We start from the raw sequence: 71,636 nt of genomic DNA, 5'->3' as shown, positions 1-71,636 counted from the left end.
GTCCAAAAATGGGCATCTGAAATGAACAGATATCTCTCAGACAAAGAAATAAAAGCAGCAAATAAACATATGAAAAAATGTTCAACATCACTGGTCATTCCAGATGCAGATGAAACCAACACTGAGATTCCACCTCACCCCAGAAAGAATGGCTGCTATCAAGAAATTAACCAATAACAAATGCTGGCGGGGCTGTGGGGAAAGAGGAACCCTGCTCCACTGATGGTGGGAGTGCAGACTGGTGCAACCACTGTGGAAATCAGTATGGAGATACCTCAAAGAACTAGGACTGGAAGTCCCATTTGACCCCGCTATTCCACTGCTGGGGATCTTCCCCAAAGAATTAAAAGAATCATACCACAGTGATATATGTGCACCTATGTTTATAGCAGCACAGTTTGTAATAGCTAAAGCTTGGAAACAGCCCAAGTGCCCATCAACTGGAAACTGGATGAAGAAAATGTGGTTTTGGGCAGAGGATTTAGCTCAGTGTTTTCCCCGCCTGCTGCGCAAACGCAAGGTCCAGAGTTTGACCCCCTGTACCAAAAAAAAAGAAAGAAAATGTGGTGGTTTTTTTTATAAAATGGAGTACTACTCAGCCATAAAAAATGAGAAATTAGAGACATTTATAGCTAAACGGATGCATATTGAGGTCATACTCTTAAGAGAGATAAATAGGACAAAAATGTGTAAATACCGAGTAGTTTCTCTGGTGTGAGAAACTAAAAGCATAAATAAGGATTAAAATGAATGGTTGATAATGTAAAATAGGAAGAAAAGGTCCAAAGGGGTAGGGGAAGTGGGAGGGGTAAGGGAAACGAAAAATTATAAGAAAAGAAAAAAATGGAAACAGAGACTTTGTAAACAGGGAAGGGTGGAGGGGTGAAGGGAGGGCTAGGAATGGGGAAAAAATAAGAACCAAGATGCATCATGTACAGGTACAAGCACCCAATAATAAGTGTAAATGTATTGTATACCTAAAATGTACCAATAAAAGAATTTAAGGGGGAATAAAGAACAAAAATAAATAAATAAAACTGATTTCTCCAAAAAAAAAAAAAAGAGAGAGAGAGAATGAATTAGGAAGATAACAAGGAAAAAGACACCGTTCCTCTTTGTCTGTGGCTCATAACATAAGAAATGACCATAAATAATTATAAAGGGGTTATAATCCGAGCTCGGTAAGAAACGCAGTGTTTTCCCTGGATTGTGGCCCAACGATGAACACCGTGTGAGGGGCCTGGAGAGGCTGATGAGTCATCCGTTAGGGGGAACAACGAGGGCCACACAGAGCGGAGCAAGGATCGTGTCGAAGCAGGCGGTGCGTGTGGAGGGGCAGCTGGGAATCCTCCGGGTGACTTGCGCGGTGACAGGATTCTCCTGCGACGCCCACCGCGGTCTACACCTTTCCCTAAACCTCTTCTACCCCGCTCGAGACTTGCCAGGAAAGAATGAAAATCACAATTACCAATCTGCACCCTTTCATGGCTTCTTTACTGCTTTGCACACTGAGAGAAAAGCAGCCCCAACTCATAGGATTTTGTGAGTTGAATGCGTTAGTGAATGTGAATGAGTCCGTCTTCCTGAAGCATACTAAATACCGTCGAGGTGCTTCTCGCTGATGTTCACTGCACTCAGCGTTCTCCGGGTAACACTCAGCTGTTCTTCAACCACGGTCTGCGCTTGCGTTGTGCCTCCTCAGGTCCTGAGTCCCTCCCGGGAGAGGCCGGCGGGAAGGCTAACCGTGGCACTCACGTGACTGAGGACGCGGAGCCGGCCCTGCAGAACATTACCGGAAGTGGTCGGCGGCTTCCGGTCTCCAGGTGAGGAAGTAGACAGCAGGAGAGTCAGCATGCACCTTAGTTGATGGAAAGCGAAAACGATAAACAAGCTGGGAAGGCAGCTGAGGAAAACTGCTCAAATAAATAGACACATTTACTGTTTCAAGGTTATTCGGTAGCGATATTAGGGAACATCTGTTCAGTACCTACCATTTATTTCATAATATTTATTTACAATAAATTCATTATTTAAGATTGTACAGATGTACACGGTTTTGTAAATGGATGATGTCCACGGTATAAATAATGACTCGGCTAAGGTTCAATTTGTGGCTACTTTTTCGGCTTTCTTTTTTTCCACTGATATGAATAAATTGGAGAAATAATTTTCACTGTATACTAAGCAGGTACATTATACAGTGAACAGAGAGAGGGAACAGAAAACAAAGGTCTCCAAAGTTAGTCTATGGAATCTAGCAGGAGATCTCAATAATTGACCTATTTAAAGATTATAATTCTTCAGATTTGTATAAAGTCCCAAGACGTATTAATACTGAAATTTCCCAAGGTAAAACAAACGCTTCTTAAAGTGTTATGGAAATCGTGGGCAGCTGTATATTACTGAGGGCATCCAAATTCGTAAGAAAAATACAGTGAGTGATTTATTTTTATTCTTTATTTTTTTTCAGTACTAGGATGGAACCCAGGCCTTCACACAGAGCTGCATCCCTCGTCCCTACCCCTATCCCCCAGTCTTTTTAAACTTTGAGAGAGTATCTCACTGAATCAGTTGCCCAGGCTGGGCTTCACCTTGCAATCCTCCTGTCTCAGCCTGCCAGAGTGCTGGTCCACAGTTTGAAGAATCAGCCCACAGCCTTTCCTGACCCCAGGAGTGTGTCATTTCTGTACTACTCTACCCTTCGGTAAGTAGAGCTTACCTTTGTGCTAAGCCCTTTAGGCAGCTCTCGTTAGTAACTTAGTTAATAAAGGCATACTTCTAGAATTTGGGGCTTTGCTGGTGAATGAACAAAGAGCCCTCTCCATGGAGAAAAAAATAAGGGATTGGGGTGTGCAGGTGGGAGGATGCTGACAAAAGGGGAGTTGGAGAGACTGTTCAGGAGAGGCTTCATGGGCAAGACGAAGCCATTTGAGCAAAGGCTCAGAGAGAGGAGAGTTTGCCTCTGAGGAGATTCTGGGAAATTCCCTTTCGGGCAGAGGAAGCCGTCGTTGTTCCAGGAAAGGGCTCTGATTGAGGGAGGAGAAGCCCCGGCATCTGGGCCAAAATGAGGCGGTAAGAGACAGGCTAGGGTAGGAGAACAACAGGGCTCAGGGACAGACTGGAGGCTTGGTTAGGCATGAAAAGACGTTGACTTTTCCTTGGAGGGAGAAGAGAGCTGTTTGCAAATTTGTCACAGCAGTGACACGTTCAGATGCGCAATCGCACTTGAAAACAAATACCATAAACCCGTACAAGTATTTGTTAAAGGAGAATTCAAAAGCAGGAGGCTGGCAAGGGGAAATTGGTTTAAACTCCAAAACATCAATAGTCATTTTTTTCTTCTTTGGTATCAAGGATATATCACATACTCATTAAAACTTTTATAGTTAATGGCAAATATTATACAGACCACCTTAGTTTTAATATAAGCTCACCTGGCCTTAGAGTAATGCCTTATTGTTCTATCATGAAGATTTGCTCTTAAAAATAAAAATATCAATAACCATTTCACATGTGTTTCTTTGTTTAGCTATAAATGCGGTAAAATGTTTTGGTTCAAGTTGCAGAGTCATTGGATTTGGACCTTTCTTTTTTTTTTCCAATACCAGGGATTGAACTCAGGACCTCGTGCTTGTGAGGCAGGCATGGTGCCACTGAGGTAAATCCCCACCCTGGAGTCTGGATGAAGAACAGGTAGCACAAGGGGGCTGGGAGACCACTTGCCTCTACCCCCTTGAGTTTGGGCAACACCCAAGGCCAATCCTCCTCCCTTGTTCCAGATCACCTGGCAGGGTAATCCCTGGAAAGCACACTTGAGGAAGCCCCGACTCAGGATGACTCAGCCCTCTCTTAGTCATTCCTGTCAATCCTACCTAGAGACCAGTGAGTGGCACCTAGGCTGGGGCTCCTCCTTAAAAAATTCTGAAAGCTTGATTTTTATCTGTGTGTTTCTACTTCTCTATCATCCCAGCACCATTTTTCTGTTTGCGCCACATTTTCTTGGCTCAGACCTGCCCTGAACATATCTTCCTATGATTGTCACTAAATATAGCTCCTTTCCTTCCACCACTGGGACAGATGCTGGCAATTCTTAGCTCGTTCTATGCGAGAGTCTGGAATCTCTGCTGGACCCAACACATGGTATCATTTGGCGAGCTAGTCAGGAGACATCAGCAGCCAGAAGCAGCCCAGCCAGAAAGGAAGGTAACTCCCCTTTCAAGCACAAGTCCTGCATGGATTGCTGGCTGTGGTAGTTTAAATCAGGTTTGGTTATTCCTTGTTCTCAGACTGCCACTTACTGGCAGATAGTGTGGTATCATTTGTTAAAGTGCTTGTTTCTCAGCCAAAGTCCCTAAGAGCCAACTTTTATTGAGTAAAACACTTGCTGCTCCTCCCTAGACAGGATGTCAGGTGGTTTTATAATTGGCCAGGAGAAGTCCAGCCAGTAAGACATCCATTTCTGGACTCTTTGATCGAAAGATGAGTTGTGGTCATAGGGGAAGATCCAAAGGTTTAAAAGGAAGTGCCAGCGCCCACACAAAGCCAGGTACTTCTGGCCCTCAAGAAGCCAGCTCTACTAGGGGGTGCCCAGAGTGAGAGCTGCACAGGATTATAGACTTAGAGGATGACCTATAAGATTCCTGTGTGAAAACCGACCCAGGGAAAGGTTCTATACGGCTTCTATGACCAAATCCCAAAGACTCCGGCCCTATCAAGTCACAGCCTGGAGCTGACAGGTTCACTGTCCACCAGGAGATGCCCTATAATGCTTGTGCTAATGGGTCAGGGATTGTCCCAAGAACAGGCCTGTTAGGATCCCACGACTGAGTTTTTTTTCTCCTATCTACAGACCTACCACATGAAACACTTCATCTATTCCTTCTGAATCCCCATGCCAATGCCTCCTCACTCACTGAGAAAAGAGATCTGCTACCCTTTGGCAGCCCAATATAATGCCATGCTTCACTCAGGTCTTTATTGTAATAAACAGAGAAAATAGTCAGACATGCCTTATGTTCAAGCCTTCACGGCCCTCTACCAGAGGCCTGATCTTTGTGCAAGAACCAATTCTCCTTCAGGAGCTGATGCTACTGAAAACTCCTTCCCATCAGCTCCTCCTCTCCGCAGGGCTCCTGCTCAGCAGCCTGCTCGGTCAGTACACTAAGATCAAGGCCATCTCCTGAGCCCGCCCCACACCAGGTCTGGGTCTGCCTCCCACAGGGCCACAGGTTCCCACAATCGAAGCAGCCACTGTGCTGCCCCTTCAGGCAGTAGCAGAAGTTGAGGGTGCAATCCAGGGGCAAGTCCCTTTTTCAGTTACAGATATTCAATAATGCAGGAAAACCTGGGTAGATTTTTCTGGTGATTTTGAAAAGTTTGCTGACAGTTTCCATACCTGAACCATGGCTTTTGATCTGACCTTGTGAGATGTCCAGTTCATCCTGGAAGATGAACAGCAGTAGAAAGAAAAAGGATTACAAAAGCTGCAAACCTAGCTCATGAAGCCTTCATGGCTCAACCAATTGATGCACTATTTGGACCCCAAGAGGGGTCCAAGTGGGATTATAACAGGGTGTGGAGAAACCAAATGAGTATTTTAGCCATCTTGGCCATTTTATTGCGCATGCTACAGGGGATGCCCAAACCTGTGAGCTACAGTAAGTTCAGGTCTATCAGTAAAGGCTCTGCTGAAAATCCAGCTGCTTTTCAACTCAGGCTCGAAGAGGTATTCTGAAAATACACTAATTTAGAGTGGAGTCTAGGGAAGGTCAGATTATCCTAGGACAGTATTTTACTTGGCAGTCAGCTCCAGATATTAGGAGACGGCTCCAGAAACTACAATAGGGCCCACAAGCAGAGATAAGTCATTTGGTTAACATCCCTTGTTCAGTGATGAAGGAGGGGACAAACGAGTTGAATAAGGAAAAGAGGCAGGATGAAGCCATGCTTGCTCTAATGGCTAAGGTGCAGGATAAAGCCCACAGCACTACGGGAAACCAAGATAATCCAGCGTGATAGAAGCAAGTCAGAGCGCTTCGGATACAAGCGACTGGGGCCCTGGGCACAAAGTATGCCACTAAAGCCCCCAAATCCTTGTTGGGCCTGTTAGGACACAGAAGCTGGCCCTTGGCATTGGAGAAGGGAGGACTGTCCACCAGGCTGCCCTCATTCCCAGGGAGGAATGAGGTCATCCACCTCCATGGTGGCCAGTGACTGACGGTGTCTGGGGCAGCATGCATAGCTCCCACACAACAGTATTCCACGTGCCTTACAGGAGCCTCGGCTGACTCTTGAAGTAGCAGGCAAACAAATGATATTTCTCTGCGATACTGGAGTGACTTATTTGATTCTAATTTCTTACTGCAGTGAGCTTTCATCCCATTCCAAAGTTGTGGGGCCTGAAGGAATGAACTGAACAGCTTTCTTTATCCCCAGTCTGAACTGCCAGTTGGGAGAGTGCCTTTTCCAAGCTACCTTCATGCTGATACTAGAGTGGCCTGTAGCAGTAATTGGAAGAGATATACTCTTCCTGATTCAAACCTCTGGTAACCCATGTCCTGGCTGCTAGGGACCTAGCCAGCCTGACCCCATGGGCCTATGTCTGTGCCGGAAATTGGTCCCAAAGCATGGTATAATGGCACCCCAGGGGGTCTGTTAAGGCCACTCCAGCAGTCATTCAGCTAAAGGGCCCTACTGTCTATCCTCACAGGAGACAGGGTCTCCTTAAGACAGAGCTATTCGAGAGCTAAACCCCATTATTGGTAAGTTTTTGGCTACAGGGTTGCTGGTGCCATGCCAGTCCCCGTGCAGTACACCCGTTTTACCAGGAGTCGAGCTGTCGGGAGAAAATCGTCTTGTACAAGATCTCAGACCAGCCACGAGGCACAGTGGGACCGACTCACCCATTAGCAGCAGACCCATACACCCTTTTAGCATGGGTCCCGGGAGACGGAATGGCTCTCTGTGCTGGATCTCAAAGATGCCTTTTCTATCCCTGGGGATCCTAGCTTCCAATACATGTTTGACTTTGAACAGGAAGATCCCCAGATGGGGCTTTGCCAACAGCGTACTTGGACTGTCTTGCCTCAGGGTTTTAGAGATACCACTTGTTTGCACATGCCTTAGCTCAAGACTTGAGAGACTTAAAGTTTTAAAAGAGAGGCCTGTTGCAGTACATAGAACCTTGTCATAGGTAGCCTCAAGGAGTTATCTGGTAAAAATACTGCTAAGGCTCTCAATTTTCTAGGAAAAAGGTATTACTAGGTGTCCCATCATAAGGCCCAGATTTCTCAACAAAAAGTGACCTATCCGGGAACTTTCCAACAACCCCCCACCCCCACCCTGAGTATAGAAGTAAAATTTTTCCACTCTCAGAGACCAATGATAATTGTAAGCCCCAAGTCTGCCCTGGTGACCAGGTCCCAAGCGAGGCCTGGAAGGAAGGTGGGCCCAGGACTAGCTCACCCGATGGAAAGGCCCTTACACAACCCTTTTAACCACACCCTGGGCCAGTAAGGTACCAGGAATTGTTAGTTGGATTTGCCCCTCCAGGGTAAAACCCAAGCTGCCTGAGACACCAGAAAATGAAAAAGAGAGAACACAAACCTTGAACACCTGTGAGCCATGGAACGACCTCAAGTTTCCTTTCAGAAAAGAAAACACCAACCAACCTGTTCAGCCACATAGGTAAAATATTTTGTTTTCTCTAAGTACATTGTGTGGCTAGTCTTCCTATTCTATTCTTTACTACACTGTGGTCCCCATCCCAAGTTATAACATGATCTCTTTGGTTTTCTTGGGATCCTCCTGGATGATTCAAAAACTGCCTCTACTAGAGATAATAAACAACTATTCCTTACACAAAACCTCAAAACTAATCACATCTTTCTCCTATCATCAACAGCTACCTAGGAAATTGGCAGACAGCCTAGACAAACTTACCAGGGTATTGTCATCCATCAAGATCAAACCGATTCGCTAGCAGCTGTGGCCATATAATATGTAGAGCTCTAGATCTCCTAACCCTCTAAACAGAGGAGTTATGTTTGTCTCTGAAAGAAGAATGTGGTTCCTATGTCAGTCCATCTGAAACAGTGAGAGATGTAACACAGGAGCTGGCTGACCATGCTTCTAAGATCTGTGAAGAACTGAGTCATGGATGTCCTGGCCAAGTATCTGGAATTGGGATTTTGGTTACTGTCCTAGATAGACATGGTTATTATTAATGCTTCTTATAACCTTACTCTTACATACTTGAGATCTTACATACTTAATCTCTTAGTCAAATTTGTTCTTGTTTACCAGCCATTAAACTACTGGTGATGGCCCAAGCCCAAGATCAAAACCTGGCTCCATGTCCACAGCTCATCAGAATATCCTGGGAGGAGAAACACGTCTCTCTTGAACTCTTATATCAGAAGGGGGAGAGTTCCTTCACCCCCCCGAGGTAGGGCCAGTGTCCCTACTGAGCAGGAAGCATCCATGGAAGACAGACCTTCCTCCTTCAGCACCCCTTGAAGATTTTTGGGGACCAGGACTCTCAGAGGGTAATAGTGCAAGAAGCACAAGGGGGCTGGGAGACCACTTGCCTCTACCCCATTGAGTTTGGGCAAGACCCAGGGCAAATGCTCCTCCCTTGTTCCAAGTCACCTGGCAGGGTAAGCCCTGGAAAGCACACTTGTAGGAAGCCCCAACTCAGGATGACTCAGCCCTCTCTTAGTCATTCCTGTCAATCCTACCTAGAAACCAGTGAGAGGTACCTGGGCTGGGGCTCCTCCTTAAAAAAAAATTCGAAAGCCTGATTTTATCTCCGTGTGTGCTGTCTACTTCTCTGTCATCCCAGCACCATTTTTCTGTTTGTGCCACGATTTTCTTGGCACAGAGCTGTCCTGAGCAAGGTTTCCCTTTATCTTCAACAAATGCAAATGCTTTTCTTTTATCACTGGATGTACACTTGCAGTTTTTTGCTCATCCTACACAAGACCCTGGAATCTGTTTGTTGGATCCAGCCCACGACATCAACTGCAGGTGTGCATGTGCTTGGAGGTCAGGAGCCTCCTGCAGAGCATAAGTTAGCAGTCTCACTGCAGGGCTTCCAGTATGCAAAGCAGCATGCAAGGGAGAGGATGAGCAAGTGGCACCAGGGCAAGGAGAAACGGCCTGGCTTCAGGTTCAATGGGAGTGGGCGGCCCGCAGATCCAGTCCCAGCACTCGGTGGGGTTGGTGAAGTGCTCGGCCTGGGCCGGCGCTGAAACCCAGCACAGGAGGCTGAGAAATACTTAAGCTCCAACGTTGCTCACCTAGTGGATCAGTGTGTAAGGATGTGCTAACAAAATACCAGTCTAAGTGGTTTAAACAGTAGAAATTGGTTTTCTCTCAATTCTGGAGGCCAGAAGCCCAAGGTCAAGGCATTGGCAAGCCTGGGTTCTTCTGGGGCAGCTTTTTGGATAGCAAACAACTGCCACCTCCCTGTATCCTCACAATCAGCCCTCCAGTCTGTGGTACCTGTTCCCTGCTCTTTTCTTTTGAAGACGCTAGGACACTCGAGTAGGTCCACCCATAGCACCTGGTCTACCACGACTGTATCTCAGAGGCCTGACCTCCAAATGTAGTCACATCCCGAGGTGCCTGGGAGTCATGATTTCAACAGAAGAATCCCAGCAGCAAGATCCAGTGACCAGAACAAGGCTCGGGCTGGACTGCTCAGTCTACCTCAGCTCTAGGCAAAGCAGGAGAACAAAACATATTTTTGTTTGTGTAGAAGGGAAGAATGTTCACTGTAAATTTCAGTATTTTAAAAAACATCAAAGCAGTCGTCACAGAAGAAAACAATTTTATTGTATTTTCTTATATTAATGACAACAGAGAATTTTCAACTGGTCTCTATAGAAAAGTTCTAAACCAAAACACCATGTATATAGCCATACTGATTGCAAACTGGTAAGAACATGATCAGAGTTCTCCAGGTCTCAGTTTCCATAAATGTCCCCATAAATTCTAGCTCTTTTTCTTTTCTCACAGCTCAATAGAACTAGATACTGACAGGTACAAATTAAATTAGTGAAAAATAAAACAGAAATAAATGGTTCAAAAGCAACATAGAATATATCTTAAGCTATCAATGCCAACCAAATCACAATAAAATATACTTTCCTGGCATTGCATTAGTATGTTATAAAAACATTAAAAGAATAGAGGTGGTTCCTTTCATTTCTGTGCAATGGTGAAATCTCCCTGAGCACCAAACATTGTCAAGTTTAAACATTTGCTATTGCCATAGAAGTGTGATGTTGACATTTTTGGTTGCTAGGAGTGTCATAGCCATGGATATGGATACAATAGCATTCTGTTGGCTCTGATGTGGGAATTGTTAATCAGCAGGATTCTTTTTTCATATGCTGGTCCAGTAATAGAAAGTACAGATTTACCATGCAAAGCATACATGAAAATTTGAATTCACTAATCCAGATAAATAAAGCACTAGTATTTAAGGATTTATGTTTATAGATCTTTTTTCTTATTTAAAGCATTTTTAAGAGTAAAAAATAAGTTAAAGTTTTAAAACAGAGCAGACGCCCATCAGTAGCAGAACAGTTGAATATACTGCGCTGCGTGAACACCACGGAATACCATGCATCTCGAGAGGGGTAAATGATAGCTATGCCAGTTGACCAGAGAAAAAATCCTACCACATGTTGTCAAGAGAGAAAAACAAAATATATCAAATTAGGTGTATGTGCCAAAGTTCTTAGCAACGTTATTCACAATAGCCAAAATGTGGAAGCAAATCGTGTTCATTGACAGGGAATGAATCAACCAAATGTTTAGGGTGTTATTCCACTTTACAAAGGAAGGAAAGTGTGACACATGCTACGTTGAGAGAGCTTGCGGGCATTGTGGATGAATGAGCTAGTCACAGAAAAACAAGTGTTGCGTGGCCCACGCACAGGAGGGATTTACAGTTGTCAAATTCATAAAGACAAAAGGCAACATGGTGGGTAGTTAGTTGTTTCATGAGCACTGTATAGAGTTTCAAATTTGCAAAATGAAAGGAGTTTTGGAAACTGGCTGCACAACAATGTGAGCATCCTTAACGCTAGAATTTGCTCTTGCGAATAGTTAACATAGTACATTTTATATTATATATGTTTTGGCAATATAAAAAGTAAGTATAAAAAATTTAGCAGGGTGCAGTGATGTTGGGTGTCTTCCTCAGCCATGAGTAGTTGTAATGCATCTTGGAATTTATCCTTAACCACTAATGCTGGCAATGTCACCTTCAATAAACCTACAACCAAGCACTGAAGTTTGGTTGCCCACCTAACTGAACTCATAGTTCAATGGAAGGATCTATTTTGTTGCATCAATGTAGAAAATTTTGCCAAAATTTTGCAAAATATTTGCTCTTGAGAACGAATCTAAACCAATTTGCTTACTTATAATGATTGGATTATTTTAGGTGAAAGTTGGGTTGTTCCCTTCCCACAACCTTACCAAGGAGTCTCAGTTGGAATCCTGCTGCACATACACAGCTGTCTTAGCAAGAAGTCTCAGAGCATCATTCGCTCTGCTCTCCCAGCCTGATAAGGTGCACTCACAGAGGGAGTGAGAGTATTCCAACATCAGGTCTCAGTGAACTTTGGAGACAGAATGAATTTGCAAAATCCAGCAGTATTTCCTTCATATTGGTGAACCAGGTCTCTGCCTTCAGCCCAGGACTTTAGAGAGCCTCGAGTATCAGAAACACATAAAAAAATACATTTATGAGGGAACAAATGGCCCCTCTACCACTTGGGACCCAGCAGTCGGAGTTGGCATTGTGTGAGCCCTATACCACTCCAGGAAAATGTTTTCTGGGCTGTGGGAAAACCTCTGCTTGCCCTAAAATGCAAGGTTTCCAGGTCAGAGACAGAAGCTGTTGCAGAATAAGGAGTTTATTTTGCTAATTGAATACAATTTGATTATATTTTAAAACCTTTTGTTTAAAATGTTAAATTTGTGTGCGTAATTGTGACTTAAATTTTGAAATTAATTCAAATTTAGATTTAATTTTATGACACACTGATTATCTTATGAATTAAAAACATGAACATAACTTTAATTTTTCAATGTTTAACATTTTAATAGCATTTTAGAAATATTCAAATTTGTTTTTTAAATACAATTGCTTTGAATACAACTACATTTTTAATATTTTGAAGAATATTATCAATAAAACACAGATTATGTGACAATTTGATGATAACAACCTAACTAGTGACTACTGAAATAAAGAAAAGGAAAAACAATTCTGTGAAATAAACACATAATGAGTTATTCATCTTCTTGGTCCTTACTTTATTAATCATTTGAAACTTCTGCTTAAACAACAGAACATCAGGCTTTATTTTCTGGGTTGTACAAGCTATTGGCAACTGATCTAGAGGCCCAGTTTGGTCAAGACTACACTCTTTTTAGCCAATGCACACATCCAGAACTTCATTTCACCAAAAAATTTTTTAAAATTCATTCCCAAATCCCTTATCCCAGTTAACAAAACTATTGGCACTTATTTAATTACAAAATTAAGATAATGCCTTCAAATAAGCATGCAGTAAGTCTTTCAAATGCCAAATAACCATGCATGGTTCATGCATTCATAATTAGGGAATTTCAACACCTTGGGTGTTGATGACAATTAACTATCACACTGTGTTACTGTTTGAGTAGTGGTATTTTAATGTAAATTATAGTGATTATAACAATCACCATATATAAGGCCTGTAAAAAAATCAAGAGTTGTGCCATTAATTAGCAATTCTTTCATGTGTAGCAAGCCCTGGATTCAGACAAACTTCAACTTTGATCCAGAAAGCCAGTATACCATTCAGTTCCGTCCTAGGCCACCTTTTCAGAGAGACAGCAGCCTGAGGCTTCATTTGATTTCAGCTGTGCTGCATGGCACTGTGAGGACACAGGTGAGCAAAGATGTCTCTCCTTTAGAGCCAGCACCCGGATGCTGCTCAGACAGAGTAGGTGGCTAAAGTTTTAACAAGTTAAAAGTACTTCTGTCATCGCCACCTCGCCATGTATCTGAGACAAGTGGCTACCACTTCTTGGAAGCCAATTTTCCAGTTTAATCGAATTTTGAAGGTAGGAGGAGACTAATGTACTCAAGCCAGGAAAATTACTTATTTAATCTTTGCAGGAGTACAAAGATCTCTGTTGTCAAATGATTTGAACAGTATAAGATCACTTAGACCCCATTATTATGAAAGCAGAATCACAAGCACCTTCTATCTTGACTAGCACCTCCACTTGGAACAAGAGTGGTCCCAAGGGAAGGGAAATTAGAGCCCTAACGTGATTCTACTCTAGTGGGAATGACCAAAGAAGCCATTCACTGTAGTCTTTCACTAACCTGCTGTCTTTTTAATGCTCTCAGGACATTTAATTTCCTAACCTTGAGTGTTCTTTCTTCTCAGCATCTTTCTACTTAGCAGCTGGCTGTTGGGCTGCCTTTGGAGGAGTTGCCATACAAAATGTTGCTTAATTTGACAATAACTGGGAGAGGAGAGTGTTGCAGCAGTTATCCTGGTTTGCCTGGACTGAGGGAATACTGGGGACAAGACTTTCAGTACAAAAATAAGAAAAATCCTGCACAAACCAGACCAGCTCATAGCCCTAATTGGGTAACTGGTTGGATTCTTTCTATCCTAGCAAATTCAGCCCAGAATAGAAGTTTAGTGCAGCAAAGTTCCAGCTCAAGCCTGGTACAAGTTGTATTAATGCATTTCCTACATAAACTCCTCTGACTAGTGCCTGTTGTTTGCAAGTTTTAGCCTTAGAAAAGGGGAGGTTAAAAAGAAAGAAAGACGAGAGAGAGAGAGAGGGAGAGGAGAGAGAGAGGGAGAGAGGGAGAGAGAGAGAAAGGGAGGATCTTGTTTGATCTCCTGAAAGTTTTAAAAATTAACTTTCACAGTCTTGTAGCTAGCTGGCCACTTGCTGAAATGCCCACCCAAGGTGGAGTCCTTAAGCATTTTGCCTCTGCTATTTGTTTTGAAGCCATAAACGACCTCAAATCTGAGCCCCTAGGACATTCCATTAACATCTGGCATTTCCAGTGTTCTGGTATTTGCTCAGTACTAATACCTGCTCTGATATATGTTCCTTGGTTGAGGTATGCTTTAAGCTATCTTCTCTTTAAATTTGTCTTTTGTAAACAAAAAGGTTTAAACTGACTGAGACCTAGTAAGTTGAAAAGGGTTTCTTTATTATGAGGTAGAATCCATTGTATCCCAAGGATTTTAAAACGCTGAAATTTATTCAACAAATATTTTTTGAGTACTTCCTTTGTTATTACCACTGTATTTAGCTCTAAGGATAGGAGAGTAAACAAGACTAGCAGTCTGCCAGGCTAATGATTTCTGCATGGTAAATGAACAATTGCAGTGCGCTAATATGAAAGTCAAAGGGCTTGGGATTTAGTTCAGCAGCACCATGCCTGCCTGGCAAGAGTAAGATCCTGAGTTCAATCCCTGGTACTGGAAAAAAAAACGGAGCCAAAAATAATACGAAAGTCAAGTTCAACAAGCTATGAGACCACACATGAGGAACAGCTAATCCAGATTAGGGGGTCATGGAAGATTAAATGTATGGCTCACATTACTGGTTTGTTCCAACCTAGACTTTTGGATCCTGCAAAATTATCTTTCAAAATTGATGGGGAAATTAGATACTTGCATGACAAAGAACACCTGAGAAACTTCATGAAAACCAAACCAGCACTCCAAACAATTCTGAACAATATCCTAGAAAAAGACAATGAGGGTCATAACTCCATGAGGCTCAACAGAGCAAAGCCATCAGGCAAGGCAAGAAACTAAAGGGAAAGGGGGAAACATAAAAAATAAAAGAGCCAACAACAGTAAAATAACATGGCAAGGATGAATCAATATTTATCAATTATAACCATCAATGTTAATGGCCTCAATTCACCAATCAAAAGAAATAGACTGGCAGAATGGATTAAGAAGCAAAATCCAACAATATGCTGTATACAAGAAACACAGCTAACTCAAAAAGAAATTCATAGACTGAAAGTAAAAGGATGGAAAACAGTTCTCCACATGACAGGAACCCAGAAAAAAAGCACGGGTAGCAATCTTATTTGTAGACAAAGTAGATTTCAAACCAAAACTAATTAAGAGAGACAAAGATGGTCATTACATCCTCGTGAAGGGAACAGTCCAAGAGGAAGAGGTGACAATCATAAATATATATGCACCAAATACAAATGGCCCCAACTATACAAAACAAATATTAATAGACATGAAAAAGCAAATAAGCTCTTATACAATTCTAGCGGGGGAACTTAATACCCCACTGTCACAAACAGATAGATCACCTAGACAAAACATCAGCAACGAAATAATAGAAGTGAACCAAGCTTTTGAACAAATGGACTTAATAGATGTCTACAGAGTGTTCTACCCCACAAAATCAGAATATACATTTTTTTCAGCTGCACACAGGTCATTCTCCAAATACACCACATGCTAGCTTATAGGACATGTTTCAGTAAATGCAAAGGATCTGAAGTTATCCTATGTATACTATCAGACCACAATGTAATAAAATTGGAGATCAATAGCAGAAGAAACAGGGGCGGGGGATTTAGCTCAGTGGTTTTGCTGCCTGTTGTTCAAGTTCAAGGACCCAAGTTTGATCCCCGGTACCAAAAAAAATAGCATAAGAAACTGCAAAAACACCATAAACACATGGAAATTGAACAACACTCTCCTGAATAACTAATGGGTCACAGAGGAAATTAAAGAAGAAATTAGACAGTTTCTACAAGTAAATGACAATGCCAGTACAACATACAGGAATCTATGGGACACAATGAAAGCAGTTCTATGAGGGAAATTCATAGCAGTGAATGCCCATACTAGGAAAACAGAGCTCAAATAAACAACCTAATGCTGAACCTCAAGCTCCTAGAAAAGGAAGAACAAGACAAATGCAAAGCTCATACAATGGAGGAAATTATAAAGGTCAGAGGAGAAATCAATCCAATGAAAACTAAGAAAACGATACAAAAAAAAATCAACGAATTGAAAGAGTTGGTTTTTTGAAAGAGCAAACAAAATCAATAAACCCTTAGCCAACCATATCAAAAAAAAGAAAGAAAAGGCTCAAATCCATGCAATTAAGAATGAAAAAGGTGAGGTCACAACAGACCCAGCAGAAATCCAGAGGCTCATCAATACCTACTTCGAGAACCTGTACTCTAATAAAATGCAAAACACAGAAGAAATGGACAGATTCCTAGATACATATGAATTGCCAAAGTTAAATGAAGATATAGAAGTTCTAAGCACCCCAATTACAATGAGTGAAATTGAAAATGTAATAAAAAATTTACCAACAAAGAAAAGCCCACGTATTGATGGCTTCACTGCTGAATTCTACAAGACGTTTAAAGAAGACCTATCACCATTACTCTTTAAACTCATCAAGGAAATTGAAAGGGAAGCAATACTTCCAAATGCATTCCTGGAAGCAAGTGTTACTTTGATTCCAAAACCAGGGAAAGACCCAACCCAAAAAGAGAACTACAGGCCAATCTCCCTAATGAACATAGATGCAAAAAAACAAGATACTGGCAAACAGAATACAGAGGGTCATCAAGATCATACACCCTGACCAAGTCAGATTTATCCCAGGGATGCAAGGATGGTTCAACATTCGTAAATCAATAAATGTAATACAATATATTAACAGAGTCAAGGACAAAAAACCATATGATCTTCTCAATAGATGAAGAAAAAAGCATTTGACAAAATCCAACACCCATTCATGATAAAAACCCTACGGAAAATTGGAAGAGAAGGTCTTTATCTCAACCTGATTAAGGGTGTCTATATAAAAACAACAGCCAACATCATACTAAATGGTCAAAAACTGAAAACTTTCATGCTAAAATCAGGAACAAGACAAGGATGCCCACTATTACCACTCCTGTTCAATATAGTTTTGGAACATTAACCACAGCAATTAGAAAAGAAAAAGAAATGAAAGGAATAAAGATAGGAAAGAAAGAAGCTGAACTGTCATCATTTGCTGATGATATGATACTTTACATAGAAGACCCAAAAAACTCAGCCAAAAGACTTCTAGACCTAATTGACAGATTCAGTAGAGTAGCTGGATACAAGGTCAACTCTCAAAAAACAATAGCCTTCTTGTACACAAATAACAGACTCACTGAGAGAGAAATGAGGGAAACAATTCCTTTTAGAATAGCATCCAAAAAAATGATCTAGGAATCAATCTAACAAAGGAAGCAAAAGACTTCTACATTGAAACCTACAGCACTCTGAAAAAAGAGATTGAAGAGGATATAAGAAAATGAGAAGACATTCCTTGTTCCTCAGTAGGAAGAACCAATATAGTGAAAATGGCCCTACTTCCAAAACTGCTATACAGATTTAATGCAATGCCGATTGAAATCCCAACAATATACTTCACAGAACTAGAGAAAACAATCCAAAACTTCATTTGGAACCAGAAGAGTCCTAGAAAAGCAAAAGCAATTCTAGGCAAGAGAGACATGGCAGGGGGTATCACAATCCCCAACTTGAAACTATACTACAAAGCCACTGTGATAAAAGCAGCATGGTACTGGCAAAGAAACAGACCGGAGAATCAATGGACTAGAAGATGCAGAAACAACTCCAGACATACTCAGCCACCTCATCTTTGACAAAGGAGCCAACCACCCTCACTGGAGGAAAGATAGCCTCTTTAATAAATGGTGTTTGAAAAACTGGATTTCAACCTGCCACATTAAAACTAGACCCATATCTATCACCATGCACTAAACTAAGATCAAAGTGGATTAAAGATCTAAATATTAAAACAGAAACACTAAAGTTGCTGGAAGATAAGTTAGGTAGAACTCTTGAAGACATTGGCATAGGAAAAGACTTTATGAACAAAACCTCAGTAGCATGGGAACTTGCACAAAGAATCAACAACTGGAACCTCATTTTATTTAAAGCTTCTGCATTGCAAGAGAAACCACCAACAGAGCTAAGAGACAACCTACAATGTGGGAAAAAAATTTTAGCAGCTGTACCTCAGACAAAGGTCTACTATCTAGAATATATAAAGAACTTAAAAAAATCAGACCCCCCCAAATATAAAGACCCAATCCAAAAATGGGCATCTGAAATGAATAGATATTTCTCAGACAAAGAAGTAAAAGCAGCAAATAAACATATGAAAAAATGTTCAACATCACTGGTCATTCAAGAAATGCAGATGAAAACAACACTGAGATTCCACCTCACCCCAGAAAGAATGGCTGCTATCAAGAAATCAACCAATATCAAATGCTGGCAGGGGTGTGGGGAGAAAGGAACCCTTCTCCATTGCTGGTGGGAGTGCAGGCTGATGCAACCACTGTGGAAATCAGTATGGAGATACCTCAAAGAACTGGGCTTAGAGGTCCCATTTGACCCAGCTATTCCCCTGCTGGGGATTTTTCCCAAAGAACTAAAAGAACCATACCACAGAGATATATGCACACCCATGTTTATAGCCGCACAGTTTCTAATAGCTAAAGCTTGGAAACAGCCCAAGTGCCCATCAAGTGGAGACTGGATAATGATGTATTTTTTTTTTTTATAAAATGTAGTACTACTCAGCCATAAAGAATGAGAAACTAGAGACATTTATAGCTAAATGGATGCACATTGAGGCCATACCCTTAAGTGAAATAAATAGGCCACACATGTGTAAATACCGAATAGTTTTTTGGTGTGAGAAACTGAAAGTGTAAATAAGGATCAAAATGAATAATTGATAATGTGAAATAGGAAGAAAAGGTCTAAAGGGGAAGGGGAAGTGCAAGGAGTAGGGGAAAGGAAAGAAGGGAAAGGACAAAATATGAGAAAAGGAAAAAAATGGAAACAAAGTCTTTGTACATAGGGAGGGGTGGAGGGGTTGGAGGGAGGGCAAGGGAATGGGAAAAAAATAAGAACCAAGATACATCATGTACAGGCACAAGTTCCCAGTGATAAATGTAAATGTACCGTATACCTGAAAGAATTTAAGGAAAAAAATTACCGTTTTGTGTACTCATCTATTTATTCAATATTATTGAGTTTAATATATACCAAATTCTTAAGTCATTGTAGGGAACAGGGAAAGGGGATGTTACCAGAACCTCTGCAGTGAGTCCTGGTCTCCTGTGAGCCACGGCAGCACACGGCGAATTACAGGAAAGGTAGAAAAATGAGACCGAGAAGAAGCTGAGCTTTGGGTCTGATCAGTGCTGCTCTGGGTGGCAAAGCCGAAAGCCTCCAGTTTACCGCACGGAGAAACAAATGTTAACAAATGACTTGCAGAGAGTTCAGTACATCAGGGTAAACAAGATGTAACAAACAATTTGGGGAGAGTTCAGTACAAGATGTAGCAATCGAAGAACAATGAATGAGGAACTGAGTAGATGAAGGTCTGTTTCCTCCCAGGATCACCGGATCATTGAGGTCTCAGTTGTGACCAGAGGCCAAAATGGAATTATGTCTTGGAATTCCATAGCTGGTCTGTAGGAAGGAGAACTAGGCTAACCAAATGATTTTTCCATAAAATTATGTAGCATTGCTCCCGGCAACTGTCGATGAATGAACATAACTAGGTCAGTCTCAATATGGATATGGAAGTTTTCATAGTCCGATGTAAAAGAAACAAGTAAATAATTATAATGTAATATAATAAGATGCTATAATAAAGAGTATGAAGAAAGGTCTCACTGAAGACGTGACTTCTGTATGGACTTGCACATGACATTGAGGTTAGGGATGAAACTGGCAGATGAGGACGGGCTCTCAAGGCAGAGGAAACACAGGTAGAAGTGCATAGAGGTATGAAAACCCAGACCAGTAATTTAACCTAGTAATCAAGTGTGGAAAAGGCTCAGCGTGAAGCAGGATGGACAATGCCTAGAATGGCTGGTGGCCTCAGATTCCTGAAGGTTTCTGCCATCGTAAAGGCACTGAACTTATTCTGGAAACTGCGGGAAGCCACTGAATGGTTTCAAGTCAGGTAGTGACCTTTTCAGATTTTTGAAAGTGATCCTTAAGACTGGAGTTGGACTGGAGGGAGAAGTGACTGATTTGATATTCACCCTGTGATTTAAGCATAGCAGGTAACTTCATTCATATTTTATGGAGAGAGCACTAGGGCTAGGAAAGTGAAGTGATTTACTTAATGCTTTCCTGGGTCATTGCAAACTTGAGGAACATCAACACATCCGGGTAAGAATGTAGGCAGATACTTCTAGTGCAGTTCACCTTTAGCTTCACTCTGCCTGTTATGGAAAATAATCTTTAATGGCTAAGTCTGGTTGCACTGTTGATTTCATGTAGTTTGTATGATTGCTCAGATAAATTTTATAGCCATGTGCACCAGCTGCTTGGAAGCCTCTTCACTGGGTTAATGTAAGCATTAAATAATATACCTAAAGCCCTTGTCATATATAAGAACTCGGCAAATATTAGTTCATCTCCTCCATATAGCTGATTTTATTACAGCGAAAAGGACAGTGCTAAACATAAAAGCAGTATTCAATAAATACTCATTTTATTTTTTAATGTTTTATTCTACATATACCCAGAAGTAAATAAACCAGTCCTATGTTGAATTTTGTATATTATGATTAATTATGATTCGTTTCCAATCTTATTTTCATGTTTTGACTTTTGGTAAAACAACTTTAATTCAGCCACTCTTTCACATGTACCGGGGATCGAACTCGGGATCTTGAGCTCCTGAGGGGGGGCGGTGGAACCACTGAGCTAAATCCCCGGCCTTAACTTCAGCCACTCTTAAGAGATAAAGACATTCCCGAGGAGAAAATGGCAATTTCGGCACTGACACATGAAGAAATTGCTCCAAATGACACAGTGCCGGTGTAATTTAACAAGGGGTGATCCAAGGATACAGTGAATGTTTAAATTTTAAAAATTCATGATAGCAAAAGACACACTGCCATTAATCACCCTCAAAAGATTCATTTTCGCTTCACGTGCATTTCTGCTATCATTTCAGCCAGTTTCTGAAGCACTTCTGGGTGTCCATGCGTGTGTAAGAGATGTGGCTAACAAATAATGTGAACCCCGCTGCTCAGTGTCGTCCATCAAAAAGGCGGGCCTGTAACGCAGTCGTGTGTCTGCATCGGCATTGCTCACTGCACCTGGGCCCCCGCAGCTTCCGACCTCCCCAAGTGACCTTGCAAGATAAACACGTGGGGTCCCTGGGCATCGAGGCAGTCAGGACAGTACAACTGCGGGCTTCCCAAAGCGCTTCTGGGTGGCCAGAATGACGAGGCATCTTTTGGTGTAGTGAGATTTAAACGCTCCCCGTATCTTTCACGGCTCATGTACACCAGCGTTCTCAAGCTGAGCCGAAGCTCAGTATTTCCCGGTGCACCAAGCACCGCAGGCAGGTGGAATGCTCCCGTGAAGCGCGCGGACGAGCAGCATCCGACCGCCTCAGAGTATAAGGCCCAGTTCTTAGGTGGAGCATGTAGCAGACGCCTGGTGTCTGTTGCTGGGGAGCAGACGCGAGAGGCTTCCCGGGCCCGGCACCGACACCGGCACCAGCCCGAGCCCCTCGCGGACGTCCTTGGCGGGCGTGCCGGGCCCTACCCTACCGGCGCTTCCGGACGGCTCCAAGGCGGGCCCGGTCCGAGCGCTAGGAAGCTGCCCCAGCGCCACTGCCACTTACTGCTTCCCTGCCGGTGCAAACCACACGCTACGGAGAGTCGTGACCCGAGAGGGCCTGGGCACTTCGGCAGCCTTCCGGCCACAGCCCGGAACACAAAGCGCTCTCCGCGTGAAGCTGCCAAACACGGCCTCGCCGGACCGGCCGCGACAGCCAACGCTCGGCTGCAAAAGGCCAATGGGCACCCAGCTTCTCCTTCAGCTCCCGCCCCCCCACGCCGCCGGTACCCAATCATGTTTCTCCGTGCCGCAACCGACGCCTGGGATTGGCCACAGGCAGGACCGGCGCGGGACCAGCACTCACGGGCGGCGCGCAGAGATTTGTCCGTCACGTGAGGCCGCGGCGCGCCTGGCGGGGCCGAGGAGGCGGGGCCGGGCTGCTGCGCCTGCGCAGTGGGCGTCCTCGGCGAGCAGCTGCTTTCGCTGTTTTCGCTGCCTCCGCCGCCGCCGCCGCCGCCGCCGCGATCCGCCGTGGAGAGCCGTGTCCCGCGCCGGTGAACAATGAAGCAGAGCTCCAACGTGCCGGCCTTCCTCAGCAAGCTGTGGACGCTGGTGGAGGAAGCCCACACCAACGAGTTCATTACCTGGAGCCAGGTGGGTGGCGCGGCGGCCTCCCCGGTGTGCCGCTCTCGGCCTTGGCTGGCGCACCGGCCGGGCCCGCGGCTCGGATGGGCCTCGCGGGCTCCTGTAGGCGCGCGGGGGGGGGCGGTTAACCGTCCGGTCTGCGCGCTCGGCACCGGCCGGCGGCCGCCCTCACGCGCACGCAGGCCCGCGCCCCAGGCCGGCCGCGCTCGGCGCCGTCTCCCTCCGCGCGGGTCGGGTCCCCGCCGGCCGCCCGCACAATGGCTAGTGCCTGCGGCCCGGGCCGGACCAGAGGCATCCGGGAGGGGTGAGCCGAGCTGCGGGGGAGGCTGGGGTCGGCTCGCTCCCGGGGCTGCCGGCCCGGTCCTCGGCCACCCGACGGAGCGCAGATGTCGCTCGGCTGTGCGGGCGCCTCCCGCCCCTGCCTGCGACGCCGGGCTTCCGCGCGCCAGGTCTGCGCCGGGTCGGTTCCTCGGGCGGGCGAGCTCCTCGGCCGCTCCGCACCTGCTGTCCTCCCGTCCTCTCTTTTCCCCTTACAATAATTCTTCAGCGCTGCTAGCTTTGTCTTAACTGGGAGCGCCGTATTGCGCACTGGACGTTTAGACTACTGCAGCACTACACGTTGCCTTATATTACTGTCATTTGTTTATTTTCTAAATTTCTGGGATTTCATTTCTTCAAGGTCGTTCTTGTCAACTGGGTTATCTTTCTAAACCCCAAGAGGAGGCTGTGTGTGTGTGTATTGAGCTTTGGATGAACTCTGAACAGTTGTACGATGTAAGGTGAAAATACAGATGTCTCGTGCTTTTCATCTTCAGAGGATTAGAGCCGGCTGGCGCGGATCAGCGTGGTCCTACGCAGCTCCCAGCCCTGGGCAGCTTGGGCTGCATGCAGTAACTTCCTCCCAGCTGACTTTATCCTGCTTTGTTGGGTTGGAGCAGCCTTCTTATCCGTGCTGCGTGGAGACCGTGCCTAACTACATTGCTGACTGGTTTTCACAAAAGGATACGATGTCAGCAGCAGGTCTCATGTACTTATCACTCAGAGTATCTTAATAACGTTCTCGTCGTCTAGGCAGTATCATACGTGTGGTTTTATACTAATTCATAAGTGCATAAATTTTGTAACTTCTAAGCTAAAGAAGGCGCCTCATTTTATTATCCCATTAAGTCTAAGTTTATGTTTTAACTACATATTTTTAATGCACCAGTAGGACAGTCACAGTTCGAACTCAAGCCAGTGTCTGTCCAGAGAAAGATGTTTAGTCATTGTGTGATAATTCAGTGAAATATCTGAAAATTTATGAGAATTATATTTGAAAAGAAGCTTAGAGAATTTTTACCTGGTTTAGCTTCATGCTTCTATAGACGAGGCCCCAGACTTGGACAGGTTAGATTACTTACCTGTGACTGCAGCTGGCCACAGTGGGCGAGCGATGTGACAGTAGCAGAAGTCTCTGAGCTCGAGGGTCAGTCTTCATCGGCTGCGTTGAATTTCATGAACAGGTCGGGTCCGCACAGGTGAGGCTCAGCGAAACATGTCCTCCCCAAGCCAGTGGGCAGTGGGCAGTCTCCATGGGCGAAGCCTGGCGCAAGGGCAGCTGCCTGTCATTCTTGCTCCCCCACAGATTTTTCTAAGAGCAGTGCTAACACTGAAAGATAAAACTTGAATTAAACAGTGATGTTAGGTGGAAAACCCAAAACAGTTTACTCTCTTCTTTTAAAAGTTGCTATTAATGATTGTTTCTGGTTTCCTTCAGACTGGCTGTGCTGAACTTCATGCACTCGATGTAATTCAGCATTTATACTGCCAGAGTGAAAATCATAGCAAGGCCTTTTAGAGGAAGCACCCGTTTTGGGAAGGGCAGCGTGTGAGGCTTTTCCCCATAGGTGGAAAGTAATGACTCCTCTGGCTGGGAGTGTGAGGCAAGGAGAGAAAATGTAGCTTGGAAAGCTTGTCTTACAACTGCAAAGACTCACTACACAACTTTGTTTTGCTCCTTGGAGTTCGTGATGTGGCACGTTGAAAAGTGAAATCAGCTTCATTAGGATCGTTAGGTACATGGCTGTAACATTCAGTGATTGGAATTATGTGTTACCCACTCAAAATAGGTGTTCCGGTTTAGCGTGTCCTCAAGAAAATACATTGTGCATCTTTCAGTTTTATCCTTTTTCTCCTCAGAATGAAAGTTTCCCTTTTTTCTCCTTTTTTTTCTTTTGACATTTTCCACAACGTAAAGATTTTATATGCTGTGCTTGGCTCTGGTAAGCAATTGTTGGTGTAATCCAGGACAAAGATAGCACTTGCAGACAACCACAAGCATGTTCTCAATGTAACTTGGTGCTGAAGCTGAGGCAGGGCACATGTTGAGCTTGGAAGCAGCTGGAGAAACTTGATACTCAGAAACCGGAGGTTATGGAGGTTAAGTGGAAGTTTTTACCATCCATAGTGAAGAATTACTTTTACTGTTGAAACCCGATAATCAGTGTATGTTGAGTGACGCACTGTAAGGAAAGGAAGAAGTGGAAGGTTGTTGTTTCGCCGGTGTTTTCCCTTTGTCCCAGTTCTCAGGACTCCTACAGAAGGCTGAGTGCTCGCCATAGTGACCTCGTCTCCGCGTGTTCCACCTTTTGTGCTCTTTGCTGTTCTCTGCTACTCTTCTCTCAAATCAGCAGAGATGAATCGGGAAGTGGGGAGAAGGAGACAACCAGAATTTATCCTTATTTGCTAGCTGTCTGGGTGAATTTGATGCCCAAGGTACTCTGTTACTGTGTGGAACATTCCGGCACCCGTTGCATTCTTTTGATATTTGTGAAAACAAGAAAGGCCACAAATGTGGAAGAAGAGTAAAATGAAACTTAGGTGGGCCTGCTGAAAAGGTTGTTCTTGCAGGGGTTCCTTTGTACACGTAAGAGAGAAAATATTTAGAGGAAATAGTTGGTGAACATTACGTTATAAACCAGTTGTTAGAAAAAGTTGCAAATTTCTGTCCGACAAATGTTTTCAAGTACTGAGGCTGAAGTATGAGACACTTCGGAACGCTGTGAGTGTTCTACTCCAGGCGTGCAGGACTGCTAGACTTGGGCGGCGACCGCCGCGCTCTTTGGCGGCAGCAGCCAGCGTGGGTGGGCAAGGCGCCAGAAGGACGCTGTCTCCCCCAGCCCTCTCCTGCGGTGGTCCTCCTCCGTGTGACGCTCTGGGGGAGGAGCTGTGTGCCGCGCTGCCCTGCCGGAGCCTCACAGTTGTAGCAGGGAGGGCAAGTTTGCGCTCAGTGCGGTCCTGACTAGGACGGCGCACGGCGCAGCGAGGAGCACCCCTGGAGGAGAGGCAGCCTGAGGAGAAGAAGATGGGTGCAGGCGAGGCGTTCTTCTCCATTTGACGGAGTTGAAGTTCTGAAAATACAGTCTAGTCCGCTTGGCCAAAGATTCGTGTAGTAAATGAGTCATAAACACTCGCTGATCTGTACGCTTCGCGTAGTGTGTGCCAGGTGTGCCTTCAGTAATGACCCGCACTGCCTGTCTTCGTGCGGCGTAGGTTTTAACAGAGAACGCCAGAAACGTAAGCCAACAGTTCCAGATAGTGATGGGTACTTTAAAGAAAATGACTCAGAGTCCGCAGACTGTGCCAGGTGTGAGCCAGTCAGAAGTCGGAAACCATACACAGTAATTCTAACAGGGAACTTTTAGGAGACCTGCTAACTGTGTCAGGGGAACTGGAGTGAGGCAAGCCAAGGGTTATAGGAGGAGGTCGATGGAGCGGCCACTGTGGATAGGACTAAGGTAGTGTCCACATCAGAGCTAATTCCTTCAGGGCGAAGACCCTAGCCTTCGGAGATAGAGTGGCCCTGTGTCGCGGGACAGTGGAGGAATCCCTGGGCTGTACTGACCTTAGCACCCTTCCCAGCTCGGGGCAGGGCTGATGAGCTGGAGCCTCGTCCTGCCGTCTGCTTCCGTACTGCCCAGCTGCTTCCTGCTTCAGAGGCAGAGTCACGGCCTTAAAATCAGCAAGCCTAAGGTAGGTATCACTGGCCCTTAGTCAGTCCCTGCTCCTCCTAGCTGAGGAGACGTTCTGTAGCGGCACTGCTTTGGAACCTCCCAAGGCTCGGAGAGCATGACAGGGAAAGTGGCCCTCCCCGGGCCGCTGATACTTAGACATCTCGAGCACTGGGTGCTGGGTGCTGGGTGCCTCTCTGCGAGAAGGAGCCTCCTAAGGGGGTCCTGCACCCGACCTAGAAGAACACCTTCCTCCTGTCCCTTCTCTCCAGGGTCCTCCATCCGAAAAGCTTGACACCAAGGCAGTTACCAAAAGAAAGATGATATTGAAGGAGCCCTGTTCCGTGCTTATAGAATACATAGTAAATGAAATTTTGCACCAGTGAATCGTTAATTGGTGCCTAACCTGAGTGGACTTGGATATTTCAGGCAGGGTGCGGAGGTGCCTTTTGCAGGCCTGAGTGATGAGCCAGTGTGCACCAGGGATGGCACACGTGAAGTGCTGGCTGTCACGGAAGGGAGAAGGCCTGTGGGGGAGGGGTGGGAGCACAGGGGTCCCCAGGGAGGTGGGCGCAGGCCTCCAGGTGGCGGAAGAGAGAAATGAGAGAACCAGCGAGAAGACGATGGAGCTTCCAGTGTGGTGTTGGGCGTGGGAGCTGGGACTTGGGCCAGCTGTAGAAGCAGTGAGGATTGGCTGTCGATGGCGGAGGGGCAGCAGAGCTGAGAATGACTCCGACCTGGCCTGGGCAGCCCGGAGAAACTACTTGCTGAGATGGGGGACGATTAGGAGGAACGTTGGTGGTAATACTGCTTGATCTCATTTTAAATCTGAAAGTGGAGTGGATCACTGGTATGACAGGTGGAGCATCACTACTTGGAAATCCAAAATCCTCCAAATCTGAAACTTTTTATAGGTTTTTGAAATGAGGGCTGCTCAGATCAATAAAGTCCGTGCATCTGTTCCAAACTTTTTTTGAATCCTCCGTGTGACACAAAAGTCCCAGGCATTTTGATAAGGGTTTCCAACCCGTATTTGACAGTTGGTTCACTGTGCTTACGTTTGAGCAGGCTTGTCCTGTGGCCGCACCTAATTTTTGAGGTGAGGGGGAGGAAGTGGAGTGCTGTGCCGGGAAGAAGAGTCTCCGTGAACAGCCTGACTGACTTCTGTACCTGAGGATGGATGTCCAAGCCGAAATGTGGACTGGTGCTGGGTCTGGCTTTAGCCTTCAGGGTGGAGTTTGGAGCTCCAGGGGCAGAGACACGGCACTGAATGGAGTCATCTGGGCAAACAAGTGAACACAAAAGGAGCAGAAGGATGGAGCATTCCAGAAGGGAGAGGTTAGGAAGGCAAGGAAGAGCCAGCAGAAGAGACCAAGAAGGAACAGTGAAGAGAAGGAAGGCAAGGGAGTCAGTCAGGAGAGTGGTCAGGGGAGACCTGAGGTGCCTCTCCGAAGGTTTCTGTCCGTGCACCCCTGGTGCGCATAACCAGGGCCTCCCAGGGCTGTCTGGATCACTGGAGAGCCGGATGTGGCTGTTTTCCCCGCCAGAGCACCTGGTGCTTCCCAAAAAGAAAACCACCAGCCAGCTAAGTCCTCCTGGTAGCCACACATGAGATTTGCCCTTGACCTACCTCTTCACACCGATTATTAGTCATTCTTCATTTTTACTAATCTAGTGAATATAAAATGTTACCTCAATGAGATTTGATGTTTCCCTGGTTACCGATGATAGATGCATACACACACACACACACACACGCATACACACACAAAACCTTTATGTATGTTTATTACCCATTTGTTTCCTGTGCTGTGAAATGTTTGTTTCATCTACTTTTCTGTTCTTTTATTATTTGTGGTAATTCCTTATATTGTATAGTATCACTTTTTTGGATATATGTGTTGACTTTTTCCTAGTTTATGGCTTATCTTTTTACCTTGGATGAGTAGTTTGTAAATTTACAATAATATATTCTAAAATTAAATTAATCTTAAAATTAAAGTTAATCTTTGATGTGATTCAGGTTTTTAGTTTTTTTAACAAATAAACTTAAGTAGCTAATAATTGGTTGTGATAGCATCTATCTCTACATTAAAAACCGTTTTTTAATTAAGAGAATTTAATGTGTTAGTTATTTTAGGGGGAATTAACTTTACAGTACTACATCTCCTTAATAGCCTCTATTTTGATATTTTCTTAAAAGTCCTATATAGTTTCACAGTTCTTTTTGATACCTACCATTGTTCTATGATTGGCATCATTTACTCTTGTTGTAGTTTCAAGTTGTTTTCTCTTGTGTGCCCTAAGGCGAGAAGATAACTTACTAACTTACCTCTTTGTTCTGAAAAGTGCACATGTTATGTGTCTTAATCTGTGTGGAATTGGTTGTCGGATCCAGTTTGCTGTTTTGTATATTTGATTGCCGTCCAGTCCAGCACCGTTACCGAGTAGTTCAGCCATCCCCTCCAAGTGTGTTTTCACCACCATCCGCCTGCAGATCCAGATGTCTGCAGAGTGTGTCTCCTCTCTCCAGATTGACGCTCACAACCATTAAATACTACTTCCAGCACTCTCCCACCCTGAGCCTGTTGTAAGTCCCTGCTCCTTTCTGCCTGTATGAAATTGGCTTTTCTGGATAGTTCATGTACGTAGAATCATGCCATCTTTATCCTTTTGTGACCAAACCTCTTAGCATAATCTCTAGCTTCATCATGTGCCATAATTACCATCCTTTTTAAGGCTAAATAATACTTCACTTTATCTTTTTTTTTTTTTTTTTGTGGTACTGGAGATCGAACTCGGGTCCTTGCGCTTGCAGGGCAGGCAGTGAAACCACTGAGCTAAATCCCTGGCCTTCACTTTATCTTTGGATGACATTTTATTCTTCGGTTGATGGACACTTAGGTTGATTCCCCATTTTAGCTGTTGTGAATAATGCTACTGCAATACAAATACCTGTTCAAATTCTAGCTTTTAAAAAATTTTGTATCTAGAATGGGAATTGCTGAATCATATAGTAATTCTGTGTTTAATTGTTTCTAAGGAGCCACCAGCTGTATTCCACATTTTATATGTCTTACCAGCATTCAGAAGGTCTCATGTTTGTCCACATTTCGTCAACACTTATTTTCTGCTTTTTTTTTTTTGCTGATAGCCAGCCATCCTAATGGCTGTGAAGTCACCTGCTGTCATGGTTTTGATTTTCATTTCCTAATGATTAGTAATGAGTATCTTTTCATATGCTTATTGGAAACTTATTTTACTTTTGGAGAAATGCCTATTGGAGTTTTTTGTTCTTTTCTTTTTTCTTTCATTTTTCTTGATGATACTGGGGATCTAACCCAGGGCCTTCATACTGAGCTATATCTCATCCCTTTTTATTTTTTAATTTTGAGACAGGGTCTCCCTAAGTCACTAAGTTGCCCAGGCTAAACTCAGTTGCAGTCTTCCTGCCTCAGCCTTCCAAAGTACTGAAATTAATTTGCCTTTTTTATGGTTTGATTTGATCTATTTTTTAATTAGTATATGTTTGTGATACATGATAATTACATTCATCTTGGAGACTTGGTACATACACATATCATATCTTAATCATTTTATTTCCTCTTCCTACCCCACCTCCTGTCCACCCATCTCCACATCTTTTATTTTGCATTTTAAATATTTATATTTTAAATTGAGTTTTTTATTTTGTTTGTACTTTTGAATTGTGGTTCTTATATAAGAGATACATATCAGATGCAGTTTACAAATCTCTTACCCCATTCTTTTCACACTATTGCTAATGTTCTTTGTCCCCAAATTTAAAAATCTGATGTTGTCCTGTTTGTCTGTTTTTGCTTTCTTTGCCAGTAGTTTTGATGTCATATCCAAGAAATCATTGACAAAGCCAGTGTCATGAAGATTTCCTCTAAAATTTTTATCTTAGCCCTTGTTTAGATCTTTCATCTTTTGGAGTTAATCTTTATAAATGGTGTTAGTTACAGTCCAACTTCATTCTTTTGCTTGTGAATATCTGTCGTTTTCTCAGCAGCATCTGTTGAAAAGACTGCTTTTCCCCATGAAATGGTCATTGTATCACTCTTGTTAAAAACCCTCTGACAGGCTTTAGTTCTGGGCTAGGTTTTTTCCCCGTTTATCCCTGTGGCTGTCTTTATGTCAGTTCCATGCTGTATTTTTATACTAAATTTTCAGTTTATTTTTCGTTTTTGTTTTGTTTTGTGTGTGGGTTTCCGAAATAGAGTCCTGCTGTGTAGCCCAGGCAGGTCTGGAACTGGCAGCAACCCTCCTGCCTCAGCTTCCTGAGTGCTAAGTACTCTTTCTCTTTTTCTTATTTAATGGACTTCTTCTGTTTTTACCACAGAATATGATGCGTCTTTCCATTTGAGGTCGACATCAAAAACTTCATTGCCATTTGGCCCCAGATTGCAGTTTGGTTTTATTGCCCCCATTGGGAGTAGAGTTGGTGTGAAGCTGTCGCAGGACTGCAGGGTTTGAACGTCTGGCTCTTTGTCTGGCTGTACATCAGAGGACCTCAACTAACCGACCTTTTCTGGTTTCTCTTCAGAATGGTCAGAGTTTTTTGGTCTTGGATGAACAAAGATTTGCGAAAGAAATTCTTCCCAAATACTTCAAGCACAATAACATGGCGAGCTTCGTGAGGCAGCTGAACATGTGTGAGTATGATGGGCCGCTTGCTTACGGTGCCGTTAGCGACCCCTCGTCAGGATGAGCGAGGGAAGCGTTTTCAGTACGAGCACCGTTCATTGTTCACTTTGGTCTCACTTTGGTCTTGTGAATTTTGAATCTCTTCCAGATGGTTTCCGTAAAGTGGTGCACATTGACTCTGGAATTGTAAAGCAGGAAAGAGATGGGCCTGTCGAATTTCAGCACCCTTACTTCAAACAAGGCCAGGACGACTTGCTGGAGAACATCAAAAGGAAGGTGAGCTGCTGTTCACGTGAACTGACCAGGGCCGCCAGCCTCTGACCTCGGGAAGGGGCACAGGGCAGTGTCCTGCTGGGAGGAGTTATCTCACACCCCCGGACCCTCCGCCCCACGCCTGCCTGTGCTCAGCAGTGCCAGGCTGGTCTTTGCTCTTGCTGCCTTCTGACCGAGGGGTGCTGCCTATGTCAGCTGGCTGGGACCTCAGCTCCCTGGAGATGCTCTCTGGAGTTCGCCGTTACATCCTGTGTGCCCAGACCACGTCGCTCGCCTGCAGCGGCCACACACGCTGGGTCCCGTTTGCTAGTGATGTTGCCTTGTGCTCAGAATGGTCTCCATGTGGCTGTTACCATACTGTGCATGTTTAATTAAATGTGCAATGAGTTAATCAAGAAACCTAGAGGAATTTTGGAATGTTTAGCAGGACGGGGAACTAAGAGGCCCTAAGATGTCTGCTCGCGGGAACCTCATTTTAGGGTGATTATCCCTGGCTTCCTTGCCCCGTGAGCTGTGAAGTTTATTCTCTGCCCAGAATTCTGTCTTGGGCTTTGTGGGACCAGAGCTCACCTCCTGAATAGGCTGCAGAAACCCCTTCTAGTAGGAAAGATCTGAGTCGTAATTGTGGGTGTTCAGTGTATGTTTGATTTTTCTACATTTGCTTTTTGGAAGGTTTCATCTTCAAAACCTGAAGAAAATAAAATTCGTCAGGAAGATTTAACAAAAATTATAAGTAGTGCTCAGAAGGTTCAAATAAAACAAGAAACTATTGAGTCCAGGCTTTCAGAATTAAAAAGGTAAAGTATTTCCAAATACAAAATATATTTTGGGGATTGAAGGCTGTGTGATATTTTAAGTAGTCACTGTGTTGAAGCCAAATCAAGGGCCATTTTTCTGCACGTATCGGTTCCTTTTTGATCAGTGGCCATAGACTTTACCCTAATTATGTTTTAATTGGGGTGATCAAAAGAATATGTAAAATAAGTATATCAGAATAACTGGATATGTAAGTTTACCTAGGAGATAGTATCAGATCTTTAAGTTAGTGTAAGAAATAGAATTCTACTCAGGTCAGCTTTCACACAAATGAGGGCACCCATTAAAAATCCTATATGTTGGCCGTCCTTTTATGGATGTTTCTTAAAATCCCTTTGTGTGGCCTATCTCTAAGGAGAAAGTAGGAAGCAAAAAATAGGAAGAACAGACACCAGAGGGTTGTCCTACTCATGCACATGGGCCTATGCAGCGAGCACTATGTGGTGCTCTTTGATCGTGAGAAAGCTGCTTCACTGTGTTTTACTACTTTACTTGGTACCATTTGCCTAACCTGCCGTGCTAGTAGCTTGTATTTTTTCCTAGTAAGTAGCTGGTATTTTCCCTCAGTGGTTGCCAAAGGCTTGAGGGTGGTTTTTTCCTCCCATTTTAAATGTGGAGCATTAGTTATTCATGACTAAAATATCATCGTTAAGAGTAACCTTAGAATTTGAATCCTTTTTTCAGTGAGCATTATGTTTCTTAATTGTTCATATTTCATATAAATGCTATTTATTTCTTTTGTGTCTGCAAGTTGCCCCTTGATCCAATTCTTTGCATCTCAGTTTAGCCCTTCAGGAAATGAATTCTCAAATTATCCTTTCAGATCATATCTCCTGTAAGTAGGTAACTCATCGTCAAATATGAGTCCAAAAACACAGCAGTTAGTAAGTATTATCAAAATCTCCATCTGTATGTGTAAATCCACTGTCACTTTTATAAAGTCCAGGTTAAGGATGATGGCTTTTGAGAAGGTTTTCAAAATACTGAAAATTAAAACTTTTAATAGTTGGATTATCTTTTGCACGTCAGCATTATCAGCTCTGCTAATAGTTAATATTTAATTGAATTTTCAGTTACAAAAAAGATAAGTGAAAGAAAAGAAACTGTTAATATTGGGCAAGTTACTGCTTTGCTATATCACTGGATATGCTTTAACAAAAAAAGCATATTTTAGTGGTTTGCATATGCTCGTGTTTGAGCCAGCTCTTATAATAGTGTTGGAGTCTGACGTACTTTAGTTTGACTTCATTGGTTAGGGAATTATCTGTATGATACCAGGTTTCTTCAGTCAGTTCTTTGCACTCCAGGGTCCCCACCTGTACAATAAAGATAGTGATTCCTCTCTTGGCAGTTTATAGAGAAGTTTAAATAAGTGGTTTTAAGTAGCACATAAAACATTTAAGATTTAGAATATACCAGGCATGAGAATAAACATCCCTTTCTTTCCTAAAGTGAGGCACAAGGTCAGAATTGTGTTGGTAACCATACTGTAAAGCTTAGCTTATTTTTAAACATAAAGTCATGAACCAGATTGTCAGAAGGAGTAAATTGCCTACGACCTGTGGGTGTAGGTAGATATCTTAAGTTTTGCATATGTTTTGACTTGGGTAGCAGATACTACAGTTATGGAGTGATTCTGAATCGTGCCAAGATAGTTGCCATTGCTATGTAATTGAACCTGTTCCCCAGTCTTACAAAAATAGATAGTATAGTAAAAACAAGTATAGCTCTCTGGTATTCTTTTTTTTTTTTTTTTTTTTTTTTGGTACCAGGGATTGAACTCCGGTCCTTGCACTTGCAAGGCAGACGGCGGAACCACTGAGCTAAATCCCCGGCCCTGGTATTCTTAAAGATATTGAGGCTTGGTTTTCTGATGAGAGTTTTTGTTTGTTTTGTTTTTTAATAAATTGTAGTGAGAACGAGTCCCTTTGGAAGGAAGTGTCGGAATTAAGAGCTAAGCATGCACAACAGCAGCAAGTTATTCGAAAGGTGAGAACCTCTTTGCCCCTGACTGATACCTGCATTGTAGAATGAGTACTGGTTGTGACCAAAAACCTACTGGGTAGTCAGTAATTGATCTTAGCTTTTTCTGTGTTGGATACACAGAACTAAAATGATAAAATCTGTAAACAGCTTAGGCCAACTGTTACGTTTGCTTTTTAGCAGTAACAAAAACAGTTTGCTGCAATGGTCATTCCATACTACTAGGTAATATCCCAGCTCTTAGAGTAGAAAAGGGCCTTTTGAGATACTTGAGTCTTAGGCGCTTAATACACTACCAATTTCTTAACTAAAACTTGTAGAACAGGCTTTCTGTGTTCTGGTGTTTTTAGCTATATTTTCAGCAATAGAAATATTTAATTTTTAAGTCCCTCGACCAAATCGTGAGTTGAGAAATGCTTTATGAGTTGTTGCATTGTTAGCCGATGCACAGAAGCAGTTATTGTTGAGAAACGAGTCCTGCGTTTGAGCGTCTGCGCTGGCTGAGTGGGGGATTGGAATCCCTGCCCGGCAGTGTCCATGAGTCCGCCTTTGCCTACCAGCCTGCCTTTGTTAATAAGAGGCAAAGCACGAAGGTCCACAGGGCAGCTATTTTTTGCTCATGAGTAAACGGGACTGTAAGCCGCAGATTCTCTGGAGGGAGGTGGGGGCCTCAGCTTGTTCCCGCTGAGAGGGAGGCTCCTGGACTAAAATAGAGCTCTGAGTTGGGGACCTGGAGCTGTGGCAGGTGGGTGGGCGGGTGGAGAGCAGGGAGGAGCACCAGATGCAGCCCTGTACTTTCTCAGAGTCAGTATGCAGATGAGGTCTGGATGTAGAATCAGTTCTGTTTACGTGAATGCATGGATTTTTAGACACTTCCTCTTACTAGTCCATCCCTTGTGTGGAGTTGGTACACAAAGTGCATATATTTTAAAAGCTTCTACAGGTGGCTTTAATGCTTAACCCTATTAAGAATATCTGATTATTCTCCTCCCCCCAAAAAATACCTGATCTTAAATGTTACAGTTGTTTTATTCTGTACTTCATAGAGGAAATCTGTTAGTGTTTCGGAAAATGTTTTAATTTACAGTATTCCACAATATGTAGACATTTTTCCTAAAAGCAGAGGTAGTTGGTAAAACAGTTGTGTTGCATGTCAAGTTCTCATCAACATTTATGTCTAGTCAAATCTGAATTTGATCTGTTTGTTTTGGTAAGTAGAATTACATAATGCTTGTTGACAACCAGTAGTTTTTACTCTGGCTGCAGAATTAGTTCCTGGCTGCCGAAATGTGAAGTTTGGCCTTGGATTCATCGAGTGATCCGTGTTAGGAACCAGTTATAGAACTCTTCAGATACAGAAGCTGTATGCTGTTAAATCTTTTCCTCAGAGAAGAAAATCTTACACAGTGTGATACCAGTGTGTCCAGAGAGAGCTGAGATGGAGAATAAATTTACCCAGTGATTCATGTTCTCATAAATCTAACCACTAATGTTTTCACAGTTGTCCTACAGTACTTAAAATTTTAAAAGATTGATGTTGAACTTCTCCATAGATACTTTAAGCTTTAATGTTGCCTGATCATTAGCTGTCAGCATTTTCTTTTGAATTAACAATTTAGTGGCTTTTTTAGACTCTGGTGCTGCCTTGACTCTTCAGTTAAAATATCTGGATTTTTGTCCATTGAATATTTGATACTGACTGTAGAGCAGACAGTTTATTAAGTCTCTTTTGGAGAGGAATTTGCTAAACAATAGGTGTTCTTAATTGATAATCCTCTTTTTTTTTGTTGTTACTGGGGATCGAACTTAGGACCTTGCGCTGACGAGGCAGGCGGCCACACTGATAATGCTCTTTAAATCATGTAATTACATGGTTATTACAAGTCAGTCTTTCACAATGTCTCAGTAATCCTCAGCTCACTTTCAGCGTTTACTCATTGCTGCCTGCTCTTCATAGTTTACGTTATGGTCCTAATGTTTTTAGCACATTAGGTAGGGAGGACGTGTAGTATCACCTTAGCTGCACCCTAACCAGCGTTCTCCTGTGTGAGTGTCACCTGAGGGGCTTGCTAAGCCAGGTTCCTGGGCCCTCCACCCTAATGACGTTCAGCAGTGTCTGAGAACTTAGGGTGTAACAAGTCCCTAGGCCAGTGTTCCTCACTGCGGGCCGCACCCTAAGAAACACTGCTATAAAATATAAAAGGCTTATTCACAGGTCCAGATCTGTTTCCCTCCAAATTTAATCAGATGGTCAAGATTAAGTCATTGTCTCTTGGTTGTAAAGAAGAAGCTTTTGACAGATGTGTCTCAGCAGGAATCTTCATAGCATCAGCCAGTAAACATTTTCTAGCTTAAAGTTTTATCATCTATTTTCAGAGAAGTTGCCATTCCTTTTGGCTGTAATTGTATTACTTAGTGTGAGAAAAATGTTGCCTATCAAACACCAGCTTTCTATTTTCCATTTTAATGTAATCTTGAAAATATTTTAAATTAAAAGTTGGGATCTAGTCAAGTTTGGTACTATCATCAAAACAAAGAGCTGGAAGCTAATACATCTCTTTGTATCTCATTATAAGATGTATTCAGATTTCAAATACTATCATGTGAGAAATTCTGTGACTTAGAATAGAGGACATAAGTCATCAGACTTATTTTATAGGACTTGTAAATGTAAAGAATTAGTCTGCGGTGGGAGAATTTTTATTTGTTTCTTCCTTTCAGATTGTCCAGTTTATTGTTACATTGGTTCAGAATAACCAACTTGTGAGTTTAAAACGTAAAAGGTAAGTTTTTATGATAAAACATTTTGACTTATACATAGACATTTTAGTATTTAGCCACAAATAGCCTGCAATTCTGTGTATATTCCTGATATACCAACCGAATAGTCACTGCTTGTTAAATTATATTTGCAACCCAAGAGTGATCTTGCAAGTTGAGTATTCCTTAGCCAACATTTTTGGGATCAGAAGTGTTTTGGGATCTCAGATATCTTTGGATTTGGGGATCTTTGCATCTATAAGGAATCTTCGGGATGGGCTCTTAAGTTGAATGAGAAATTACATGTTTCATACAGAACCTTAACTCACATAGCCAGAAGATAATGTCATACAATATTTTTAATATTTTGTGCATGAAACTACACATATCAAACACCTGAAAGGGCTGGAGGGTCTGACAAACTGTCATATGCCTGAACCTGACTGGCCCATCACAAGAGGTCAGGCATGGGATTTTTCACTTTCGGTATCACAAAGTTTCTTATGGTGCTCAAAAAGATTTTCACTTATGGTATCATAAAGTTTATGATTATAGTATTTTTCACTTATGTACCATAAAGTTTCTTATGGTGCTCGAAAAGTGTCTGATTTTGAAGCATTTTGGATTTTATATTCTTGGACTAGGGATGCTTAACCTGTACTTCCTTCTTTGCTGTCATTCTTCTCATTTCTGAGAGGTAAGAATAGCTTAAATGTCACTTTATAGACAGATACACGGTTAATAAAGAATCTACTCTTCATTTACATTAGCAGTTTGAAGTAGTGTTAGGTGGCCCACGGGAGAGAAATTCCACAGAAGAGGCCATTTGTTGGAAAAAGGTCAGATTTTATTTTCTCTCTGACCTTTATCCCACAAATAGTTTTTAAAAACTATCTTAACCGTAGGTTATGGTAGCTATGAATGTCAGTAGAGGCCGTTGTCAGGCTGACCCAGAAGAGTGACAGACAAAAGGAACAGTTGGAAGGGGAAAGGGGGTATTAGGGTTAATCACGATTGCAGCTCTGTGGCTTTACCTCACTTTAACTAACTAGTTCTTAGGGTATTCCTCCTTTTTTAACCATGTAAGAACAATCTGAAAGACCTGTTTGATTCAGCAGGCAGTGAAGTTTATCTGGAGAGTAATTTATTATATTTACCATAAGAAATAATAGGGAAGGATAGAGCTGAGAGTCCTAGGTAATTCTCACTTCCGCCTTTATGTTCCTGAGACATGGCAGGTTAAAGGGCTCCTAGTTTTTGTTGTTGATTGATTTTGTGGAGATGGGGATCTGATCCAGGACCTCGCACATGAGAGGCAAGTGTTCTACCACTGAGCCGTGTCCCTCCCCACTGAAGTCTTTTATTTGATATGAAAATGTGGAATGACATGAACATTCTTCTGATTTCCAGGCCTCTACTTCTAAACACTAATGGAGCCCAAAAGAAGAATCTGTTTCAACACATAGTCAAAGAACCAGCTGATAATCACCACCACAAGGTAATTTTTTAATACATTTTTGTATTTATCTTACTGGACTAAATTTTATTCTGGCATTATGTTATGCAGCCAGAGTTCAGTGAGTAATAATGCAAGGCTCAGCCCCTACTTCTGTGAGGCCATGACAGTTTCCATTATTTGCTTTAGATTATTTTAAGAAAAAAATCATTGCAAATATAGTTGTCCCAGTTGCCTATTTCCAGGCATGTGTCTTTCCCTCTTTCTCTCTTGAGTTAGTATTTCCCCTTCCCATGGCTGTTTTATATGAGTACATCTAGGGGCAATATTTTGTATTATTTTGCCTATGTCTAAACTTCATAAAAATGCTGTCATTTTGTACATGTGACCAGTATGTCTTTTTTTAGTTCCTGTTACTTTCGAGATTTATAAAACAAATGTAGTTCAAGTGCTGTATAAATTGAACATCATGGCAGTGTAATTATGATAATGTAATAAGATTATGCATTTTTCTGTTGGTCACTGTTTACAACTCCTATTATACATGTGTATCAGTACTACTTTTCCTCTGGCAGTTTCAAAATAGTTTTAGTTTTATTTACCTTAATTTTTGTCACAGGCTCTGTGGATAATTTGTCAAATTTATATCCAATTGTAGATTAGTTTACTGTCAGATTAGTCCAGAGTCCAGACCTCTTATAACCATTGTGTTGTTGTTGTTGTTGTTGTTATTATTATTTTATTTTGAGGTGCTAGGGTTAAATCCCCATGCTGGGTATTCTGCTATTGAGCTTGCCTCATTACTTTCAAGTCTTAGAATTAGAAATATTACTTCAGATTTATTACTGATCAGGACTCCCCAAGCAGAATTAACTTCAGATCTGATTCCTCTTCCAACTGTTGTTTCTAAATAAGTGAACTTAACTATTTTCTTCGTGGGATTCAAGTATTTTTAACTGTATTCCTATAAAGTGCTCTTGCATCTCTGTTATCTAGTGTTGAAATTTATAGATTTTTGTATTCTGATACTGATCTTAGCCTGCTTTTGAGAACTAAACTTTTAAAAAAATTAATAGAACTATGTCCAGAATGTTATCTGTAGCTTAAAATGTACCTGTAGGTAAAAATGCCAGGCTAACATTAAAGTGTGAAATAGCTGACGTGCTATCTTTCTTTTAGTAAAACCATTTAATAATAAGTTGTCGAAGAAAGCTGCTTGAGATGAAATAATCCCTATCAACATAGTGGCCATGTGATTTTGCTTCAAATTCGGAAGTCCCCGGACTTTTATTTTTTAGGTCTAAATACTGTATTAGAATTTGAAGAACTTCCCATGCAAATATTCTTGGGCTTATCATGAGCTACTTTTAAAGTAAAAGTAGTGATTAAGTAGAGCAGGTGAGGTAGCTCAGACCTCTGTGAACTAGTATTGCTCGTACTGGTTAGTGTATGTCCCGGAAGGGCAGAAGACAAAGCTGCTTTCCTTACTGTTGTCTTTCCAGCATTTGAGAAATAGGGGTACGTGTGTTTTGTTTTTTAAATGATGCCCAGTTTGGTAGTCAGTATAATTTCAACCTCATATTTTAGGTTTCAGTATATTTTTCTCCCTCATATTTTAGGCTCCGCACAGTAGGAGTGAAGGTTTAAAGCAAAGGGAGCGGATTTCAGATGACATCATCATTTATGATGTTACTGATGATAATGCAGATGAAGAAAATATCCCAGTTATTCCCGAAACGAATGAGGATGTTATATCTGATCCCTCCAAGTAAGGAGTTTGTGAAATAAAACTTGTGAAAATATTTAAATGTTAAGAAACTATTTTTTTCTTTGATGACCTTTGGGCAGATAAAATCCCCCACACCTCAGCAAGGAAATAGTAAGGATTGATTTTTATTTTGAAGTTTTAAAAGTCAATTCTCTGTGGTCTTGTACCAGTGAGCTGTCAGTGAGCGTGGTTAAGCTCCGCACCCGAGAAGCTGAACCCTTGCGGTTTGGGGAGCATTTCCATGGAGAGTCCGTGGAGTGGTGCGATGCATTGAGTTACTCTGCAGATGTGATGGTTCTTCTCTTACCGCTGATCCAGCTGCAGCCAGTACCCTGACATTGTCATTGTTGAGGATGACAATGAGGACGAGTATGCACCTGTCATTCAGAGCGGCGAGCAGACGGCATCGGCCCAGGAATCCCCGAGTTCAGGCAGCGACAGCAGCAGTCCGCTTACGTCCAGTGCTGTCCAGCTAAACGGGTCCTCCAGTCTGGCCACGGAAGACCCCGTGACCATGATGGACTCCATCCTGAATGACAACATCAACCTTCTGGGAAAGTGAGTGTTCACCACCCTGCTTCTCCATCCTCTTCTCAGCTGTGTAACTGCTGGGGCGAGCTTGCTTTCATGGCCCCGCCGGGCTGCCTCTGCGGGGCAGGGTGAGCTCTGTAACGACAGATTTAATTGTTCCAAGAGGAGTTTGAAATTTTCCGGGCAAGTTCCTTATATTTCTATAGTGGAATGCTTGCTTTGAGTATCTGTGTTTGTAATTATATGTCTTTATACCGTGACTGGATCAGTGTAATGACTAGTAATAAGCAAATGGTAAATCAGACTGTTAATGTGGTGGAACCTTATTTTCTCTACATATTGAAGCCTTGTGTGAAGGCTACGAGTTCTCAGGGTCCTGAGGCATGACTGGGACCTCCTAAGATTAAGCACTCACTAGTAAGGACCCAGGCGTTGCTTAGAGCGTTTCATCATCAGGTTGCAGTGGTGAGTCAGGTGTCAGATTGAGGAGCTCTGATGCTGCCCTTTTGACCGTGCCCCTTTTCCTCAGGGTCGAGCTGTTGGACTACCTGGACAGTATCGACTGCAGCCTGGAGGACTTCCAAGCCATGCTGTCGGGAAGGCAGTTCAGCATCGACCCAGACCTCCTGGTTGATGTAGGTACTTGGGTAATTTCCACCGTGGTGCTCATGTGTCTGTTTAGGTGGTTATTCAGAGACCAGTGCATCTGGTTTTTATTTTTTCCTTTTTGTTTGTGAATGTTCGGGCACAAAGGATGAACAGTTGTGATTGGGATTTTTGCGGAGTGTGATTGCTGCTCACCCATGAGGGGAACTCAGTTAATCCCGTGAAAGCACCTCTGTTCTCTTCAGCACTGTTGGACTAGCCCTTGTCTGGACTGGTGCTGTGTTATGCTGGACTCTGGAATAAATTGTCTTGAATCTCTCTTCTGTGGAAGTAGTGGAAGTACCTAGCCAGGACTCAGCATGGTGATCCTTCTTCATACTTAGGAATTAGAACGCATTTATGATATTTGCTGTGGTTTTATACCCTGGGCCTTTGTCATCCCGTCTCTGCGCCTGGCCGGGTGTGGTGTGGCTGCGAACCTTGCTGCCTCTGCTGGCGCTGACCGCCGCTGTCTCCCACTCTCCTCTCCCTTGTCCAGCTCCTCCACCTCCCACAGCCTTCCGTGTGGTCTTCTCCCACTCAGGTGAAGCTTCTTCTCTTCGGTTTCCATTTTCTTTTGTGAACAATTGTTTCTCTCTCTTCTGAGAAGCTTTTTGCTCTTTTTTTCTGGGCTTCCAGCCTTTAGTACAGCTTCTGTCAAGTTTCAGAAGACCCTTCTCTGAGCTTAGTGAGGTGGGAGGAATTCGTTCTCTCTTGCCTGTCAGTTTTCTCTCCAGTTCAGTAGCTTAGCAGCGTCCACCTGTTTCCCGTCAGCCTCTGCAGTGTGGCATGGATTATCAGCCGCCTCCGGTTGGCAGCACCACACGGGATGAACATCACTTCCTCTGAAGCTTGGCTCCCTGTGCCAACCAGGGTCACGGTCTGAGTGACTCGAGCGTCCCCGTGCTGCCCTGCTTCATGCTCGTCCTTGCTGGCCCTTCTTGAGCTTATGAGCTGTGTCTCCATTCAGAGTCCAGGGCCTCTCAACAGCCGTTCCCTAGGTGGCCAAGAGTGAAAGAAGCTGCTCATTCTGGCCGCTGACAGGTCCTTGTAGCCTTCAGCAGGATCACCTCACTCAGCCTTAGAATGTTTCCCGTCCTGGTTTGTCCTCAGCGCCCGACACAGAGGAGAGACCACCGGGCCTTGTTCCTGAGGCTGTGTGCCTGCTCTCAGTCTCATTTCCTGTCTTCTAGAGGAAGCACTTCCTCCCGAAGCCAGTTTGTATCCTTGTCCTCTGGCCTGTTTTTTCCCGATCTCCTGTCTTTTCATCTGTCCTCAATAGGTACAGATCTTCCCCATCTGAAAAACAAGAATTTTGACTCTTGTTTACTTTTCTGCTTCTCTTAATTCTATCGCTACAAAACTCTGAGATGAGTGGCTGTATTTTTTACATCGTTTTTACTCGGTCCTTTCTGAAACCTTGTCTTGCGTCTGTGTAACCCTGTGCTGCCTAAGTTAACTTGGTTTTCTCGTAATAAGTAGGCTGAGTGTTACCCTCCCTTCCTTTTTTGTTTTGTTTAACCAGTCTACCGAACCAGTGTAGTAGAAGAGCAGAGAAGGTTCGTTTTGAAATCAATCAGGTCTGGGTTTGTTATTGGCTTGTTGCTTAGATAGGTTATTGTCCTTGGAAAAGTTAACCATTCTCAGTCTCTCCACTTATGAAGGCTGATGCCTAATAGGAAGGGCTGTTAAAAGAATTAATAATGATCAGTACTAGCATTAACTATAGTATAGCCTTGGGAATATTTTTTAATTTTAGAGGTGTGGATCTCTTTGTTTACTTCCTGTCTCCCTAACTATTGTTTCTTCCGAGGAGCTTTTCTTTGTCCCACTGGCTTCTGTTTGTGATTATTCCCCAGGCAGCCAAGATTTTACCCTCTTGATTTTTCTGCCTCTCTTTTCTGCTCCCCCTCTGGGAAGAGATTGTGGCTCGTAGGATTGCTCTGATGTGCTCATCCCCAGGTCGTCACGTTGTTCAGAATACACTTGGCCTGCTTCTGAGCCCATGCCTTGGGGTCGCAGTTAGATCTTGCCTCGCATTCTGTTCGGTGCCAAACTGTTTATTCCCTGAACTAGCTCCCTTACAGCTTTCCAGCTTTCCGTGATGGCACCAGACTCTTGTCTGCCTACCCAGGAGAGTTATCCCGGATTGCCTCGCTTGCCTCCATCTCAGCACTCCCTAAGTCCTGCGTAGGTGTGAAATCCCTTCAGGCCACGCCACCTTTGGACCTCACTGTTGCTTCTCTCATCCAGGGTCCTTGTTATTTTACCCTTGAATCATGCTGCATTTTCCTAAGTGAAAGACTCAGTCGGCAGAGACGGGATAAGCACTGGCGATGTGTGGCCCTCTGCAGGGCTCCGTGCTGGGTGACTCCGATTCCAGCAGCCCTGTCTGGCCCTCAGCTGCCTTGGAGCTTTTAATTTTGCACCTGCGCCTGCTGGGCACACCTGAGAGATGCCCTGTATCGGTGAGGAAGGCCGGAAAGGACGCCATGCTGGCCTTCTCAGGTGTCCCCTTCAGGGCCAGGATCTGGTCAGGCCTCTGAGGTCCTGACAAGCGGGGGACGCAGAGATGAGTGATCAGTGCGCGGTCAGCTCTCCAGGGTCTGAGCTCTGTGTCCACTCCGGGTCAATAGGTGAGATGAAAAGGAAGGAGGGAAGGAAAGAAGGAAGGAAGGAAGGAAGGAAGGAAGGAGCAAGCCCCAGGCGTGTTTCTAAGCCTGCTGTGTGCTTTACGGAACTTTGAGGAGAGGAACCGAGGTCGAGCGAGGAGGGAAGAAGAATGTACCTGTGTCCTCTGCCCCTTTCGCTCGCCCTGAGTCTGTCTCCTCGGGTCCTGCCCAGGGTCCCCATGCTGGTAGGGAGGATGCAGCCTCGGCAGCTGGCCGTGCTGTGTGGAGCCCACAGCCCACGTATGTAACCGCTGGTCAGCCAAGGATGCCCGCGTCATTGGGCGGGCCTCACCCGTCTCTCAAACACGCCGTGCATCCTTTGTGGTTGCTGATGCTTCATTGTCTCCCCCGTCCTATCCGTTCTCCAGGGACCGAGACGTGGTACAGCATGGCTGACAGGTCCTTTCTGGTTCTCTCCTTCCTTCTGGTTCTCTGAATCCCTGGTATTTGGAGTCCCACCCTCCTCTGTTGTCCTGCTGGATTATATCTGAGGGTACATTGGCTCTTTGGCCTTGGCCTTACTTTGTCTGTCAGACTGTAAGCTGCCCTGGAGAGCAGGAATAGTGTTTTCATCGTGATGCAGTTACTTCTTAGATGATGAGGAAATCCCCATGGTGTGACTGAAGTGAAAGTTTCCTTCAGACAGATTGCAGTGCCCTGAGCAGTGGTCCTAACCCTCGGACTCCCGTGGTCGGTGAGGTTACAGTCAGCCAAGTGGGTTTGTCTTGCTGTCTGTGGGCTGGCTTGGCGTGGAGTGAAGGTGCCAGTCACAGAGCGGATTCTGTAAAGGTCACCTAATAGAGAGGCACTTGGAGACTCGGGCCTCGGGACCACTGAAAGCGAAGGCATTTAGGGAGAGGAAAAACTAAAGGTCATGACACTGAGTGGAGTAAAATGCAAAAGAATTTGGGAAAACCATGGTTCACCTCAAATGGTTTGTCCCCCGATTTGAGAGGGAAATGGGAGATTCTGTCTCAAGGTCTGGCTAGCTCTGCTTTTGTTTCTGTTCTTTTTCTTTCCCAAGTTTCTCTTCTAAACCCGTTTGCCTGTGTGGAAAGTTCTAGTACAGGAGTTAGAGCTCTGCACTCAACGTAGTTGTATAAAGTTTGAACACAGTTCTTTAAAAATATTTTTTAAACTTATCATCTTTCTTGTTTGGTCTTTCAGCTTTTCACTAGTTCTGTGCAGATGAATCCCACAGATTACATCAATAATACAAAAGTAAGTTTTAATTCATGTTGCTGTCAGGAGCCATAGCCATAAAAGTCTGAAAAAGTCCTAGTAAGTAGAGAGTAATGTCCTCCCAGTTACAAAAGCATTTCATATTCTTACCTAATATGCATGATCAAGACAGTAAAATTCGAAGTGAGAAAATAACCTTGGTTATGGGGTGGATCATTGCCCACTTCTGCTACACACGTGAGATGAATTAGATATGAAATCCGAAGTCACCGAATCTTTCCCTCTTCAGAGATTCCATTGAAATCAGTGATTAAAATATGATTTCTTCATGTTTTATATGCTGCATTTCACACATTCTTATTTGTCCTCGAAACCTTTTAGCTTTTTTTAATTGAAAATGTATTGATACTTACATTCTTTAAGTTCCATCATTGTATTAGCACACGTTAAAAACAGGAATTTGTACTAATTGGCAAATTGAAAAAGTGAAGTATAGATTTTAGACTTTTAACTTAGAAGGCTTCCATCATTTTATTAACCATATAGACAGGCTTAACAGGTGTTGATAAGGGATTCTTAACTGGTTTTTAAGGAGTGGGAAGTTGTCAGAGCAGATGCTGTCCTGACTAGCTGTGTACTCCCTTCTCCTATGGACCTCAAAGATAAATCAAGTCTGAATTTCAGAATATGAAGTCAGGATTTTATTTTGATTCTTGTTTTCTATAATCTAAGAATGAGCATATTTCAAATAGATACAAATAATTACGGTGATGGGGTTAAATTTTTGCTGTTACGTGTGAGGAGGTAGCCTGACTAGATTTTCTACATTTTCACAGTAACAGCTAAGCTAGAGCCTGAAGAATCAGCATCAGGAAATGGTTATGCACTCAGTATATCAGAGATTGGCATGCTTTTCTCTGAAGGGACAGGCAGTAAATATTTCTGGGTTTGCAGGCTCTATGCTCTTTGTCCGGACCACTCACTACCTCAGTTGTAATGCAAAAGCAGCCACAGACAAGACAGTTCAGGAAAGACTGTACCGGATGTGGTAACACACGGCCTTAATCCCAGCACTCTGGGGAGGCTGAAGCAGGACAGTCAAAGTTAGAGCTGACCCTGGGCAGCTCAGGGACCCAGTGAGACCCTGTCTCAAAATAAAAAGGGCTGGAGATGCAGCTCGTTCATTGAGAACCCCAGGGTCTAATCACCAGTACCACTCCCTGCTAAAAAATAAAAACTACATAAATAATTTGGCTATGTCTTCATCAAACTTTTTTATAAACAGGGAGCATGCTGAATTTGGCATGCAGACCACCATTTGCGTACGTTTATAGTGTAAGACTCTGTTGATGAGTTCAGCTGTTGTGTTGCAGTACATATCATATTTGATTGCTGCTATGTCATACACCTTAAATTGAATGGACTTTTAGCACATGTTACATTAGTGAATGTGCTTATTGTTTATTGCTAGACATTGAGTTCTGTTCTTGGATTGTCTTCCTTATTAAAAAAAATCAATAGTTTGAATACAGTGTTCAGAAATAGGTAGCAAATGGAGAATGACTTTTATTATAGTTCTGAATTTAGATTGTTTTCAAGTAATTGGATCATATATCTCATTGCATTGTGCATGACGAGGATGCTGGGATGGAAACATTTCCCTAAGGGGTGTTTCTCAGTATGGCTGGCCAAGTGGCCACTGTGATAAGAATTTTCGTGGGAAATGAAACCCATCTGCCATGTCATGCTGGTTTTTACATTTTAGAAAATGACAGTGCTATTCTTAGGAAGTACCTATTCTAGGGAGTGTATAAATGGATTCTTGTATTATTAATGCTTATGTATTTACTGTTAATGCTAAGTGATGAAATATTTTAATGTAAATTTTTGGGAAGATTTAGTCATTTCTGTTTATCTTGGGGCTTCTTTCCTGGGAGTTTGTACGACTTCATTTTATAATAAATATCAAGGGAATTTTAGGACGTATTTTGCAGATTTTGTTTCACTGTATATCCTTACCCAGCTTGCAGAAATCTAGGACTTACAGTTATTCAGAAAAAGCTGTGAACCTCAGCACCTCAGAATTTGAAGATCGTTGAAAAGATTACTGAGGATCTTAAAGATTTAATTTCCTTATCACAGTCAGATTAAGGAGAGAAGACAGTGGTTGAAAGGACCCAAGAAGAAACATCATGTCAACCAACCTCCAGGCTTCTGAGTGCAGGGCTGGTTTTAAGGATGTCACCATGTCATGCTGAGCAGCTACTCCACATGTCTGAGTGAAGAGAAACGTGTGACACATGCTTAATCCGAGCTGTTTAAAGTGACTTCAGTTGTTTAAAGAGCTAATTATCTCTCAGCATTTGAAACCATTTGTCTTTGATTCTTTCCCATGTTTTACCCTTGACAAATTTTGTCTGTGTCCATACCCCCCACCCCTTTCTAACTCCTGTCCTCCTAGTATGGGTTCTTTTCTTAATCCCTGTGATGACAGATTTCTTAACTAGTCTTTGTACTGTACTCAGATCTCTCTGACCATTTTTCGTAATGTTTCCCTTTTCCGCATATTTCAGATAGCGTATCAGTATTTACATATTGTGTCAATTTTAATTTTCCAGTACTTTTCTGGGCCAAATAATATATGAAAAAGTATTTTTAAATTGGTTTTCTTTCTTTTTCTTCTAGTCTGAGAATAAAGGACCGGACGCTACCAAGAATAATGTTGTTCAACCAGTTTCTGAAGAAGGAAGAAAACTGAAGTCCAAACCAGGTAGATATAGAGGTACTACAGATTTTGGTAGGTTTTGTTTTGAGGACTCCTGTGTAGACACTGATGCACACCCAGGATTTGTGGTACGTAAGAGTCGATCGCAGAGTGTCCTAGCTTCACCTCTCAGGGTTCCGTCAGGGAGGGGAAATTGAGTAAGTTGGTCAGTCTTTTTTCTCCCGTTTAACTTGTGTGGTCTGAAAGAACTGGCGCCTCTGCCTTGCACCTCCGGTAACGTCCTGGCTGACTGGGGGGAGCCTGTGGCCCTGCCCAGCCGCCACAGTGTGCGCTGTCTTTACAGACAAGCAGCTCATCCAGTACACCGCGTTCCCCCTGCTCGCCTTCCTGGATGGGAACCCCGCGTCTGCCGTGGGGCAGGGCAGCACCGTGGCACCGGCAGACGCTGGGTCCTCTGCAGAGAAGCCCATAGAAGTGGATGAGCTCCTGGAGAGCAGCCTGGACCCAGAACCGACCCAGAGTAAGCTTGTGCGCCTGGAGCCCTTGACTGAGGCGGAAGCCAGTGAAGCTACCCTGTTCTATTTATGCGAACTGGCCCCCGCCCCGCTGGATAGCGATATGCCACTTTTAGATAGTTAGTCCCCGGAACGCGGGCTCGGCATGTACATATTCATCAAAGTGATGAACTATTTATTTTGAAGTATCATTTGGTACTTTGCTTTGTAAATTGCTTTGTTTTGTTCTGATCAGATACTGTGGAATAAAAGCACCTTTAGCTTTTCTCTCCGCACATCCTTGCAGAGCTCTCAGATGTTGCTCAGCTGCCCAGGTGCATGTTAATGCACATCACTGGCATATTTTTCAGTTGTTCAAATACCAGTTTTTCTCCAGTTGTAATTTGGTTTCTTTTTTACAAATGTGACCATTAACCCAGTTAAACTTGTTTGTTTTACTTGTTCCATGCTGTCTGTGTTCGAGTGTACGTCACTAAACTAATAGAACTCTTCAAGCTTTCTGTTGCAGTAACCGTCATTAAATATTTCCCTTTGGCTTATTTTTAAAACTGGGAACATAAAGTGCCTGTATCTTGTAAAGTTTTGATTTGTGTCGATCCAGAGAAGTTAATCTGTGTTCAGAGAAGTCAGTCTGAGGTCCACAGGAAAGGCAGTCTACACAGAGCTCACTGGCTGCAGGTCCCAGCGCAGATGGAGCATGGGGACAGGTCGGAGTCAGCCAGCTACGGAAGGGGACTAGTTTTAAGTGAAAGTTTCTGGTTGGTGTTTTTTGGAACCATACTATTTAGTAAAATAAATATAATGACTGTTGAGTACTAGCATTTGTTACATGTCTTCTTTGGAGGTGATATCACACAAACTAGTTTTTCCTTCCCTTAGGAAGAAAGTGGCTTTAACCTGTCTGTTCATTATTGTCTCAATGTGAGTCACACCAAGGTCTCTATGGCTCATTCAAAAAACAGGCTGTATAATGCAGCAGTGGAAGAATATAATGTGTCTAAATTTCATGTATTTTAAAGTTGTGCTTTGTTTAAAGAATGTACTGGCTTGCTGTGTTTATAATAAAGACCTGAGAACTATGCCTCTCACTGTTGTGAATTGGAGCTGCATAGCCGCATGCTGTGGAAGGCCTACAGGGTTTGCCCCATCAAAGGTAACGAACAGTGATTAGGTTAGCTCCTAGCTCTGGAGCAGCTGATCACAGGGACTGGAGAGATTTAAAGCCAGGGTGCCATCACTTGACACTTCCGCTTCCAGGCAGTGGACTGGAAGCAGCCCAGTTAATGCTGGAAGGCCATGTAGAGCTGTCGGAGAAGCCAGTGAGGCCTTTTTATTGGGCATCTTGGGTCTCTCTCAAGGCTTTCCTTCTATGATGTTGAGACTCGAAGACCTGGTCTGTACACGGCCCTAGGTTCCAGCCCCAGCACCACAAAACAAAAACTAAGGCCCCACACAGGCCCGCTGTTTAAATCTTGGCAGAGGAAGAACACTGGGGCTGGATCTGGGTGACTGACTGTGCCTCGGGACCCTGGGCTGGGTCATTTTCAGCGTGAGCTGAAGAGGTCACGGTCCTGAGGCTGGCTGCGCTAAGAGAAAATGTAAGGTAGCTTTTGTCTTCTTCCCCTTCTCATTATAGAACATAATCGGGTTCATTTTCTTTGGTGGCATTTTGGAGCTCTGAAGCACTCTAGATACTGCAAAAGTGCTATTTTAAAATACAGTTGCATCTAAAGGAATCAAAATACTGATGATCTATATCATAATTTATTCATTTTCCCCCACAGAATCATCCTAAGTTATACATTGTACATTGTAAGCTACATTGGAGTTACATTGTGAGTTGCACACTGATACTCATGTCATACTCCTCCCAAGCTAAAACAGTGAGCTTTCTAGGTATGTAAAATACACAGATGGTCATTAGTATGAACATACCTTCTTTAGGGTAGAGCTAGATTTTTTCCACCTTTGCAGTGGGATGACTATATAAGTTCTAAAAAATATAACAAGAGAGGGGCTGGGGATTTATTTAGCTTGTGGTTCTGCTGCCTGCCTTGCAAGCGCAAGGTCCTGAGTTCAGTCCCTGGTACCAAAAAATATATATAGCAGAATAAGTTCTCACATAACAGGAGAAAAGATGTGTAGCACGTGAATGTTCTTCCATGCGATCTTGAACACATATTCTATCATCAGATAAAGTTGTCTTTAGGTATATGTCAGATCTAGTGAACCCATGGTGGTGTTGAGTTCAGCATCCTTACTGATTCTGTCTGCTGGATCTCTCCATTTCTGTAGAGGAATGAAGTCTCCAGCTAGAATACTGGATTCATCTATTTCTCCCTGCAGTTCTATTAAGTTTTTGCCTTATGTAGTGATAGGTCCATACATACTAGGGTGGTTACGTCTTTCTGAAGAATGGACCCTCTGTCGTGTATCTGATGACAATCCTTGTCCTACTCTGCTGTCAGAAATTGATACCAATATTCCTTTCTTCTGACTGGTTGTTAGCATGTTGGGAAAAAGCTCAAAAAGACATGATTAAGCAATACATTTCTCAATCACCTGAGTCAAAATACCTAGAAAATGTTAAAAGTATTTTTAAGTAAATGAAATAAATTTAGAAGTCTATAGCATCGAGTGCACATCTGAGAAAAGAAAGGTCCAAATAATTCTAAGCTTCCACCCTTGGCACCTAGGAAAGAAGGAAATTAAATACAAAAGCAAAAGAAAAAAAATAGCAGAAATCAATGAAACTGAATACTAATCTTTGAAAAAACTGAGAAGCCTTTATATAACTAAGAAAAATAGACACAAATTGCTAATGCCAGAGATGAACGAGGGGCATGGCTTCAGACCCCATGGACATAATAGGAATCAAAGGCACATCATGAGCAAGTAGATAGATGCTCACAAATGTGTTCACCCAGATGATCTTATTTTAAAAATTGAACCAACCAATAATGAATTTGAAACAACACCAGTTCCCATGTGACTTCACATATGAATTCTAGCAGACATTTAAGGAAGAAGCTATGCCAATTCTCTATAGTCTCTTTGATGGTAGAAGCAGACCATACTTCCTAATTCAATGAAGTCAGCATCACCCCAATACCAGGACCAGACAGAAGTACCACATGACAACTACAGACCACTACCTCATGAACATAGATGTAGAATTATCAAAATATTAAATTGAATCCAATATATAAAAACTATACACCAAGACAGATTTGTTCCAGGTATGTAAGGCTAGTTCAGCATTTGAAAGTATATTAGTAGTCTAAAGAACAATAGAATCTATGATCATATCAACAGATATAGGAAAAGGTCTGCAAAATCTAAAATCTATGATTTTTTTAAAAATTGGTAAGGACGAAGGGAGGGGAGCTTTCTCAGCTTAACATTGATATTACAAAAAACAACAAAAACCCTACAGCTAAACTCTTATTGATGAGAAATTAGCTTTTCCACCAAGATCGAGAAAAAGCTTAAAGAGGTCCTCTTGCACTATTCTTTTCCAACATAATGGAAGTCATAGCTAATGCAATAAGGTAAGAAAAGGAAGTAGAATACTGATTGGAAGGAAGAAATAAAGTCTTTTATTAGCAAATAATACCATCTGTGTAGATAATACAAAACCAATAAAATACTTCTGGAACTCATGAAATTAGAGCAAGGTAACAGAATACATGGTTAATATCCAAAAGCAAATTTCTTCCCTAATGGCAGTGAACAACTGGGGTTTGAAACTTAAACCAGTATCATTTATATTAGCACGCCCCAAATAAAACCAGGTATGAGTCTAATGAAACATGCATAACATGTACATGAAGAAACCTACAAAGCCGATTAAGAGCTTAATGAATGAAGAAGAGTCCATGACCAGGTAAACAAGACTCAAAGTGGCAAGACATGAGTCCTTTTCAGTTTGATCTGTAGACTGAACACAATCCCAATCAGATCCCAGGAATACTTTGTGGACACTGATAAACTGATTCTGAAGTTTATATGAAGGAGATAAACCAGAATAGCCAACATAATTCTGAAAAAGAAAACCAACACTACTGAGGACTTACACTACCCATCTGTGATTCACTATAAAGCTACAATAATCAAGACTGTGTTAACTGGGAAAAAAAAATAGTGTAACAGCCCAGGAACTGACCCACATACACTGGGTCAACCAATCTCTGACAACAAAGACAATACAAGGAGCAAAGATAGCCTTTCAGCAAATGGTGCTAGAGCAACAGAATCAGCATGAAAAACATGAATCTAGCAGACTTTACATGGTTCAGAAAATTAACTCAAGATGGGTCACAGACCTAAATGTTACAGGGAAACTAAAACAACTGGGGGATAACAAAATCTGTATGACCTTGAATATGGTAATGACTTACTAAAATATAGCACATGATCTATGAAAACTGGTAAGCTAGACAGTCTAGAGAATGAAGGCAAACATTGGAAGGAAGTATCTGTAAACAAAAAGTATCTGTCAAAGAATGTTACCCAAAATATACAGAAAATCTTCAATACTCCAATAACAAAGTGATCCAATTTCAAATGGGTGTTAAGACCTTCACAGACACTTCACTAGATATACACATGGCAAACACATGAAAAAATATCTACATCGTGTCACCAAAAAAACACAAATTAAAACAATCAGATCCAACCTGCTTCTAGTACAGTGGCCCAAATCCGGAACACTGACAACAGTATGGCGAGGATATGGTAAGTTTCGCTCATCCACTGATGGTGGGAAAGGGAAATGGCACAGCCTTCTTGAAAGACTGGCAGTTTCTTATAAAAGTAATATGCTTGACTGCACCACCTAGCAGATGTGCTCTGTGGTGATACCCAAAGGAGCTGAACACAGCCCACACGCAAACCTGCACATGCATGTTTACAGCAGCTTACAACTGACAGGACAAACTCCATCCAGACAGTATAGTACTACTCAGCACTAAAATGAAACCAACTATGAAGCCATGAAAAGACAGGAAACGTCAACGTTTATTACCAAAGAAGCCATTCTGAAAAGGCCACCCACTGCCACTCTTCAAGAGGTAAAAGGAGAAAGTACAAAGATCTGTGGTGGCCGAGGGCTGGCGGGAGGGAGGGATGAACAGGCAGAGCAAAAGGGAGGGAAACAGTTCTGTGTATTACAGTGGACAAATGTCACAGGTGTTCAAAGCCAAGGTATGTACAACACTGAAAGTGACTTCTAATGGATACAGGACTCGTGAATGCTAACAATTCATCAACATGGGCTCATTAACTGATGGAAGGGGTAAGGAGGGGACAAAATATACGGAAACATGTCTCCTGGCTGTAAGCCTTAAACTGCTCAGAACGTCTTAGGGTGGAAGGGAGGAAAAACTAACATGCCGACCCTTGAGGATTCCTGATCCCAAGCAACCTCTAATCTGTTCTCCTTTCCTTTTTACAGTATTACCTAAATTGAGTTACACTGCATGCGACCCTTTGGGATGAACTGGCTGTAAGCAGTGCTCCATGGTGTACATGCACCACAGTACACTCAATCATTTGCCCACTAAAGGGCATATGGGTTACTTCTTTTGCCTATTCTAAATAAAGCTGTTATGAACATTTAGCAGGTTTGTGTGAATGTATAATTTTATTTATCTGGAAAATAATGACCTGAATTTTACAGCCATTTTTCTTTTAATTCTGGAGACACTCAGACCATTACACAAGTATTGATAGGGAAAAGTTTTACAGTAAGGTTAGCTATTAAAGATTAGCTATTTAAGTAGTTGTGGTAGCAAAATAGGTAGTGTATACCTTTAAAAGCTTGCCTTAGCCTGTTGCCTTTGCTGTTTAAAGTGAAGTTTCTATAGCTCCTTTGATCTGTAGCTCCGCTATAGATAACATCCTAGCTCTGAAGAACAAAGTGGGAATCCTTGAACAGTGATGTATGTGCCTTAACTGTCGTGTGTTTAGGACTGTAATCAGTGACAGAAACCACCTGTCTAACCGTTAAACAGGAACTGGAACTTTACTTACTTAACAAAGACCACTAGGGATGAGATGACTGACAGAAGTAAAAAAGGTGATGGACAAAGAACGCAGTGGGAACTACGACCAGACCAGTTTCTGGTGGTCCTGCCTGCTTGCGAGGAAAGCCCTTTGTTTTTTTACCCAACTTGTTTCTTTCCGCGATTCCGGAACAGCATTAGCCGACTAAAATGTACTGATGCTTGCTAACTGAGATGGCTTGATTTCCAGTGCTGGAGACTGACACCAGGGCCTTTGTGCAGAGCTACATCCTGTCCTTTTATCTGGAGACAGGGTCCCCCCAAACTGCTACTGACGTGGCTGGCCTGAACATGCCATCCCGCTGCCTCACCTCCCACTGTGCTGACCACCATGTCCAGAGTTTGGATGTTTAATGTTCCCTAAAGCTCCATGGGCGAAAGGGTTACTCTTCATGGTGGCCCACCCGGGAGATGGTGGGAACAAGGATATGAGGCCTTGTGGGAAGGCCTTCCATTCTCCACACCGGGCTGAAGGCTCCTCAGGTGAGAACACAGATCCAAGTTTAGGATGCACGTAGACAACCCGAGGTGCTCTGAAGACAGTTCAGTCATCAGAGGCAAAAAATCCAGTTACTCTCCAGAGCCAGGTACCCTTTCGCAAAGGGAAAAAGGAGTATTACAGCCAAGTAAATCTGAATTGGTGAAGAATCAACACGCTATGCACTTTTCTGAATTCATTTATTAAGAGAACACAACCATTCAAAATTGTGAAACATAATACACAGAGTAAGGTTGGGGAATTAAAGTGAACTGTTGTATTCCACATAGTAATAAATATGTTTAAAGAAGCAAATGTAAATTTTTAAAGGCTTCATCAGGCACTAATTACACATACAAATAACTAAGTTTCTATATCTAAATTAACTTTTATACTGCTTGATTTCTAGGTTGAAAGATTATGATCACGTATGTATTTCAATTACATGGCAGTAAATACAAAAGCATTTAAACACCTGTTGACCTGTGTAGTAAGTACTCCTAAGCAGGGTGTTCCACACCAGGCCAGCACTCTCCCAACCTCAGCACACAGCCAGAAGGCAGGCTGGACAGCAGCAAGACATGTCACATGAAGTATCCACTCCTAACTGCATGTTATTTAGAGTAGAAATTATTTCTTAATGTCAGAGATTAATGCTAGTTCTGGTAGACTTAAGAATTTCCTAGCTTTGCCACTAATTAGCCACTTAAGCCTGTGCTTTAGTTTCTTCATTTGTAAATGAAAGAACTGCACTAAATTTTATTTAAGCACCTACGGAAGCCTAGTGTTTTAGTTTTGTCCCTCCCTGTCAAAATTTTACCACTTTTTGACTTTCAAAGCTAACTTGCAGAGTAAGTTTTAACAACCTCTTTTTTAACCTATGATTATCCTTTTAAAAACCTGGTCTGAATCCTTCAGAAGTCCTGATATCTCCACTACACCTACACTCGCGGCGTGGGTTAGCATGTTTGTTTGGCTGGTGAGTCACTGGGTCTACCCAAGGCAGGCCACAATCTTGCTGGACAGTCAGTCTCATACCCACTCAACAATCTGCCTGTCTTAGAAGGCTCTGCACCCAAACTTCACCCCCCACATGCTGGCCACTGAGCACTCTACCTATGTGAGCACCCTACCTTGACACTAAGGGAAGTCCTGAGAAAATGTGAGTAACTTGCATTTCCCAGACAATTACTTATGTGACCTGTTCATGTAATTTCAGCAAAACCATGTTAATTTCCGTGCAGTCTTCCATAAGGCAATACATCAGATATTTCAAAAGGCAGCTGTACATTTACTTTTAAAAATGCTAACAGTTCATAGTCTAACAGATTTAAAATCAAACTACCAGGCAGATGTTTTCACTGTGAATTTACTTCTAACGTCACGTGTACGGAGCAGAGGCCACGCCCGCCCGTGTCCCTTCTGACCCACCACCACAATCACGCTCTCCGCGGGCTCAGACTGCACACAATTAATGCACCTGGCAAGAAAACAACGAATACAATGGCAGGCAGTAAAATCTAATTCATGCCAGAACGACACTGGAGAAGTTACACGGGAAGCGCATACATACAAGTTTACAAAACTTGGGAATACTGCTAATTTCCAATGAGCAATGACCAAAGTACAACTGAAGCCCCGTCAGTCAAAGTCACGATTTGTGAGAACGAGCGGCGCCACCAGGGTCCACACGTACAGCACGAGGCCGATCCAGCTGGAGGAGATTTTCACCCACACGGCTGTCCACTGGCTCTTCATCTCCCGCGAAGGCTCGTACCTGAGGTGCACGGGAAGACACGAAGGGCCGCGGGGAGAGGGCAGTCAGTGCAAGCCAGTCTGTCACTGTCACGCAATACCCTGCTCAGCATGTAACCTGCTGCCTACCTCCCACAGGTCTGGTAATGGGTGAAGGTAAACACCAGCGACTCCCTCCCTCTACCAGAGTGAAGGACCCAGGCCTCTGCATTTTCTGTCCACTACCGAGAGAGACGGAGTGTGCCCTGGGAACGAGCAAGGGGTACTGTTCACAGCGTGCCTGAGAACCCAACCCAATTACCACTCCCTCGGCTCCTCAGGACCAACAGTGCCGAGGAAACCTGGCAGATTTCTGTGTTAAATCTTTTTGATCCCATCTTACCTTTCACCACCATTATTATCTGACAGCCAAAGCTCTGAATTACTGAGAACTATCTGGATTCTTATAGCTTAATATGAGATAGTGTAGGAATTTTAAACACTATGTTGTTTTCAGTAATAGTCAAGGCTGCTCTCAAAAAAATTCAGCAAAGAATAATTTTTCTCTTGCTGGTAATGAAAGTAATTTCACATACCATTCAAGAGCATCACACATTTAAAATTATTTAAAATCACACTGCCTAAACTGTACAATTCGAGTCTTAAACAGAATTGTTTTATAATCTTTAGATAAAATCAGTTTTAAAAAAGAACTATAAATTGCTTTCATATTCCCAGAAAAAAGTACATCTGTAAGAGCAACTATCAACATGCATTTCTGTAAAGAAATCTTGGTTTTATGGTTTTCCATTTATCTCTTAAGCTTACCTGTCCCCATGATAGTGTTTTTGGTAAGGCAAGAAGTCTCCACTTCTCCCCTAGCTTCACAGTTCACTCAGCTGAGCTGGGAGCAGTGCAGCCCTCAGGCTGGGAAGCACCGCACCGCATCTTAGGACAATCACGAGAAGCCCCAGAGCCCACCTGCCCAGAGCGCCACACAGCACAAGCACCTGTACCAGTTGGTCAGCGTCATCATGATGTACAGTGACGCCAGGAAGAGCATGAAGTGGAAGAAGGAGTAGCTGTAGGTGACGCCATCCCGCTCATTGTCCACAGCCCGGTGAGCACTGTCGCTGTCCTCTAGGGACCCATCGCTCCTGGCTCCCCCATCTTCTATCAGCGTTGACTCATCGCTTGTCAGAGTCAGCTTGTTAACCTGACTGTTGTTCGAGGTGCGGATGCTGCGTGACAGGGATCAGAAACAGAAATATATTGAAAAGAAATTATGCCCGAGTCGACAGCTGGGCTCCCTCCCGTGGAACACTTTCTGTTCGCAGGTTACCGTACCTTGAATAAAAGACGCACAACAGAAAGAGGATGAGTCCTATGATCCCTTGTGCGTGCCACCACTGGACAGACTGCCCTTCCTTTGGGCTGGTGCTCGTGGTGTTGAAGCCAATTATGCTCAGAAGACTTGGGTTGCAATTCGTTTCTGTAAAATAAGTTGAAAGCCAAATTACAATATAAGAGTAACAAAAAATGCCATTTTTTAAGGCACAGCATTCTCTGTAACTCATACTGCTGGAAATTCAAAAGTTTTTTCTGGAAAAGGCAAAAGTATAAAAACAAAACACTTAAGAATAATTTTTATCTATTAATAAGGAGATCTTTTTTATAATGCTAACATAGAAATGTGGAGAAAAACTAAATCACTAAATTTTCAACCTTATGCAAGAACATAGGAAAATTTTAGAAGAGTCAGAAATAAAATTAAGATGTTGTAAGTCATAATGCACTGGCTTTTGTACCCTACATTGTGACATAATACAGATGTCATGAAGTTTATTAGTTTGTCAAAGTGCAGTGTTATAAACAGAAAGCGTACACACAAAACCAATAGCAAATGCTTTGTGGAAATGACCATGAAGGCCTAACAACTATTAATACTTACTCGATCTCTTTGCTCTTTTGCAAGAATTAAAGGACTGGTAAAGTATTCCCAAAAATGTCATGTGTATTCTTCCTACAAAGCCAGATCTGTCAATTTCCACTTTACTAAGAAAAATTAGATAAGGCTAATCTCTAAAGCAAATTACTAATAAGAGAACACTGTTTTCCCTTAAAAATACTAACTTCTCTTTCTTCAAATAACATACACTGTACTGGCTTCTATTCCCATGGAATCCAAAACAACTAACCTATAATGCAATTAATTACAAAGTAGTTAGACAAAAAGAGTAATTTAATGGAAAAATCACAGTATACTAGAATCAAAATAATTTTAAGAGATGTTATTTCTTCCTATGTATGAAAGTTACCGACACTGAAAAGTGTATTCAGGTATATCTCTTATAATTTTCAGATGATTTTTAATAACCTCCTTATAATTTTTGTTCAATAAGTAAGAAACTAAGTGAAAAAACACAGAAGCCTTTTAGGTAGCTTAATCCCCCCAAATGACTACCTCTGGATAAAACGAAACACCGAGGACTTGAAACCTACCTGGCTCATTGGTCATTGCAGACCATGTCAGATACATCGTGTAGACTGTAATTACTGAAGACTGTAACAAACCAGATCTTGGTTGTGACTCCTGTAAGCAAAATATTAAGCAACAGTAAGTAGTCTGACATCATTCAAGATTTATGAAAACCGAGCAAGCTATGCACAGTGTACCTGGATTCTGGGCAGTATAGACATCACAGAAGCACCGATGCAGAGGAGCATGTTGACACTGATGAACGCCTTATTTTCTGGGCAACTGGCCGGATGAGTGTAGTAGACAAAGAACAGGACGATGGCAACTAAAGACAGCAGGTAATTCAGAGCTGTGGCTGATAACAAGGCTGTGAAAAAAACAATTAGATTTTATCACAAATACTAGATATTAGGCATGTAACTTGTTTTAAAAACAACCTGTCATTTTATCCAAAAATATAATTTAAGTAACTAACAGCATTACACAGGCTACAAAAGCAGGGGAAAGTTAATTCTGAATTTTTTCACTGAAGAATTCTATGGTACGTTACACAGAGCTCACTACAACATAATTTCAAGGCATTAAGGTAGTGACATGCTACATGACTTTTATTAGTAGGAACATTTATCTTAGAGTTTACAAATCACATTCTTGTAATATTAGGCATCACTTGAGGTTTTTAAAGAACCATAACCATTCAACTGTAAGTAAGGAAAGGTGTTAAGAAACAAGTCCACAAAACAATGTTTTTCCTCACCAAATGAAATCTTACAAAAATACATATTACGCCAGGGGAAGTTTGTTATTTACTAGGACAAGCTGAGATTCTTCTACATAAACTTCAACACGCATAACATGTGGAGCCCTGTGCTGCTATGTGTGTGGTGTGAAGTATTTCTGTATGTCTGCCTCACTGACAGGCTTCTCCAACTATTTATCGAATGCCTATGACACTCCAAGCCTGGGGATACAGCAGAGAATGAAACAGACAGCAAGCCTTATATCAAGACTTTTCCTTTTGACAATTATTTAAGACCTTTATTAACAGGTGCTTGCAGTTTGTTGACTTTTTTGAAAAAAATCAAGTTGTAAACTTTTATTACAAATTAAAAATGAAGTTCTTATATGAGGATATGTAAGTAAAGTTTGGAAACGACTAAAGCTTATTTCTTTTTTTTGTACCAGGGATCAAACTCGGGTCCTTGCGCTAGCGCAGCAGGCGGCGAAACCACTGAGCTAAATCCCCGGCCCCTAAAGCTTATTTCTGAGAGCATCAAGCTGGTTTTACTCTAACCACTGAAACCAATCATCACAAACTAGTTTTGAGAAAAATGTCAGGCTGAAGAGTCAAGAGATGTGGCTTATACTTCGTTTCAGTTATTTTGTTGTCAGCTGAAATCCAGATTGCTTTACATGAAAATGCAAATTCATAGCTTCTTCTGAAGGAAAACACAGTGAGTTAGTCTCCCTGAGTAATAAGTACACACTCTCCGATTGGCACCGTCCCCATCTGTACCAGAACTGACTGAGATCACTAGAACTTCAGTCCCTTCCCTCACTACTACTTCTTTTTTTTTTTTTTGGTACTGGGGATCCGACTTGGGACCATGCCCTTGCAAGGCAGGTGCAGTCCCACTGAGCTAAATCCCCTGGGCCTCTTCCCTCACTTCTGTTACCTATTTGGCCCTGACAGGATCTGAATTTTGATCTGTGCTTCTGAGTATAACACAGGACATACGTTCATTAGCAGAAACTAACATTAATGACACTACCACAGGGGTTCTGTGAGGTGTTACTGAGGCACACAAAGGAATCACTTAATGACATCAAATGTTCCCAAATATTTATCCTGCACCTCCTCTGTCTGCATTAATTGTACCGTTATATATTTATTTCTAGCAGTCTTCTTCCCTAGTTTCCCTAAAATTATGCTATAAAATGCACAAGCTTTCAGAAACAGGCCTTCAAACACTCTCTTTAGCCACTCTAGTTTTTTTACTCTTTCCTGGTTTCCAATCAGTTTGTCAAAAGATCTTTAACAATTTGCAGACACAGTAAGACAGATACGGTGCCATTGACCAATGGAAAACTTCCTGGCAGGAAATCAGACCACGACAGCCCTACGTGGCTCCCGTACCGCCCTCCCCGGGACGGGACACGGGGCTGCTCTCTGCAGCCAGGGCTCACCTGCATACCAGCACCTCGAGTTCCCCCCCTCCATCTTCTCCACCCACGACTCATTCCATGAATGCGCGAAGTCAATCAGCAGGACCAGCTGGATGAGGATGAAGCAGAAGGCCCCGGCCATGCCCACGTAGAACCACACTGGAAGGGAGGGCGGACACGACATGGACCCGTCATTTTTATTACTCTCTTTTCTTTTCTGGTACTGGGAGTCGAGCTCAGGACCTTGCGCTTGCCAGGCAGGCGCAGCTCCACTGAGCTGTATCCCTGGCCCTGTTACTCACTTTTCACACACACACTTTTCAGTAAGCACAAGGGAAAAATAACATTTGATATAAATGCCTTGGTTTGTAATGGGAGACAAAAGAAAAAGCAAAACAAAACAAAAATAAAGTTCCAGTTCCAGGTAATGATCAGTTTCCTTTATAAAACATCAGTATCACACAATTAAACATAAAAATTTCTTACCTGTTGTAAATGTTCCTTCTGGAATGAAGAATGCCCCAATAATAATTGCAAGTGCTGCAGCAAATTTAAAGAACCAAAATCTAAAACAAATGCAATTTTTATTAATAAACATTCATCCAACAAATAATATTATACATAAAAATTTTTAAGAGCACCTTGAAGAATAGCTACATTTTAAGTAACTGTTCTTTCTTAGGGTCCCCTCAAAATCAGAAGAGTATCCTATAGACCACTTCTAAGAGAGTTTTAAGAAAGTTGTTTTTGTCACTAATGCATACTGGTTTGATTTTAGTTTTATTTTACCTATTAAGTAGAGGTGTAACATGCACTGAACAATGAATAGTTTTACTAAATACATGATACATGCCACCATCCCAAAGAGAATTTAAAACCAAAGACTAAAAGACTGAAAATAAATCTCCCACATAACCATTTTTCATTATTAATATTAATATCCCATTTGTTTTTCCTCCTATCTTTGGTGTAGCACACGCTACCAGAAAAGCAAGAACAGGTATTTTTTAAAAATTTAGTTTGGGGGGGAAAAAATAAAAAGATAAAACCCCAAACATTCCAAGTGCCGTATGTGGTGCTTTATATTAAGGGAGACGGACAGCTGCACACTGACGCTTCCAGAACGAGCGCTGGAAACCCCACACACTGCTCAGGAGTGAGCTTTCCATCACGGCTACATTTCAGGTCCAGGAAACTCAGGTTCTATTGGGCCAGTCCAGCCACCCGAGAAGAGGAAGAGCTCCTCTCGTCTCGCCACAGCCACGGGGGTACAGAGCCATTGGTAAGAGGCAAATAATTAGACACTGCAAATCAGACTGATTGTCCAATTAATGACCAAAGCTACCATCTGCCGTCGGAAGTTTGACGTTCTCTAGCTGAAACAGGAGAATCTTATTACCTTATTCATAAACAGGCAAAATTCTGAAAATGCTGTTTACTTTCCTTAAAAGTTTCTTCACTGGATTCAGAACTGCTAAGAGGCCACGCAGACCGAACGGTTTACTCGCTCACTCATACTCACCCATTGTGCACGGCAGCTCTAGGGTCGCTGCTGCTCTTCACCTTGATCATGAGCAGAGAGAGGAGAAGGTAGAACATGGCCAAGCCAAAGCACAGGCGATACACAGCTTTGTAGCCGACCAGGATACTGCAGGGAACAACACCTTTCTCATTCTCACAGAATCCAGGGATCTAGAAAAGCAAGTTGCATACACGAGAAAAAACTCCACATGGGCTTAAAGAGCAGAGTACCTGGCATGTTTCCAGGGAACCAGAGATCAGTAGTTTGCTTTTCGAAGGCAATGCAACTTCAATTCATTTTGAGCTGTGGTCTCTCGTGATGATCACAAATGGATCTGACTTAACAATAAGTGAAACAGTAGTTCTATATTTTAATTCAGAATCTTGAAAAAGACAAATGACCTTTTCAGAAGTCAAACAAAGAGGCTGGGGCTGGGGTCCAGGAGTGAGAGCTTGCCTAATATGTATGAGGCTTGGGGTTTGATCTTCAGAACTTCACAAATGAAAAAAATAAAGCCACCTTGTAATCAGTGTGAGAAAAGGAATTTTTAAATGAACTGTTCAGAACCACACATACTATTCCTATGCATGAGCATGAATTCTTTCTTCCCACTCCCAGCCCTGCACGCTGAGAACATCGACCTTTTCAGTATGCTAGCTGTGTACTAGCTGTCAGTGCAAAGATGACTTCTTTGTCATCACCTTCCTTAATCTTCCCCCCAGACACTGTCTTGTCACCCCGGCAATTCTTCCTGAAGCCTGCAAATGCTTCTGGTTGTCTCACTGCTCCCGCGGAGGTGCCCTTTACTACCAACTCCCTTAAGGAGCTTTTGGCAAAGTCCCAGCACTGCTCACTAGGAATGGCTCTCTTCAGCATGCGACACCATGGCTTCACCTTTCATCTCTATCCCTGTGGTGGTTCAACCCAGCTGCCAACATAACTGGTTCGAGAGGAGATACCCACAGGATCAGTAAGAACACCTCTGGGTGTCAGGCTTGGTGGGGGGCGCCCCTGCCCGCTCCTCCACAGCTCTCCTCCTGCTCCCTGCTTCTGGCTGCCATGGGTGGAGAGAGCACCTTTCCTCCACCATGATGTGTCTGCCTCGAAGCCAGTGGAAATCCCGAGCCAAAGTAAGCCTTTTCTCCTTTACGTTGTGTATGTCAGGGATTTTGTCCCAGCAAGGGAAAGCTCCAACCCCAAGTCAGGATCTAGGTCCGATTTCTCCTGAGTTATACATGGACTACATGTGTACCTGCATCAAAAATTCCTGTGTTGAAACCCTAACTCTCCTGGAATGGGATTATGAAATGGGCCCTCTGAGCAGGTAATTAGATCATGAGGACTGTGCCCTCATGAACAGTGCCCTTAATCAGGAAAGACAGTCGAGAGCTTTCTTGCTCTTCTCTAGTAGGTGAGAATACAACAAGACGTCCATCTGCAAAACAGAAGACCTTCACTGGAACTCAACCATGCTGGCATCCTGACCTTAGACTTCCAGCCCTCAGAACCATGAGAAAAATTTCTATTGTTTAAGCTACAAAGTCTATGGTATTCTTGTCACATCGGCCTGAACTAAGACATATATATATACTTGTATGCAATACAGTATCCAACTCACTATCAGAAACTGAAATTATTATACATTTCCCTGTCTCTTTTCACAACCTAACTCACTGAAAAAAAATTTTTAAAAAAACTTTTCTCTTTCTTGGTTAACAGCAACACTGTCCTTCCAGTTTTCTAGGGTCAGATTCTGGTTGTTACTATATGATACCACTCATATTTAAATGCCAGCCAAACAGTTAATTCTACACCTATAAAATCTAATTCAGGCATTCTATACTCTCCTTGTTTTCATCACTCCAACAGCCTCCATAGTCATTTGAGTCCTATCCTTCCTTAACTACCAGATCAGTCTTCCTAAAGCACAGATACTCTGCTCAAAAACCTGTAATCATTATGTTTCCTAATTTTCAATTATGTATAAAAGTTCTACGCATTTTCAGAATGTCCTTTCTTTAGGGAGAAGAAGTCCCTCTTTCCATGACACTGAGATTCTGTCACCTGTTTCTTTCCTCCTATCACCACAGCTGACTTTCTGTACCACCATCACAGTACCTACCAAGCTACCTAACAGCCTGTGTCCTTCCTAAGTTTACAAAGCCTTCTGTATATTCTCGTGTCAGGTAATCAATGAATCCAAAAAAAAGACTAACCTTATTCAGCTGCTCTTCCATTCCTGGTATCAGCATGACACAAGCCACACACACCCCGACAAGCAGGAAGAGTGCGTAGATCAGCCTGGTCACTGTGGAGTTGTTCCCACTGGGGCAGCATCGGCACAGCAGGCAGGGAGCGCTGCCACAGAGGCACGGGATCTGGAAGGACAGGGCTCCCGTCAGCGCAGTGGAGGATGACACATGACAATTTACACTCTACTTGCTCAGAAAAGGAAGGCAAAAAGCCAAAATAATTACCAAGGACACAATATACGGTTTCATATAAACTATCTACTTAGTAACTGATGGGTAAGATACTGAAAAGTCAAACAGAAAAACACCTGTCCTCTATAGTGAACAGAATGAATAAAACTACACCACACAACAAAGGGAGAGTAATAACCAGCGACAACCAAAGTTTAGCTAAGAACTGGAAAAGTTATGATAGCACAACTGTTGAGCTCATCTCCAGCCTTGCCTCTTAGCCCCCAGATATCATAACAGTAAAAGTACACAAAATCCCAGGCATTTCCAATTCCTAGAGAGGGAAAAATAGTGAACTGATAAGCTTTTTCCTCTGCTGACTTTAGCTGTGGTGGAAACAATGAAAATGACAACTTCAGTCAGTTACAAAAGGTAAGTGAAAAACAGGCTGGCATCCTCTGGCTCTAAACTAGGGAACGGGGTGTGCTCCCGTCTAGGAGAGGTGAACACTGGGACAGGGATCTAACAGTGAGTTATCTCAGAAAGGCAAAGGCTGCACATTTTCCTAAGAGCTGAACTTTCCCACACTGCTAGACTTCAGGAAGCTGGAGGAGCAAGGGTATTCCAATCACAGCTACAGCTGTGGATCTACAGAGCCTCCAATGTCACAAAGGCGGAACTGTGAAAGACAGACACACTATGGCACAGATAAAGTTAGAACAGAGGCACTTTACATTAAACTCCAGTAAGACGGAAATAAATGTCACAACAGCTATGCAAACAACTTTAGCAAAGGTCAAAAAAGCTCCCCTAGGACAAAAAAGGAAGACATTTACAATAAAAATAACTCAGTAAGAAAAAGCTCCTACTAGTGCTTTATTTAAGCTACAGAAAAGTAACAAAAAGCTAACAAAAGAAAAAGACCTCAAAAACGAAAAGAGAGAACAGAAAGGGGGATTACAAGGCTAAGGAAAAAAAGGAGAAAGGGAAAATATGTAGAATAAAGTTATCAGAGAACAAAAAGACACAACTGAAAATAAAATTACTGACAGGGAGAATGGCTTAGAATAATTACCTAAGATGAAGTGGTAGTGACCAGACTTACCTCCTGCTTTAACAACTGAGAAAAATAAATGAAACAGTAGTATTTCTGACAGGCAAAGGAGCTCTTCGAGGGGCTCCTCTTTAGTACAGGCATAGCCCAGCAGACCACCTGACTGGAAGCCACAGATTTGGGACTCAGGAAATGAAGCAATTCGGGTTTCTCAGGCAGAATATCGGAGAGGACAAAGCTACTTGAACAGCAAATGCTACCCAAGCACTTAGCCCACGCGTTTGAACAAATTACTCAAGGGGCCTAGGTAGCTGGTATGTGGGAATTCCACCACCCAGAACAGCAAGCTACTATAACCCATGGAACAGTGCCAAAACAGCACTGCGGGAAAGGAGCTGTAAGACTGAATGAAGCTCTACCCGTTTTACTTTTAAAAACCTAAAAACAAGCATCAAAAATATCAAATTCTCATCAAGTAACTCACTTATGTCCAAGAACAAGAACTAAGAATATGTCTTAAATATGTAAGTATATCCACCCCTCACCAAAGTAAAATTTATAGCTGACATTTAATGAAACATTAGTAGGCATGAGAAAAAGCAAGAGCATACAAGGCTTAGAGAGAAGTACTGAGCTCAAACCAACCTGGAAATGACTCAGGTAATAGTTCATTCACAAACAAGTACTTGTAATACTAACCCACTTCACATGTTTAGAGGAAAACTAGAGTATGTCAAGGAGAGATAGAGAAAATAAACTAAAAGAACCATCTCCAACTTTAATAGATGAAAAACTCAACCCCATAATACTGAGTCAGCAGAATACATTAATGAATCTGAAGGCATGACAACAGAAATGATCCAAAATAAAAAACATTAATCAATCATCAGCTTAATCTAAGGACAAAAGAAATGAATCCTTCTGAGGAGGTAATTGTCAAAATTTCCCTAAATTTAATGAAAACTTTTGAGTTCACAGATTCAAGTTTGACAAAGCCCAACCAAAATATTATGAAAATGACATCAAATAATACTATAATCAGTTACTCCCCAAAGGGCATTACGGTGGGTAAAAAACACCCCAACCATATTTTCCTAAAGAAAATATGTACTTTAGCATGACAGAAGCCGGCTGGGCATCTCAGTAGCTGTGCTGGGGGAACAGAGGAAGCCATCTTTGTGTTCACCACTTGGTACGACGAATGGCAAGGAGTGTGCACATGTGTCAAAGGGTAAATGGGTGAATTTTACCCCAGTATGTGCGTAGATACCTTTTTATTTATAATTTTTCATTATATTTTTTCTTTTGATTTTCTTGTAGAATTAATTAGCCCAATTCAGTGCAATGTTGCATGAAAACCCACTTTTACAACTTTGGGAGGAGGTTGACAGTGAGTCATCAAGTGACTCAGCTACCAATCATGACTTGGATCATGTGAGCCAAAGAAGTTAGCAAGATATGACACAGAAGTACAGAATGAAGACCTTGATTCTATGAGAAAACAGTAATGTAAATAAATATTTGACTAGTCAAAATGCTACAAAATGGTCATGAATACCCAAATGATCTACCATGATAACTAGGTCAGAAAACATTATTAGGTTCTTGCCAGGGGAAAACCTACTGGAAGGAATGCCAACACTCCAATGTTAGAAATTGTAATGGACCATAGGGTACAAGATGTCTTGAGATACAGTAATAATGAAATACAAGCAAAACATTCCATATGCATCAATAGTAACTCAAAAATATATTTATCATGACATCTCACTATCTGAACTAAAAGCTTTCATAGCAAGACTGTATCATTCTAATGGTGCTAATCAGAATCTAAAAGATTTAAGGAAAAGTGACAGATGTGGAGTTGAGTTTTTAGAATAATGACACTCAAGAGATTTGGTTTCTTTCAAAATTGCCTAAACTATGATAACAAAAAGACCTGTCAAGAAAGGAAAAAAAGAAAAATCCAACAATTTGGCTGCTATTTGCTCATTTTTTAAAAGCTTTAGAACTGTCAAGCAATTTAAAACACTGTCTAAATACATGACAAGTGACAACCTGCATCATTTCATAGTTGAACCTTTTGACATTATATGCCAAATAAACCTCTTAAATACAGTATAACAATATATGCCCTGGTAGATGCGAAGACATTTTATTGAATTTAGAAATTTATCCTGGAACTTAGCCACCAGGTCTTTATTGTGCAGTAATAAACTGTCTGACCTTGTGAACAGACTTGCTGCATCTATTTCAAAAAGTAACCCAAATGTCACACTGGACAATTGGTTCATGAGTTACCCACTGATGTTACACTGGTAAAAAAAAAACAAACACGAAAATCCACCAGGAGACCAGCACAGGAACTATTCCCAAGTGCAAAGTGGAGATTCCTGGAAAAAATGTTGCAAATTCATAATAAAGAAATGTATAGCACTATCTTTGGATTTGAGAAAGTCATAACATTTGCTTCTTACATGGTGAAAAAAAGTAGTACTGATACTGTCAACATTACACCATGATGATAAGACAGTGAGTGAGGTCTGGCGTGGTGGTGCACACCTAATTCCAGACCTCAGGAGGATAAGACAGGAGGATCCTGAGTTCTGAGGTCAGCCTATGTGACACAGTGAGTTCTAGGCTAGTGTGGACTATATTATGGAGAAGAGAAACAAAGTAATTTTGATACCGTCAACGTTATAAACAAAGTTAGGCAGAAATAGGCAGTCAGACAGGGGTAGGCCCATGTGGAAGTCAGCGCAGAAGATGAGGACACATCAAAAACCATCATCTCATTAGGGGTGAGTCATCTCCATCCACTAAGACTAAGATTACTAAAACTAAAGAAAACTAAGACTACAGGGACGGGGATTTAGCTCGGTGGTTTTGGTGCCTGCTGCACAAGTGCAAGGACCTGAGTTCAATCCCCAGTAGCTAAAAAAAACCCCTAAGACTACAGATTATCGACCAAGGTTACTGATGTCATCCATCTGCCTTTGCTACTGATACAGGGCATAAGATATATGGACTTCCAAATAATATAAGGGAAATATTGTAACTCCCAAACTGCTAAGATATCCGAAATGCCAAGTTTGTGTTTTCTAAAATCAAAAATTGAATTCTAGGAACAATGGAGGTTAAGAGTAGGAAGAATTTACTAAGGTAGCTTCTAAGAGAGACAGAAGGGGACCCGAAAAGTGGGTTGTCCACCAACCCAGACTCTCAAGGCTGTTTTATTGAGCAAAGCCAGGTAAGGCAGGTTCAAGGTAAGACAAAACTACAGTCAACTAATAAGATTAAAAGTAGTCCCTTAGGTAATGTTGATCCAATGGGAAATCACAAGGTGGGTATAAGGCGGGACAAAGCTATGGTCAACCAATAGGAGTACAACAAGTAGAGTTACTTAGGTAATATTCATTAAATGGGGTTCAAATTCATTCAATGGGGGAAGCAAGTCACACAGCAAACTTTAATGGAGAGAACAAGGATTTCCAGGGAAGGAAAGGACTAGGGAGGTTTTGGTCCCCTCCCAAGGTGACTGATGCCTATTTAGAATATCAATCGCTGCTGTACATCCCTAAGGGAGGTACAATGGAGGCACTCTTTTCTCTTTTTCTGGAAACCTGGCCTTCAGTGAATGTGCCTCCAGCCACAGTTGCCTCTGTATCACCTTTGAGGAGCCTGCCTGCCTGCCTGCCTGCAATATTTCTAATCAACTTAGCAGCCTACAATAATACTATTGGATCAATATTAGCTAAGTGCCTGTACTTGTATTGGTTAATTATAATTTGACACACATTGTACCCACCTCTCATGACTTTGCTCTATAAAACTTCCTCAGCAAAGTGGGCTCCCTGGCAACCCATTCCAGACCCCTCCTGTCTCTCAGAAGCTTTCTCTATTCCCCATTCCTATTCCCCAATAAATTTTCCTACTCTTAACCTCCATTGTTCCTTAGAATTAATTCTTTGACTGGGCAACATGAACTCGGAGTATCTGACATCTAGCAGGTTGGGAGTTACTTTTATCTCCCCTCTGTCAGTTACACCACAATGATAAGATTGATAGTGAAGTGAGGTGTAGTGGTGCATGCCTGTAAACCCAATACTGGGGGAGAGCTGGGGAGCCCTGGCTGAGGCAGAAGGATCCTGTGAGTTCAAGGTCAGCTGGTGATACGTGGTATGAGATCAAGGATAGCCTGGAGTACATAGCCAGACCCTGTCTCAAAGAACCAAACCAAAAAAAAGATTGATAGTGAATCTTCAACACAAATGAAGCCAGAAATGGTCACAACTGACAACAAAACGAAAGGTGGAGTAGATGTTGTCAACATGTTATGCAGCAACTATAGTGATGTCACTTGCAACACAAAACACTGGCCAATGGTTGTTTTACTCCATCCTAAATATGCCAGGCATAAATAGTTTCAGAGTTTACAAAGAAAATAACAAGCAGAAAATATCACAGAGAAATTTTCTTAGAGGATTGGGACTGGAACTAATAAAAGATCAATTAAGGGCCGGGGATGTAGCTCAGTGGTTCGGGCGCCTGCCTCGCAAGCGCAAGGTCCCGAGTTCCATCCCCGGTACCAAAAGAAAAAAAAAAGGTCAATTAAAACAGAGGAAGAACAATATGTATCTATCTGGCCAAAGAACTCCGCAGACCGGTGAACATCACAAGAGCCTCCTAAGGAAAAGGGAGAGCAGCGAGGCGTCAAGTGTATCCTGCCAGAGGAGACAGGGTAAGCGGTATGTGTGGATGGAACATGCTGTTGTCATGTTTGAGGACGGCTACAGTAATCAGAACAGTCGTATAAGCAAAATGGCAGACCTGGTTATAATATAAAAACAAAAACAATTTAAAAAAAGATAAACATTGCCTCATAAAAATTACAACACCAGCCAGGTGTGGTGGTACAAGCCTGTAATCCCAGCTCTCTGGGAAGCTGAGGTAGTTGGATCGAATGTTTGACGCCACCCTGAACTACCCAGTGAATTTCAGGCCATCCTGGAATATAGTGAGATGCTGTCCAAAACAACAATTTAAAAAAATCAACATCACCACGAAAAGAATGAAAAAGTAAGCCAATGACTGAAGAAAATATTTGCAGATCAGGTATCTAACTCCAGAATATAAAAGGAATTTTCATAACTCAGTAAGAAGACAAAATGAACCAATTAAAAATAGGCAAAGCTATGGATGGCAAAATAAACAATAAAAACTGCTTGGTATGAGTAGCTGTTAGAGAAATTCATATTATGATCATAAAATACTAAATGCATAATGGCTAAAATTAAAACACAACAATAACCAAAAAATCCCAGTAGTATCAACTACTGACAAGAACACACAGCAACTAGAACTTAACACTTTGCTG

General features: G+C 42.5%; 2 protein-coding genes across 4 annotated transcripts in view; one reads left to right on the top strand and one right to left on the bottom strand.

The window, feature by feature from the left end:
- The first annotated feature begins 22,154 nt into the window (after window positions 1–22,154).
- Hsf2 (heat shock transcription factor 2) lies at window positions 22,155–49,419 on the top strand. Of its 2 annotated transcripts, none has more exons than XM_004860153.4 (13): window positions 22,155–22,364; window positions 30,912–31,020; window positions 31,161–31,288; window positions 31,958–32,082; window positions 34,015–34,090; window positions 36,806–36,867; window positions 38,255–38,342; window positions 39,920–40,068; window positions 40,387–40,626; window positions 41,129–41,234; window positions 45,084–45,137; window positions 47,784–47,868; window positions 48,167–49,419. In XM_004860153.4, the coding sequence occupies exons 1-13, from the start codon at window positions 22,272–22,274 to the stop codon at window positions 48,460–48,462; spliced, it is 1,611 nt and encodes a 536-aa protein (XP_004860210.1). In that variant the 5' UTR covers window positions 22,155–22,271; the 3' UTR covers window positions 48,463–49,419. The 2 variants fall into 2 exon arrangements, with proteins under 2 accessions (XP_004860210.1, XP_021096303.1); XM_021240644.2 differs by lacking the exon at window positions 22,155–22,364 and adding an exon at window positions 22,526–22,659.
- Window positions 49,420–55,064: 5,645 nt separating this feature from the next.
- Serinc1 (serine incorporator 1) overlaps window positions 55,065–71,636 on the bottom strand; it is a 22,992-nt gene continuing 6,420 nt past the window's right edge. The window contains exons 2-10 of one of the 2 annotated variants that reach the window (XM_004860151.3): window positions 64,999–65,160; window positions 62,783–62,952; window positions 61,747–61,826; window positions 61,282–61,419; window positions 59,292–59,461; window positions 59,118–59,208; window positions 57,963–58,107; window positions 57,626–57,856; window positions 55,065–56,658 (exon numbers count right to left, since the gene is read on the bottom strand). In XM_004860151.3, coding sequence (XP_004860208.2) covers window positions 56,523–56,658; window positions 57,626–57,856; window positions 57,963–58,107; window positions 59,118–59,208; window positions 59,292–59,461; window positions 61,282–61,419; window positions 61,747–61,826; window positions 62,783–62,952; window positions 64,999–65,160 — 1,323 coding nt within the window. In that variant the 3' untranslated portion in view covers window positions 55,065–56,522. The remainder of the gene's footprint in view (window positions 56,659–57,625; window positions 57,857–57,962; window positions 58,108–59,117; window positions 59,209–59,291; window positions 59,462–61,281; window positions 61,420–61,746; window positions 61,827–62,782; window positions 62,953–64,998; window positions 65,161–71,636) is intronic. The other variant, XM_004860152.3, reaches the window with a different exon arrangement.

This window comes from Heterocephalus glaber, unplaced genomic scaffold (genome assembly GCF_053883595.1).
Source record: "Heterocephalus glaber isolate CG9 unplaced genomic scaffold, H.glaber_assembly_v1.0 deba00001550, whole genome shotgun sequence".
In the NCBI taxonomy this organism is placed as follows: Eukaryota; Metazoa; Chordata; class Mammalia; order Rodentia; family Bathyergidae; genus Heterocephalus; species Heterocephalus glaber.
This window is presented reverse-complemented; position numbering and strand designations above follow the sequence as displayed.

Coding starts and splice junctions, on each gene's coding strand:
- Hsf2 (XM_004860153.4), top strand. CDS start 22,272: ATGAAGCAGAGCTCCAACGTGCCGGCCTTCCTCAGCAAGCTGTGGACG. Junction 40,627..41,128: donor AACATCAACCTTCTGGGAAA/GTGAGTGTTCAC, acceptor CCTTTTCCTCAG/GGTCGAGCTGTTGGACTACC. Junction 41,235..45,083: donor ACCCAGACCTCCTGGTTGAT/GTAGGTACTTGG, acceptor TTGGTCTTTCAG/CTTTTCACTAGTTCTGTGCA.